The sequence below is a fragment of the Electrona antarctica genome (genome assembly GCF_951216825.1).
Source record: "Electrona antarctica genome assembly, chromosome: 5".
Classification (NCBI taxonomy): Eukaryota; Metazoa; Chordata; class Actinopteri; order Myctophiformes; family Myctophidae; genus Electrona; species Electrona antarctica.
In genome coordinates this window covers 36634536-36706624 of record NC_136810.1, presented here as the reverse complement: position 1 = coordinate 36706624, position 72089 = coordinate 36634536, and the positions used below count along the sequence as shown (strand labels likewise).

At 46.0% G+C, this 72089-nt stretch overlaps 2 protein-coding genes across 3 annotated transcripts in view; one reads left to right on the top strand and one right to left on the bottom strand.

The window, feature by feature from the left end:
* The window catches only part of cfap161 (cilia and flagella associated protein 161), a gene marked incomplete at its 5' end in the record, with an annotated part of 5485 nt that extends 1696 nt beyond the window's left edge, over positions 1-3789 (top strand). The window contains 5 exons of the mRNA XM_079502300.1: positions 2306-2387; positions 2664-2699; positions 2937-3059; positions 3400-3473; positions 3555-3789. Coding sequence (XP_079358426.1) covers positions 2306-2387; positions 2664-2699; positions 2937-3059; positions 3400-3473; positions 3555-3741 — 502 coding nt within the window. The 3' untranslated portion in view covers positions 3742-3789. The remainder of the gene's footprint in view (positions 1-2305; positions 2388-2663; positions 2700-2936; positions 3060-3399; positions 3474-3554) is intronic.
* Positions 3790-11570: 7781 nt separating this feature from the next.
* LOC306923559 (insulin-like growth factor 1 receptor) lies at positions 11571-54068 on the bottom strand. Of its 2 annotated transcripts, XR_013790083.1 has the most exons (20): positions 53835-54053; positions 46474-46610; positions 45008-45152; positions 38744-38952; positions 38026-38152; positions 37588-37835; positions 37128-37295; positions 35549-35756; positions 30402-30691; positions 29900-30042; positions 28948-29113; positions 27775-27877; positions 27089-27159; positions 26352-26581; positions 22372-22476; positions 21794-21953; positions 21407-21536; positions 19825-19959; positions 13280-14055; positions 11571-13130 (listed from the first exon to the last, which is right to left on the bottom strand). XR_013790083.1 is itself a non-coding variant. In XM_079501729.1 (19 exons), the coding sequence occupies exons 1-19, from the start codon at positions 54041-54043 to the stop codon at positions 13509-13511; spliced, it is 3531 nt and encodes a 1176-aa protein (XP_079357855.1). In that variant the 5' UTR covers positions 54044-54068; the 3' UTR covers positions 11571-13508. The 2 variants fall into 2 exon arrangements, 1 of the variants encoding a protein (XP_079357855.1); XM_079501729.1 differs by having other exon boundaries at positions 11571-14055; positions 53835-54068.
* Between the last annotated feature and the right edge of the window lie 18021 nt (positions 54069-72089).

Genomic DNA, 72089 nt, shown 5'->3' with positions numbered 1-72089 from the left:
GAGTGGTGTAAGGTATTATATAGCCTGATCAGCTCTAATCTGACGTAATGTCTGACGTAATGAAATCACACCCGGGTGAACTGGGTGACCGTAGCAACATTACATTACATTACATTACAGTCATTTAGCAGACGCTTTTATCCAAAGCGACTTACAATAAGTGTATTCAACATAGGTAGGGAACAAAAACTACTAATCACCAGAAGTCTTTAGTGCATTTTCTGCAAAAACAAGCAACCAAGAGTATACCTAGCGCTAAGGTAAAAGTGCAATATATCAGCTACCTATTTCCTTAAACAGATGAGGCAAAATAGCTAAATCAAATGAGCATGAGCTAAAACAATTAAGTGTATCGACTAAACAAGATCCAATAAACAATACAACAATAGAAAACAAGCGTTCGTACAACTAGTTAACAACAAGTAGGTCAGGCAGAGAGGAAGGGTAGTGTTTCCTGAAGAGGTGGGTTTTCAACCTGCGGCGAAATATGGGCAGTGACTCTGCTGTCCTAACATCAGTGGGGAGTTCATTCCACCACTGTGGGGCCAGAACAGAAAAGAGTCGTGACCGTGTGGATCGGCCAGAAGGACCCTTGAGTGACGAGGCAATCAGTCGCCCCGAGGTGGCAGACCGAAGTGGTCGGGCAGGGGTGTAGGCATCGACCATAGCCCGGAGGTAGGAAGGAGCTGTTCCTTTCACTGCCCTATAGGCTAACACCAGGGTTTTGAACTGGATGCGGGCCGCTACGGGGAGCCAGTGTAGAGAACGGAGAAGGATGGTTGTGTGGGAGAACTTGGGGCGGTTGAACACCAGCAACCATGCTCATTTTTTGCGCACAGACAGACAGACAGACAGACAGACTAACAAAGCCAGTTGTAGGAGTGGTTTACACCACTCAAAAACATGGACCGCTCACATATTAGAAGGACAATATCAGTCACCAGAAAAAAGGTTGGGTGTTTTCGATGAATCTATCATCCTACTATAAATGTGCCACGTCTCTGTGTGTCTGCATGCGTGCGTGCGTGTGTGTGTGTGTACGGTTGTAATGCACGTAACTCAAGAACCGTTTGCCCCACCGACTTCATATTCGACACCCCCGCAGTGCAGCCCGGTATCGAGTCGGTCGGACCCACAGTTGTCCAGAACCACCATAAAGGCTCTGGTCAGGCTCTGCCTGCAAATTGATTACTTAACCACTCCACTTTTCACAGTCAGTTTGCACTCTTTAGACACAGGCAGACAGACAGATACAGAGATCTCCATGACAGGCAGATACAGATATCTCCATGTGGGACACAGACAGATAGTTAAAACGGGTTTTTATGACAACAGGTATTGCATACTACAGATATCTCCAGGCACAAAAGGGACACAGACAGATAGTTAAAACGGGTGCTATGACAACAGGTATTGCATACTACAGATATCTCCAGGCACAAAAGGGACACAGACAGATAGTTAAAACAGGTGCTATGACAAGTTGACAACGGGTATTATTAGGTTCTCAAGTTGCATCGCTCTCAAGTAGGCCAGTGGCCGACGGGCACGTACAGCCAGGTCTAGTCCTACTAAAAATGCGCTGTGTGTCGTAACTCGAGAACAGTTTGCCCCACCGACACACGTGTTCCACACCCCCGCAGGGAGTGCAGTGCCCGGTATCGAGTCGGTCGGACCCACGGTTCTCCAGAACTGCCACAAAAGGCTCTGGTCAGGCTCTGCCAGTGGACCTAATGAGCCTAAATCCCCTCACCTGTGCAATTTCCAGCCTCTGCCTCAGCCAATTGATTGCCATGTCAACCTCACTACTTAACCAGTCCAGTTTTCTCAGTCAGTATGCACTCAGACACAGGCAGACAGACAGATACAGAGATCTCCATGTGGGACACAGACAGACAGTTAAAATGGGTGGTATGACAACATACTAGATCTCCATATACAGTATGGGCACAAAAGGGACAGACAGATAGTTAAAACGGGTGCTATGACAACGGGTATTATTAGGTTCCCAAGTTGCATCGTTCCCAAGTAGGCTGGTGGCCGACGGGCACGTACAGGTCTAGTGGTTAAAATGGAGTTTGAAGTTACAATGGGTTTGTATAGGAAGGGGGCGGGGCATCTAAAATTAATATCAAATATCGAAATACTGAATCATGCAATGTAAAAACTGTCTGGGGTGTTCACATAAGCCTGAGTAGATGATAAAAATTTTTTTTTTTCTTTTTTGTGAAGTGAAATATCCCTTTAACTTTGCATTCACAGCACACGTTAATATATATGTGTAACAGTGCTTCTCTGTGTTCAGTGTAGATGGCGGTCCGGAGGGATCAACTCTACATTTTGAGCAAAGCTTTGCTCTGAAAACAACCAGTGGCTTTGCTGGAGGGGTGAGTCACCTCAGTACATAGTAAACACACTCATCATGGACTTCTAAATATGAGGCACTGGAATTTGCACATCATTAACTAGGCTATAACAGAACAGTACCTAAATAGATCACATTCTCAGTCATCAGGGTTAGGGACATATATACTCCTGCCAGTGCTCTTGACCATCAGAGATGGAGCTGGTTCCTGATGATGGGTCAAGAAGAGACATTTATCCACAGGGATTCATAAATAAAACACTGTGTGGTGGTAAAATTGTTTCCCCTCGTTCTTCAGCTGTATCTGACCAGTGACCACCGGACCTTTCAGAAGGTGAATGAATACATTTAATAATACATTTTAATTATTTTCTTACGGATTTATTTTGTAATTATCATCACATGGACAACATATATGTTGGGTTTGTGGATAGCAATAGTTGACCACAAACCTCTTTAAATAATTACAATTCAATGTATTAATGCCAATGTATTTTACCTCCCTACTTATTTATCGCTTTAGGAGCATTTATGTAGCAGTCAAACCTAAATACTGTGATCTGATTCAAAGTGTGCTAAGGTGTCTCGTCTCCAGGAAGTGAGTTTGGATGAGGATAGTTCTTTCATTTCATGGTGGAAGATTGTGCACTTTGACCCCCAGGAGAGGCTTGAATATGAGGGTCTGCCCGTCCCTGTAAGTCCGATTCTCTCACTTGTCACATCTTTTCTCTACTCTCCAATCATTATGTCACAAAAAGTGTATGTACATAACATACGATACAGATATACGTCTAACCCTAACCCATTTAGGTCATAAATAAAATAATGTCATCATATTTTAATGTTTTATTATTCACAAAAGTAAACCTAGATAAGTGCTTTATAGTCTTGGAATGTTGTGTTTTGGAGGGGGTCAAGGACATATACCCATTACTATTTGCTATTATTCAGAGATAGCGTACAATGCATAGCAATTAAACACCAGTATATTATTTTAACACATATTTTGTAACTCCCTCTTTGTATCCCTACAGGCGAATGCCAAAGTACTGATCATGCATTGCAAGACAAACCAGGCTCTTGCTGTTCTCAATGACCAGAAGCTATGGTAATTTATCCTTTTTCGATTTAAAATAACCTAAAAAAAAAACCAGCAGAGTAGTGCTGCAGCTGACAGTTCTTTCTGCAGGACCACGTATGGCAACGAGTACGAGGTGACAGCCCACACTTTCCTGGACTCCCACAGAGCCGAACAGGACAACAACCACTGGATGGTATCAACATGTGACCCTGCAGGCGAGGGGCTTTTGCTTCTTGACCGTCCACAAACGTCAGACAAAGCTGAAGAGCTCCCACTCACAGAACCTAGCATGTAAGCCTGTGGGATCCATTCCACACTAATGCCTGTGCAAACATGGCAGAGTAATAGACCTATAGAACAAAACAAAAAATCTTTTTCTTTTTTTAATATACTGTAAATATGTCAATAAATGTGGGTTCTCTGAGAATGGGTTAATAATTTGTTCTTGGTGTGGTTCTTCTTAAAGGGGCATTCCACTCATTTTCAACATTTTACTATGTCATTAATATACCTTAGAGCTGTTGTGTGGAAATAATAAAAATGTCCCCCCATTCTGTGTTTCCTAGAACTGGAGATCTGAAAAAAATCATTAACATGGTGAAACACATCTTGATGATGTGATCAAGATGTGTTTCACCATGTTAATGTTTTTTTCATACTTACAGTTCTAGGAAACACAGAACGGGGGGATGTTTTTTATTATTTCCACACAACAGCTCTAAGGTATATTAATGACATGACGTAAAATGTTGAAAATGAGTGGCATTCATTTTCAAGGAGTTGAAATGTATTATTAATGTTGTAAAAACAATGGAATACTACAATTTAGCAAAGAAATTCCATGACCACAAAGTGACAACTTCTATGTTCAATTGCTTTCTCCTGGACAGCAGATCATGAAAGATACATGCTGCAGATGCACTGGGACGCATTCATTTTAGTTTAGTTTAGCTTATTTGATCATCTTTCGGTTTCAAATACAAATTTTACAACAATGAATGGAAGCTGTTACATGAAGGTGATCAAAGGGAATAGGCAGAAGCTGAAAGCTTATACATGCCTATCCTACTTACAACAGAACATAATTAAGTACGGCTGCAATTTGAAACTGCCCCCCCTAAAATCTGAATGGCCCATATACTGTAGAAGTGTCTATTTGTATGTCTCTAAATGTTTTGATGAATTGAACAAGGTGGACCCTCTTGTAAACAAGTGTAATGCTTTATTGGGTCGTCCACTCACAGTTAACAGTCTTTGTATTGAGTTGTGCTTGGAATGTACTGTAATTCTGCAAACTGTTAATAAATATTTCAATCAATCAATCAATCCTGTTCGATCAAAGTAATCCTGTTTTTTATTACATCTTGGATTGGATGTCCTGATCTGATCAGAAATCAGAGTGATCCCAATCCAGATTAAAAGTTTTGAACTCCTTTCATTTTGTGTTTCTGTAAGGTAGCGAATGGAGGTGAATGAGAGAAGTGTGGTGCACTGCTGATTGAGTGTGAAGTGGCTGATTGAACCCAGATGCTGATTGATACTGACTGATTCAGAACAGGTGGGTTGCGCACATCCAGTTCCTTGCTGGTGCTGGACACGAAAAGACTATGAAAGGATAAAAGTCAGCACACAGCTTTACTCCTCAGTGTTTCGTTTATTATTTTAAAAAAACACTACAGATTCACAAAGTTTCGGCCATTGTTGGCTTCATCAGGGTCACCTAGGGGTGGGCGATATGGTGATAAATAACGTATCGTGATAAAATAATACACCAAGACGCCTGAGGGCGAGGTCGTGTGCACGCATCCGCCTCGTTGATGGCAGACTGCTGGGCGAGCGCTGGCGCTTTGGCATGGGGGGTCAGATCTAGCCTGGGTAACCCCCCCCCCCCTCGCCAGATTTTCATTCTGGCAGAATTAAATGTTGTCCAACAGGGAAAGTGGTTAAACCAGGCTAGGTCAGATCAACATGGAATTAATTCTATACTGGCCATATAAGGAGCATGTCTTGAGTGTACAGGGTTTGATGAGGTCAGATCAACATATGGAATGTCAGAACAGGTCAGCTACATACAGTATATCTAAGGGTGGTAGCGGGGACATTCTCTTGAGTGTACAGGGTTTGATGAGGGCCCAGGTAGGGCCTGGCCTTAATTTACGGTCCTGTTGAGCAGTGGCGTATTCACAATAAGGCGAAGCCAGGCCGCTGTCTGTCCAAGTCTCGATCTAGCCTCTCCTTGAAAACCATTCCATTGGCCCCTCGCCCATTCACGGACGTGTCCATTCCGTGGCGCGACCCTCCCATAGATGTGCAAATGTACACGCCTTTGTGTTCAAGCCAAGGGGAGGAGGTGGGGGATTGTCCAGGGCACTAATTACCCTTCCAATAACCACATGTACTGAACTGCCTGTTTACTAGTGTACAAAGATTAAATGTGCACGCAGAAGTACAACGAAAACCTCTCGCCTAAATGGTCTGTGTCTCGTAGCGTTTGAGAGAGGTTTAACCGAAGGTCTGAACTACGATTCTGTTATAGAGATTTTCAGGCGAAAGTCCCCCCGCCGTCTCATGTTCTGAGACATCACTAAGCGTGAACACTATTTGATTTTGCTGTTAATGCTGTCAATGAATCACTCATTTGTGCTGGCGTCATGTTCGCCTTATCTGTAATGCTGCAACTGTCTGTGCAAAGACACCTTATTTATTTATATTGTCTTTATTAACATTTCGATGTGTTCTTGTTGCTTTCTGATAACTTTGGGGCAGGCCCGTCTAGAGTTTGAATGGACAGGTGGGCCTGTTGAAAACTGCCGGGCGCGGCTGCACTAATAACTTTGGGGCAGGCCCGTCTAGAGTTTGAAATTTGAATGGACATGTATAAGTCAAAAGGGAGACATCGAAGAGGAAGGATGGATGGGGAAGGATCAACATATGGAATGTCAGAACAGGTTCTGAAATATATCCAATCCATATATGGAGATCTAAGGGTTTGGGGTTTGAGGTCAGATGTAGAGTTACTGGCCAATAGTGATGACATCAGGGATCTCCATATATGGGCTTAACTGCGACAGCGGATCGCATTTACTATGACATCAGGGTCTCCACATCTCCATCCCTGATGATGTCACGAGACCTGGGCACCATATATGGTGCCCGACACTAACTGACAGGAAATGCTCGATTCCATAGTTAACTGTGACCTTCAATCACAACAATACAAAAATAAAGTTTACGTTTTAACTAGACTATGTGGGATATTGGATAGGGACCACTGGCCTAAAAAAGGTTGAGAAACACGGTTGACTCCATTTAAAGAATCAGTCACAAAAAAGGGATATTTCTCATCCATTTTTTTATTCAAAATTTCAGGAAAAAAAAGAAAATACAAGAATTTCTCAGATATACATTTGGAGATGGCATGTCAAAAATACACCATCTCAACTATAGATGTGAAAACACTTTGAGGCCTCAGATACAGAACTAGGAAGAAGATAAAGGCTAGCAGAGCTTTTTGATTCCCCCCCCCCCCCCCCCCCCCACAGACTGTCAAATGTTGTTAAAGTGAATAAAACAATAGCAGATCAAGGGCCCCTTCTGAAGTTGTAGGAATGCAAATCATAGAATTAGAAGCATGGTAGTGATAAACCTCAAACTAATTATTGCGTTTTTGCATCCTCCATTAAACCTGAGGTTTGCATTAAGAACATTCTGAAGAAGATAAACCAAATTTAGATAAAAAATTATTATTATTATTATTGACATGTATTCTTTTCAGTCAGCATACTTTGTATATTTATCCTTACAATCTGGCAATGCGAAAAGCAACTATCCTATTGTAAACATAGGCCTATGATCTGACTCTACTCATGTTGTGTACTCTTCATCATGGCTACCCGTAATCTACTAGACATCCGTGTCTGATTCACATCCACATATTTCCGTAAGTTGTTGTCATAACAGGTTTATGACTGGTAACTAAAGAGCTTTGACATAGATATTCACAAGACTAACTTTGTGTCTGTTGGCAAAACTGAAAGACCAGAAATAGGTCACAGATGTCCGTATATTTTGTCATCACATACACCCAAACTGAAATGCCATTAAAGAAATGTAATAAGTAGCAACATAAACACAGTTGGCGTTTGTGAGTGGTAATCTTTATGCCACACTCTATGATGCCCACTTACAATCCAACTGTGATCATTTCCCCCCAAGATCTCCACTCTTTTCGATTGCACAGTAATACAATGTTTAAGAGGAACCCAGTACAACTACATGCGCCCGAGATTTTACCTCAAACCTCACATCAGAAGTGTATACTAGTGACCTGGCTATCTACAGTATGACTCCGATTTTGTTTTCTTTTATTGCATTTGGGGTGTAATTTCAACACGTCATTTGTTTTGAAATCAAATGCCATTTTATGCATATTGCCCTGAGACAGTGCCCTCTGTATGCCCCCTGCAGTCTAGTGAAAAAGACCTCATGAGAAGCTTGGGGATCTAAAAGCTACTGTGCCGTCATTGCACTTGACACTGGAGAGGATTTGGATTCCGTCAGGTGATTCTTGGAACCAGCAGCATTATTGTAAGCAGCAGTAGAACAAGTGTATTACTTGTAATTCATCAAAAGGATGACCCAAAGTGAGTCCACACAAGTTCCAGAATGGTTACAAAATTGGTGTTTACAGAACACAGCCTGGCTATAGGGCTTGACATACTTTGTTGCATGTGTGATGTTGTCGTGTACCGAAAATAGATCTGCAAGCTCACACGCGATGCATTGAGCGCTTGTAGATTGGCTATTTCCAGTGTGCGCAACAACCGAGTATGAATCCGGCTTATGCTGGACATGAGTCTAGACCTCACTGAAGAATCGGCAGGCGTACAGGAGAAATGATGGTGCACATGTGACCACAGTGTTTTGGGGCAGAAGTAAAGAGAGTTGCATGTTCTTGGCGACATTCAAATCACACTGCCAACAAAAGCACAGTTTGTGCTGAGGCTTTGGTTCCAACATTGACCTAGAAACCACTTGAAACTCTCAGGGCGGATGTGCATTGTGGAGTTCCAAGTGTTCAACCACATTGGAGTTGGAGTCACTGCTATCTCGTATTGTAGAGGCAAAGAGAAATCCTTGCTAGACTTCACAGTACAGACGCATATACAGGATAGGATCATATAAAAGGTTGTTGTGTGAGAACATGGCAGAGACATTTCAAAGTGTGGAATAGTTTGTTGTAATGTGGATTTGAACTGACAAATGATATACTCCTCATATAAATGTACTGTGGAGGTAAAAAATATGTTTTCCCTTTCTTTTATAATAATAATAATCTCCATAACTGATGTGTTATTTATATTATGTGTTATGTAAGAGAAAATAATAACCTGTTTTGGTAGTCTGAGGATTCCAGGTTGTGAAATTGATTGTGTTGCAGAGTTGGTGCATGAGATGGAATGTCTGATGGTGTTGACGTTGTGTCCTGGCCTCTTTTTGATACTACATATTGCACAGTTCCAAAGCCTTAAGTTACAACACTGCAAACCATCCGGTCAAAAATAAACGCAACAATAAATGTTTGAATCTGTTCTCATGCAGACAATCTGCATTGTTTCCTCACAGACCAAGCCTCTGCATGGCACCGCACCACAGGCCTCTGTTGGCCTATCAGTACAGCCTCTGCATGGCACCGCACCACAGGCCTCTGTTGGCCTATCAGTACAGCCTCTGCATGGCACCGCACCACAGGCCTCTGTTGGCCTATCAGTACAGCCTCTGCATGGCACCGCACCACAGGCCTCTGTTGGCCTATCAGTACAGCCTCTGCATGGCACCGCACCACAGGCCTCTGTTGGCCTATCAGTACAGTACCCCTACTAGTATCACATACACTGTTCCCTTTTAACTCATACACCTATACTGTACACTTGCCTTCCTAAAGGACCATTAGACCAGAAGCTGAACAATCTTGGGCACAGGACAACAATTCAAACCACCACCAAGAGAGATTCCATCTCCTGTCCTATTCCAAGGTGTGAGGTTTTATCGAGATCCCTGCGGGGATGTATCCAGAACATGAGGGTTTAGAGACAAGGGTTTTCTATGAAAACTAAGAGAGAGGGTGAAATGTTTTCTTTTTTTCTTTTTCTTTTTTTTTTCTTTTTTTTTCTTTTTCATATGCATACATATATTCAAAAAGAGTGAGGTAGATACATACTTGAAGGAAAAATAAAATAAAGTAAAAGTCCCCCAGTCATGACACCAAAGAAAATACATACAAAAGAAAGTCCAACTTTATACTGAATCATGGGGCATTTTATACAGTGATTTAAACTGATATCACAAAAAAAGGAAAAATTAAAAAAATAAATAAATAACACTCCTACAGGAAAAGGAAAATAATTCAAAGAAGGAAGAAAATAAAATCACCAAGCAACATTTCAAAAGATGAGGAAGAATCCTTCAAAAACACTTTTTCTTTTTTGAAACCACTCAGCCTCCATGTAAGACCTATTCCATGAATGACATCGACATGTCATCCCGTCGCTGGACATTAACCCATCATTTTTGTTTGTGTTGTTTTTCTTTTGGTTCACAGATAGGATGATGATGACAAACAATAAGACCTGTTTTAACCGGAATTAGCAAGTCAACAGAATGCAGCAGAAGTGGCATAATATTGCGCTTGAGGAGATTTAACGCAGGAAACAAACAAGGAAAAAAAAAGTTAAAATGACTGAATGGTTGTTCCAAGTGGTTGGGATAATTAAGGCAAATGAGACAACCCAATTAGCCCTATTAACAGGAAATGGGATGGGTTAAAATACCAGACTCTGGCGTGGGGAAAACATCCTGCATGCTTGAACTTGTCCTGACTTCAAAAGGAGCCACCGGGGAGGGCCTACGTGTACAGTAAGACAGTGGTGCTCACTTTATTTAGGACCCATGAATTGACATGTATTTGGCCGTGGACCACCGTCACCGTAGATCAGCCATTTTCAAATAGCCGTAGTTTAACTTGATTTTGATGCTGCATTGACCCAATTCTGCTGGGGACCACCCTTTAAACCTTCTGACAACCACTGACGTTCTGTACACGTCATGGAGGGTGGGGGTGGTGCGTTCCGTGGATTTGTAATTGTCACTCCGTAGCTTTACTTTACTTTACTTTATTTGTCTATTTAGACGGGACAATGAACTTAATTCCATAAATGCAATGTAAATACACCGGATTTAGCAAAAATGCAAATGTTCATCCGCAGTCCCGACTCCCCACAGTAAAACATAAAACAAAACAAGCAAACAGTACCTTACATTAGGAAACAAAGCATTTAAAAACATACATACACAAGGAAAGTACAAAGGTAGCGGAGTGACAATTACAAATCCACTGAACGCAGCGAATCAGGCTGGAAACCAGACTAGCAGGTAGGAGGAGGCTAGGCGTAGGTATGTAGGTATGTGACATGTAGGTATGTGTACTGTACATGTCATGGAGGTTCAGAGAGGGGTGGGGAGGGAGGGTGGGGCACCCTTGGACTCCCATGAAGCACGAGGATTGTACTACTACAACAACAACAACAACAACAACAACAAAAAAGGTGAGAAAAGTAGAGGACAATCATGAGAATGTATGGAGAAAGCAAAGCCTTTACTTTGACCTGAGATTGAGACGCACCCAGAGGACAACACTAGGCGCAGTGCTAGACATCTAGAAACATAAAGAAGGAAGGGTGCAGGAAGTACACGCTCAGACATGGAGGGTGCAGGAAGTACACGCTCAGACATGGAGCTAAGGTGTCCATTCCTAATCATTATTATTATTATGATAATAATAATAAGTATAATAATAATATAAAGACATCTACAAAAAGAAGACAGAAGGAAACATTTCATAAAAAAATAAAAGGCAATGAAAACAATGTAGTGATAAAGAAGAACTTTTGGGGTAACTTGTTTTTTGTGTCGGACTTTGTAATTTTCGTATTTTCGAAATGGACTGTAGTGGAAACCATATAATATCAAACCTGAAGGATATAATATAAGTGTGTGTGTGTGTGTGTGTGTGTGTGTGTGTGTGTGTGTGTGTGTGTGTGTGTGTGTGTGTGTGTGTGTATAGACATAGACAAAAAGAGAAAAAGAATAAAATAGCAGCTTTGTTCTGTACAGACACAGAGGCGGACATCTGAACCGTAAAAAGGCTATAAAAGTGACAGACCAATGATGGGTATAAAAGTGATTCTGCATCTAACATACACTGTAAGACCTCTCTTTATGGTATATATATAATTATTATTAATATTTATTTATATACGTATATGTATGTAATTGTAGAGAGTCCTATGACTAGTCTAAAAGAGACCTGTTGTGGAAAACCTGACTAGGCTACAGAATAGAAGAATCTTCACAGATCCAATAATTTATCTAATCTCTACTACCAGATCGTTATCTGTTTAATGTTGTGTATTTGGTGCTATGTCTGTTTAAACAGTCTCATTGAGAGATGTTGATCTCTAGGATGAAACTTAAAGTTAAAAATGACACATTAATGCTCTGATTTGAAAGTTTGGAGAACTGGAGACAAAATAGGGGAAATCCTAAAAATCTGTGAAACTCACCGATTAGCATTGTGAGAATTTTTTCTTTCTTTCTTTCTTTCTTTCTTTCTTTCTTTCTTTCTTTCTTTCTTTCTTTCTTTCTTTTTTACAATGTCGAGCTATGGCTTTGATTCAGAGTTGGCTGACTTATAGATCACATGCATACAATTCCTTCAGATAATACAAAGAAATGTGTGGGGGAAAAAAGTAATTCATTAATTTCAGACCTGGGGTAATCCATCAGAAATATACTAAAACATGTCTACACAGTACTGTAGGGAAGAGCGTTATCAGTGGCCCTTTCTTGGGTTTAAATTGAGGAAATGACCGAGGCTTGAAACCTACTCAATATGATGGAGGCCAACAACTTTGTTTTGTCATCTCCATGTAGTTAGCTACCAGGTTTTCCAAATTAAAATTAGATTCACAGTAGAATGATGGTCTACCTTTATGTGTAGTTTTGTGTAAGTGATAATGTGTTGGTATTATATTATTGCCAGTAGCATAGACTCTTGTCTCAACTCTGAACCATAGCCGTATTGCAAGAAGGGAGACATATACAATGTTTTAAGAAAAACTTAATTTGGCAAATGTTTGGCAGATACACAATAGCCCCTTCTCTTCCATTTTCACCCACTCCTGAAAGGATCTAAAAAACATAGAAATATCAACAGGAAAATCGCACAATGATCGTAGTCCAAAAATTCATGGTTGAGGCGTCCTCACACGGCATGAGCTAGTCTCACGCTCATGGAAATAAAGTCATATCAATGGAAAGACATTTTGGAAATGGAGCTATATCATATTATAGAGAGAATCATGTGTTGGTATAAATACACACTCAGATATCCACAACATCCTCTCTAAAATCATCATCAAAAAAGTGCTCTTCTGTTGGATTTGCTGGCAGATATGCTAGGAAATTATTTTCTTCAGTTCATGTCTTACAAATAACTTGTACGTTAGGATAAATGCCTGTGTCAATGTCCTTCTTCGTGAAGGAATTTTGTAACAAACGTACAATACAGGCCACACAGGAAGGAGACTGCAGCGCTCCCCAGTGTTGAGCCTTAAAGCCACAATACTCCACACAGGAAGGAGACTGCAGCGCCCCCCAGTGTTGAGTCTTAAAGGCCACACAGGAAGGAGACTGCAGCGCCCCCCAGTGTTGAGTCTTAAAGGCCACACAGGAAGGAGACTGCAGCGCTCCCCAGTGTTGAGTCTTAAAGCCACAATACTCCGCTTTAGCAAGGTTTCTGTGCTGTATCAGTCTCCATAGAGTTAATCGTTGACCTTAGTACTGCAACCATAAAGAAGTGCAGAGATCAGCCTACTGCTTTACAGTAGCAGACATCTCTTACCTCATCCATCCCTCCATTAAGAGACTGGGGGGGGGGGGGGGGTGCTACCCTGTGTGAGAGGAGGAGGAGGGGGCTGGGCTGGCCCGCCGGGGGGGCTGATATCAGCAGGCCGAAGACTGGGGCAGTGGCAGAGCGCGTTCATTCTTCCTGCCGCCGTTCATATGTGCATAGGGCTGCATCTCGTCAAAGTTGGGCCGCAGCAGCACCATGGGCCCGTTGGCCGAGACCTGTCCTGAGTGCTTGTTGTCCAAGGCTTGGCCCCCCACCATGGCTGATGCAGCCGCCGGGGCCGTGGAAGGCGAGCCGGGTCCCAGTAAAGGAGCGACGGGGCCTTGCACGGGGGATAACTGCTGCTGCGTCAGCGCCTGGGGAGGCGGCGTGCCTCCGACGGCGCCGACACTCACCAGAGAGGGGGCGGGGACGGCAGAGGGCTGCCGGGTCATGGACGTGGGGTCCAGGGGAAAGTTCTCCATGTTCTCCACCTCCATGTCCAGCTCCTCGGTGTCCGGCGGCTTGTTCTCATCGCTGAAGAAGAAGCTCATCTCCCGGAAGGGAGGCTCCAGGTCCTCCTTGATGCTGTTGATGATCTCCAGGAAGGACGGACGCATCTTGGGATTGTACTGCCAGCACATCCGCATCAGCTCGAATCTGCACACAGCACACACACACACACACACACACACACACACACACACACACACACACACACACACACACACACACACACACACACACGTGTCATCTTCAGGGGTCACCAACATGTCCGTACACGGACAAAATGTGTCCGTGGCAAAGACTTGGTCTTGTCCGCGGCAAATTTTAGCTTTTCTGTTTTACACACCATTATAATGTTCTTATTTTGATCATAACACCCACTTATTGAATGTCAAGTCTCCAGGTTTTCTTCAGAATTTGTATGGCAATTATTTACTATGACACTATGGCACATTAGGACTAGTACTCCACTAGTACTTCTCAAATGTTTTATTTGAAAAGACCCCCTTAACTCTGAGAGTGTTCAAATGGAAACAAGGGTCCATTTGCTTTCATTTGAACACTCTCAGAGTTACAGATCTGTTATGTCATTCAGGGCTATATGTGTTTTTGGTAATATTATTGTCCACTCATTTTGTATGTCCATGGCAAAAATAGAATGTTGACTAAAACGTCCACCATAAGCCAACATGGTGTTGACCCCTGAGGAGATGAGATGAGATTCAATTTATTGTCAATGTACAGTACAAGTACATATTTGATCTTTTATTTTCAGTTTCTATTCCCTTACAATAGACTTGGAAAAAATGTAAGACCAAATCTTTCTGTTCAGTTTAAATCTGCTGTCTGTTTCACACCAGCAGGTGGCAGTGCACACCAGTTTGTCAGTATGTCATTGTCTAGGGCCAAAGCTCCAGAATGCTATATCTACAAACATATCACCCTGACATGCAGAAAGTGTACACAAATTAATATAGGAAACGCACTTGTAGCCTTGCACATACATTCCATTAAAAGGATAGTTCAGATTTTTGGACTTAAAGCTGTAGGAAATACTTGCCATTAATTTAGTGGTTGCAAAGATATTAATTGATTCCCTGAAACCCATGGTGGGAGTTCTGGTCTGGTGTTGGTGAATATTCAGTAGTTCCGGTCATTTTATGCGTGGGGACCACGCATAAAATAATAATAATGCATTTTATTTATAAAGCGCTTTACATTCTTACGAATCTTTTGGGGAAAAGCTTTCTTAAAAAGGTGGGTCTTAAGTCCATTCTTAAAAGAGTCAGTGGACTGTGGTGCTCTCAGGTGAATAGGGAGAGAGTTCCACAGACAAGGGGCTGTGTGGCAGAAGGCCCGGTCGCCCATGGTGTGGGGGACGGGGAGAAGATGGGTGTTGGAGGAGCGGAGGCTCCTAAAAAAATAATAAAAAATAAATGAATCCACAAAACTAGCGTCATTTGTATTGTTCACCTATTTTGACCCCTCTGTCACATGGAACTATGGTTTTGTGCTGCTGCTGCTGCTGGCGTATAGTGATACTGGACACAACACATAGTTGTCACAGAGGGTTCTAAGTTGAACGAAAGTTGTTTTATATGCTTGCTAGAAATAGGTCAACAATACAAAATGATGCTAGTTTTGTGGATTAATGTATTTTTAATACGTGGCCCCCAGACCCCCACCAAATGACCAGAACTACTTAATATTCACCAAAATCAGACAAGAACTCATGGAATCAATTAATATCTTTGCAACCACAATATTAATGGCAAGTATTTCCTGGCTACAACTTTAAGTCCAAAAATCTGAACTAACCCTTTAAAGCCAAGTCTTGTATGATCAAACTTTCTGTTAAAATAGTTTTATCACATTTGTGTTACAGTTTATGTATGTATAGATAGATAGATAGATAGATAGATAGATAGATAGATAGATAGATAGATAGATAGATAGATAGATAGATAGATAGATAGATAGTATTTTCACTAAACTGGTCACTTTGAGTTCAGTAATGGACTTTGTATACAGCGGCACAATAAATCATACATAAGCACATACCGTGCCAGGTCGGCAGCAGAACTCGGGGAACGTCAAAACAACATCATAAAAGAGAGAATTATTACAGTTTGGTGTGGTGCTACACCACACACCACAACTTCAATTATACACAAACAAGCTAAGAATACCCTTCAAGGACTACTAGTACTAACACCTCAGTCATCATCTCTCTCACTCCTTCTGTCTGAGCTTCCTCTTGCGCTCTCTCTCTCTCTCTCTCTCTCTCTCTCTCAGCTTTTGCCTGCCTCTGCAACAGCCTGTGTTCAGCTGCGTGCCAACTCTACTCCACAGCAAGGAATTGTGGGTAGTGCTTTCCTAAGCATGCGTCTCACTTAGAACTCTGAAGCATGTTGGCTTGTTTTTGCAGTGAGCTCCCTTTAGAGCTGACATTCACATGTCAAAAGCCCGGGCTATGAGACCTGCCATGAAAAGCAGTGTAATGTTTGGAGCCAGGCCCTGAATGCGGCTCAGAGTAACCTGTCTGCTTGGTGCTCTCACACACTGCCATCTGTCGCTGCGTAGAAGACCGGATGATGTGATGTTAGAGAGGAACGAAAAACAAAAACACTGCAATAAATCCTGCCTGCTTGTCAGCATCTTGCCCATCTCACAGAGACACATGCAATCACCTTTTAGGGCATGTCATGAATAACGCTCGAGACACATTCAGTGGGAATCCACACATCCACATCCAGCCCATGGCTCTTCTTCACAAAACTAGTAGGGTCAACGAGTTCAGTGTGTTCTCTGTGATTACACCTGATACTTGCATGCAATGTTTGCCTTTCGACCACGCCGGTAGTAATTCAATAATCTGTGTAGATGAAAACAAATCTGGATTTACCATCAGGCTTGGAGGTGGTCAGGCTTGCACTGTGATAGAAACTAAAGTATAGTGGACACTGCCCAACCAACCACAATGCCACACTGTCACTTATTGTGAGCAAAGTGAATATAAACAGAGAACTAGTAACGTGGACGCAGATTGAAACAAAGACGTTAGGATGCAGAACAATTTGGAGTCACGACTCACAACATTAATTATTTAGGACCGGGCATCAAAATTGTAACCCACATCCTATGATGGATAGATAAGTTGATCAGCAGGATGCACTAACATCTCATGGATTTGTTTTTACGTCCGGATAACCCGTCCAGGACAGGCTTCAGACGCGTCTCCTCAGGAGACTTGGCTCAGATCTGAACCCATTAACATCTCATGTCCAGTGAAAACCTCATGGTGATATTCCACATGTTACAAATGGTTTAATACAGTAAGTATTGTTTCTACTGTATAACGATCTCTACTTTGATACCAATAGCAGCTACCGCATCCAGATTTAAACAAAGTCATTGAAGTCATTATAAAAGGCATTATAATGTGTTATGATTGCGTTATAAGTGCTTTTAACTTTTAAGCCGATTACAATGCTTTTATAATTGACCTTGTTTATAAGTCATTATAAAAAGGCTTTATAATGTTTTATGTTATTTTTATGATTATTTCTGAATTCTTATAACTATACTACTGCATAGTACAGTATGTTACAAGGCAGTATGTTACAAGGCATTATAGACATTGAACAGGTGTTACCCAAGTGTACATATTATATAACATGTTAACATCATGAGTTAAATGTATGCTTTACAAAAAACTGAAAATCAGGCCAGTTTTTTTTGTCATGCTATTCACAAGCATACCAATGTTATGACTATGTATCAATGTAGACGCACGCATGCACGCACGCACGCACGCACGCACACACGCACGCACGCACGCACGCACGCACGCACGCACACACGCACGCACGCACGCACGCACGCATGCACGCACGCACGCACGCACACACACACACACACACACACACACACACACATTCAGAAGTTATGTACACTGTAGATTCCTCAGTCCATTTGTAACTCAGAGAATGTTCAAATGTCATCCAATCTCAAGAGTTAAATTTAGACGAGGAGCCCTCAGAACACATTCAGAACACATTCCACGGCATATAAGTCACATCTGCCAGGATTTTACTGTGTATGACATAATGTTTAATAACTGACCTACTTTGACCTTTAAATCTGAACTTTGAACATCAATTTCACCATGAATCGTGAATTGTCAGATGATATCCTACAGACAGACAGGCGGATGGACGGACGGACGGCGTTATTAAGTTATTACAATAGCTTCACAATCTCTTCACGGCTCAACTAAATGACTGCATAGCGTTGTCCACGATACCATTTTAGAGACGATATCTCATCATGTAATGTAATGGTATTATTCTGTCTTTCATTTCTGCCCTTCCCTGTGAAAGAGAGTGCTCTTTTGTCCACATGAAACACAAGACAGGACTCATGGGAAATCCAATCCGTGACCCAGAGCTGTACCTGACCATGGGAAAGACAGAAAACAAGGAGGGAAGACATTCAAAGCTTTCCAAATAATTATGACTCATCCCTTTCTTTCTCCAGAATCTTGCCCTTGTCCTTTTCCCGCCAGTCGTCGATTCTGTCCAGAACCTGTGAGTATAGCTAGCTAGGTCACGGCTCGCTTGGAAGTCTCTCCACTGAGTCACTCACTACAGGCCAGGCAAACAGTGGCGGGAGCCTCGTTTCCCTGTGTGTGCTGCTTGCAGACCAGGACACAGCCCCCCCCCCCCCCCCCCCCCCCATTCACCTCCCCCACCCACCTCCGTAACACAATCCACACACCCCTGCAATCAGGACAAAACACTCAGGCTGCCATGGCAACCGTAGGTTTGTGTCTGCATAACACACAGCCTTCACTTCTTTCTTTCTTTCTTTCTTTCTTTCTTTCTTTCTTTCTTTCTTTCTTTCTTTTTACATGCACTCTCTTCCTAAGGTGAGGTCAGCCATGAAGAGAGGAGGGGGATGGGGGGGGGGGGGGGGGGGGGGGGGGCAGAATGCCTTCTCATTGAGGTCAGAGGAGCAGAAGAGAAACGCATGTACTGTATAAGTCGCAGACCAGCCAGACAGGCAGGCTGTGGTGTTTTATCCCCTAAAACAGCCTGGTCAATTAATTAATGGCTGCCTCTCTAAGCCACCCCCGATCCCCCCCGACCCCCCATCTCTGTCCCTTGGCTGACGGGTGGACACCGTTGACCCTTCCCAAATGGCATCTTTCACACACGAGTCATGGCTACCCTTCTATGGGCCTATCGTCTGACTGCAGTGGACGAGGAGGAGGGTCCCCCAGTACAACCCGGCTGCCAGTTGGGCACTGGGGCCATGTGGTCAGTGGGCTGCATTTAACCTGTGACGTTAATGTCAGCAGCCATGCAGGCCTGCGGCTTGGCTCCAACACTGGCATACTGTATAAACATTATCACATGATGTCCTACGCACGTCGTCCAGACACCACAACTCAAAATAGAAGCTGGGGCATATTGACCGGCAAGGGGTTAATAATACGTTTATGGGACAGAGGGACCTATGAGACGGTAGCAGAGGACGAAACAATACATCCTTCAAGGGTATATTACAACACAGCGGGGCTGGAAGGCCCCGGAAAAGAGTGACATGATGATTTATTTATTTGCTTTAAGGAAGCAACGGTACTATGGTTCCCAAACTTTATAGCCCGTGACCCAAAAGAGAGATTAGATGTTCGCGCCGCGTTATGAGCTTGTAGATAGGCTATTTTTCACTACTTCTTATTATCATTTTCATTTATAGAATTTCTTAGATTTGTTTGTTTGGTTGTTTTAAAATTATAGCCTATATTCAACTGTCTGTAGGTAAAAGAAAATGGGATTTTTACTCCGTGACCCACACATATTTGGGAACCTGTGGGTTAGAGAGTGTGCTCACAGAACCAAACACAGAGGGACTTACAGCATGTCGGGGCAGTTGTCAGGTTTGTCTAGGAGGCCTCCCTCCATGACGAAGCGTAGCACTTGTTCGTTGGACATGCCCTGGTAGGGTTGTTCCGCTAAGGTGGCGATCTCCCACAGAACCACACCAAATGACCTGAAGCGGGAAACACACAGGATAATGGACTTAAAATAAATGCATGCGCGCGCGCACACACACACACACACACACACACACACACACACACACACACACACACACACACACACACACACACACACACACACACACACACACACTGTAGAAAGTCTTGTTTTTGTTTAGAGATACGAGACAATGGACTGAGGTCTACTCTGCTATACTGCTCATCAAGTTACATTATTAGCTCCATGAAACATATACCATGGTTTCAAATGATACAGCAGCATTAAGTATTGCTGTTGTGTGTGTAGCCAGTCAGGCAGATGGTATGTGAAGCCCAGGCGATGAATCACGGCTGAATCCATTGCTCCGAGACAAGCTGCGGTGTGGAGGACGTATGGGTAAATTTATATTATGGGTAACCTCACTTTAACCCTGCGCCGCACAGTCAGCGACGCAAACAAGTGTGCGTGCCACATTGCATGGAAACCTCTACGAAACTGAATGAATGGAGCAGGAAACTACTGTAAGGAACCTTGACATGCTAAAAACAAAGAACACAGTGTTGTCACTGTTTGTTAGCTCTCGGCAGTCACATTCTCACCGCTGGCGAGGCATCTGAGAGTGCACTCAGCGCTCTTTAAAAACAGACTATTACAACACCGACTTGTATCTAATTGGCTAAAAGGGTCCCGCGTTGAAAGACAAAGACGCATGGAGGCAGCTTTTCTTGATCAACGAAATAGAAAGGCATCCACTGGTAGATGCATTTTGTCTCGGAGGCCCAGAATGGACTCTCGCAATAGTGGACTTGGTCTATGTGACATCAAAGAGGAAGTTATAATGCGTGGAGGTGGGTTTGTGCTGGCACCGCAACCTCTCATTTGGGAACATCTGGATCAGTTTAGGTCCTCCTTGCGTAGGGACAGACCCGTGGGAGACTCTCAGTTAGGAAACAAACACTTGCTAGGGAGCTCGTAAACAGCTACATCTCTCTAAAACCTTATACTTTAGTTGATAGAATCTGGTGGTCGTCGAGCATTGAACTGAGGCCACGCCGAGAGCCGAGACACACAGGTGTCAACAGAGAACATAAATATCATCGATATCATAAAAAAACCCACTTACACGGATAGCATGAAACAGCGGTATAGTCCCACAGTACTGTTACACGTGCAAACACCAACACATTCACACATACACACACATTCACACATACACACACTCTGAGATACTATGCAAGCCCCCTCTGGAATGGCCTTGAATTTGTACAAAGTAGTTTGCATAATACATATACGTGCGTGTGTGTGTGTGTGTGTGTGTGTGTGTGTGTGTGTGTGTGTGTGTGTGTGTGTGTGTGTGTGTGTGTGTGTGTGTTTGTGTTTGTGTGTGTGTGTGTGTGTGTGTGTGTGTGTGTGTGTGTGTGTGTGTGTGTGTGTGTGTGTGTGCAATAATGTCATACCAGACATCAGACATGGTGGTGAAAACTCCGTCTTTCAGAGACTCCGGGGACATCCAGCGGACCGGGAGCAGGCCTTTCCCTCCTTTCCGATAATAATCTGTCTCATAAATGTCTCTGGTCATGCCAAAGTCTGAAGTGAGGCAGGGGAGAGGACAACATAACAGAGGTCAGTGAAGACGCAGTGAAGACACTAAATAGCATTAGTCTGACACCCTACTCAAAACCCAGACCCTAAACCTAACCTCACAGGAAGCCACGGGTTAGTTTTAACCTGCCACGGGTTAGTTGTCGAGAGCGACGGTGTTGTCGGACTAATGCCTGTCGGACTGTTAGTATGTCTAACCAACTTATGCACCCAGACGGCTCTGCGTGAGTCGGACATCTTACCTCCGATCTTGACTGTGTAGTCCTCCGCCACCATGCAGTTCCTGGCGGCCAGGTCGCGGTGGACAAACTTGTTGGCATTTAGATACGACATGCCGTCCGCAATCTCCCCCGCCATCTGGATCATCTTCTTCAGCGGGGGCAGAACCTGGGCGTTGGAGTTCTGTGGTAGAGGAGGGAGAGAAGCCGGGGTAGCACAACAAGCGCCATATTGAGCATCTCACTTGTCTTCTTCTGCTGCTGTCTCTCTGCAGAACTGGAACTTAACCAAAGCTCAGGCTGCGCACTATAAAGTGCGGGATGCGTGCGTGCGTGCGTGCGTGCGTGCGTGCGTGCGTGCGTGCGTGCGTGCGTGCGTGCGTGCGTGCGTGCGTGCGTGCGCGCGTGCGTGCGTGTGAGTGATGAAGTGAGAGGGAGTGTGAGTGAGCGGAAAGAAAGAAAGAGATGGAACGAGAATGTGTTTGTGTCTTTGATTCTGTCCTCCTGGTCAGAATCCAAACTCTGTGAGACTGATTCTGGCTGAACTGTTTTGCTCCTTAGGGCCCATGCAGGGCTGAACTGGAAGGAAAAAGCATGCTTACTTCTTTGCGCAAAGAGCGCAGGTGGCTCTTCAGGTCTCCACGGGTCATCAGCTCCATTATCACCAGGGTTGGCTGTCCCTGTGAGACCACACCCAGCAGCCGCACCTACAGACCAATCATCACATAGCATAGGTCAGCTAGGTGGGGACGCCACTCCTCTCCCATTGGCTAAACTCGACTTAATATTCCCACGAAAGTACTATGGGGACATGTGTTTTTATAGGCGTTCATATTTCACAAGGCCTGTAAGTGAGGTAATGAGGATTTACTGGGCTTTGGAAAATCTTTAAATGTGGAGCTTTGAAGCATGTAAAGAAATCCATTAAATTATTCAAATTGAAGTTAATAATTAAGTGCTTGGCTTTTAAGCAGCCAGACATTGTAAAATGTTGTAACGGTGGCTTTCCAAAGGGGAAACCTTTAACACTTCCGTTTAGCTTAACTAATGAGGGGCATGGCTGTGATGATGCTGAAGACAATCAGTGAGTAAGTTTAACCCAGCAGCAGCAGCAAGGTTTACGCTGTATAGCCAAGCAGGACAATCAGGCAATGATTACAACTGTAACATAGAAATGTACTGGGTGATTTCTCATTTGTGACCGTGCCAAGCAACACATCTACTCAACTTTCCCCTATTTACTTCACTGAGTGCAAACAACAAATGGAATAAACAGATGTAGCGTATGACATAGTTACATGAAATATACAGTGTTGTACCCGAACGCGTTCAAAGAACGATCGTTCACGAACTCGTTCATATTTCGGGTGAACGTGAACGGAACGTACTGCATTTCTACTTGATGAACGTCATTGTGAACGTGTTCTTTTCTGGCGTGTGTGAACATCACTTTCACACATTCAACTTCGTTCAAGAGTGAGTGTTACTGTTTCCATAGAGCCTTCCAGGCTAAATCCCCGGCGCTAAAACACACACCCTAAACATGCCTTAATATCTAGTGAAAAACCCACCAATAAGTCCTTATCCGACACAAATTAACTAATCTTTCTCAGCCGTCACTGGAGCGCGCATCTACTGCATGATGACCCATGCACTCATGCACGCAGCACGCAGACAGACGGGATACACTGTCTCAACTCCCAAAACAAACACACGCAGCACGCAGACAGACGGGATACACTGTCTCAACTCCCAAAACAAACACACGCAGCACGCAGACAGACGGGATACACTGTCTCAACTCCAAAAACAAACACTGAGGAAACTTGTTGTTGTTTGATTAAACATAATGTGCCAGGAAAAATAGTTTCCAATAGCTTAGTTGGTTATTATCGTGTCGAGGAGGTATGTGTCCATAATATCGGCACTAACGGCCAACAAAAGTGAAGTGAGTGAAGCGCAGTGATGCCTGATTTATTCTTCGTCGTACAATGTGTTCCGTGCTGAAAATAGCTGATATACAAGCTCACAACGCGTCGCGTCCGCGACGAGTTGTGAGCTTGTAGATCAGCTATTTTCATCATGCGGAGATGCAGGCTCTGAGAACATTCAGAGTCAATTAAGAATTCTGTGGCATTTCACATTGCAAAAGAGCATTTTTTGTAAAATGTAAAAAAATAAAAAAAATGATAAGGAATTAATTTGGATAATGGTAATGGAGGTATTGTAAAAGTTGTCACTTTATTAATCCCAAAGTTGTTTTTTAAGGTTTGGACTTCATTTGGAATAAAGTCTAAAGTTTGATATGGCTATGGGCTGTGGCAATAATACAAAATGTTTAGGAGTGATATAAACATGTTTGTTTGTTTTTTGCAACAATTTTCTTCATTGTGTTGAGGAAATGCAGAGTCAGGTCACTCATAGCATCTCTGAGGATAGAATTCTGGATGAGCAGGACATGTGCAGCATTGTGTACAAAACGGGCCACTCCTGAAGACTTTGGAAGGCAATCTTAGCCAATCAGTGTAGAATCTGAGAAATCAAACAGACTCGTCTTGATCACATGACTACAGAGATCATGTATACCGATTTGCATGAGATTTGGATGAAATCTGGGCGACCAATATAAACAATGTGTTTTGCAGAAATCGGCCTCATGGTGGCGCTATAACCGGCAGATGTGGAGGGATGCAGGGAAAATGTTTTTCCATGCCTCTAGGGAGTGCGCATACAAAGTTGTACACAGAACGATGCAGTTATAGGTAAAAACAGGAATTGCCCTGTTATAGCGCCACCATGAGGCTGGTTTGGAAAATAAATTGTGTCGTCCTCAGCCTAGTGGAAATGTGCGTGTATAATTTCACGGAAATTGCACACTGTGTTTGTGATTTGTGGCATTTTGTTCGAAACGGACCAATCATGTGAGCTTTGGAAGCGAATCTTAGCCAATCAGGAAGGAAGATGGGAAATGGTGCAAATCCGTGTTGATCACATGACTATGGAGATAGTGTATACCGAATTGTGTGATGTATGGATAAAATGTGTACGAGTAATCTACATAATGTGTTTTGCCTAAATCGGCCTCATGGTGGCGCTATAACAGGCCGTTGAGGAATATTTGGGGCAGAGGTTCGTCGTTGGCATCCAGGGAGTGTGTGTGCAAAGTTTGGCATGGATCAGGCCAACGGTGCCGGAGATTAGCTGGAAACAGACGGACGGAAGGAAGGAAGGAAGGACGGACGGACGGACGCACACACACACACGGACGGAGTGCAAAACATACTCTCTCCCCATGCCTAAGGCCTGGTGGAGACAATAAAAATAACTATAATACTATAATAGTTTTTGGAACGATGAACTTTAGTTCAAAATTTTGAATGATGAACTATGAACGGAACTAGTTCATTTAAAAAAAAATTAACTGTGAACTGAACTAGTTGATTTAAAAAAAAGAACTTTCCCAACACTGGAAATATACAGATTCAAATCCATTAACGTTAAGACACTGTGGTGACATAGAAATGTTTAAACATTGAGGCATAGTGTAGAAAAGGGAACGTGACCCGATATCAGAAATGTCCTTCTAATGTTGTGTCGTAATGTTTACAGAGTGTGTGTGAGTGTGAGTGTGAGTGTGAGTGTGTGTGTGTGTGTGTGTGTGTGTGTGTGTGTGTGTGTGTGTGTGTGTGTGTGTGTGTGTGTGTGTGTGTGTGTGTGTGTGTGTGTGTGGAACTGATTTTCCACTTCTAATGAATCACTCATGTCAAATATGTTCCTCACACAAGTGTCATAATAATTACACGCAGAACAATGGCTTTCAACTCCAGTCCAGGGCATGTAGACTCTAGAGTACCCCTGGCTTGCATTCGAAACGTCCAATCAGTTGAATGTAATTAACAGGACAGGAATGGCATGGTGGAAGTCAGCGTCTTGTTTAGATTTTTTGTTGTTATTGATGATTTGAATTTTGTTGTTATTCTTCATGTCATGTCTATTGAATTGATTGCATAGGGCCTAAATGGAAACAAGACCACATGGACTTTTTCTTGGTGCTATCCCTTTAGAACTGAGTGTTTGACTGTACTCTGTTGAACTGAGTGTTTGACTGTACTCTGTTGAACTGAGTGTTTGACTGTACTCTGTTGAACTGAGTGTTTGACTGTACTCTGTTGAACTGAGTGTTTGACTGTACTCTGTTGAACTGAGTGTTTGACTGTACTCTGTTGAACTGAGTGTTTGACTGTACTCTGTTGAACTGATTGTTTGACTGTACTCTGTTGAACTGAGTGTTTGACTGTACTCTGTTGAACTGAGTGTTTGACTGTACTCTGTTGAACTGAGTGTTTGACTGTACTCTGTTGAACTGAGTGTTTGACGGTACTCTGTTGAACTGAGTGTTTGACTGTACTCTGTTGAACTGATTGTTTGACTGTACTCTGTTGAACTGAGTGTTTGACTGTACTCTGTTGAACTGAGTGTTTGACGGTACTCTGTTGAACTGAGTGTTTGACTGTACTCTGTTGCTGTTTTTACATTCATGTTCAATAAACTATTCAATCAAAGTCTTCCCGTCGTTCCTTACCACGTGGTGACAGTTGAATTCCTTCATGACGGAGGCCTCGTTCAGGAACTCGATGCGCTCGCGCATGCTGGCCGACTCGTTGACCGTCTTGATGGCCACGCGCGTATCGGGCTCGTCCTTGACCACGCCCTTGGCCACGCCCTCGTACACCATGCCGAACGAGCCCTGGCCCAGCTCCCTGCTCATGGCGATCTTCTCCCGGGCCACCTCCCACTCGTCTGGGACGTACACTGGCGACACAAAAGACCACTGGTCAGCGCCACATGCACGCACGCACGCACGCACGCACGCACGCACGCACGCACGCACGCACGCACGCACGCACGCACGCACGCACGCACGCACGCACGCACGCACGCACGCACCCAAAAGTAGAAAGTACTCGCTAATGTCTACAAATCTTTTGAAAATAGCAGATCTACATGCAAGCTCACAATGCGTCGCATCGCCTCTGAAATGTAGAGTAGAAGTAAAAATATTGGAAATTGGAAACACTCAAGTAAACACTCAAGTACAAATAACTCAAAATTGTACTTAAGTACAGTACTTAAGTAAAAGTACTTAGTTAGTCCACCACTGCGCGCGCGCACGCACGCACGCACGCACGCACGCACGCACGCACGCACGCACACACACACACACACACACACACACACACACACACACACACACACACACAATACAAGTCCGCTGAAACAAAGGCAAGACATGCGTGACGTCCCAGAGGTGGTTCTTACTTTCGGCAGCACTGAAGTACTCTGGGTTGACGGACGCGTAGAGGACTCCATTCCCCAACCTGTCACTGTTCCTGTGGGAACAGATTGATCAGACCAATTGATCAGACGACCCGCGCATAGCACAGATCGTTGGCTATAAAGCCCACTGACCGTTCACAAGGGAGAGTTAAAGATGCCGTCACCGTGATTTTTGTACTTTTTCTGTTTTGAGTGTGTCTGTGGAGATTACTCTAATAGACCACAAGGTGTGGTTAGAATATTCAAATATGTCTTCCCTGTGTATTTTTGGTTTCTTCCTGAAAGCTGAAAGCCTTTGAGTCAAAAGCCCCAATCACAATTACAGCACGTTAGTGACATCATAACCCTAACCCCTCCCCTAACCCCTCCCCCATTATCATACAACAACAGCTGTGGGCGAGGCTTAAGTTCAGGTGGGTGGTGCTAAGGTGAAAACCAGGTATACTTAATGAACTGGTGAGTGTGGCCACATAAAAACATAATTTTAACACTTTCTGTACACTTTTTGAGAAACAAAAAAGCCTCCTAGTATAATCATAGTACCTGATGATCATGTTTAATTCAGATTATTAACGTTATAGTGGTCGTTATGTTTTATGGCTAACAATATAATAATATAATTGTCTGACGATGTGGAAATCTCCTTGGTGGGAAAAACATATACTTGCCTCTTTTTGTTGACAAAGAAAAGAGCAGTGATGAGGCTGGCGATGAGGAGGATAACTATGATGGGCACCACGATGATCACGTAGAACGTAACATCCAGTTCTCCTGTCAGACACAAAAGGGACAACACAACTGATGATGAGTATCTATACAGTTGGGTGCCACCGATATTGTCCCTTATCATTTGACCCATTTAGGCCTGACCTCAAAATTTTAAAAAATCCTTCTAAATCCTCCAGTTTTCTGAAATAAATATTTTCACGATTTTTCAAAAATAGCAGACCTACGAGCTTGTAGATCTGCTATTTTTCAATAGCTAAATTATAACATTTAAAACACCAAAAGGGGTTCCCGCCCAAAATGGGTTAACTGTCCTTTTGCGCAGATCACGCAAACCTCAGCAAAAAGAAAAGGACAATATCGATGGCCTCCAACTGTAGGTAGAGGTCATCAAATCACTTTTCTGAACTTTTCACCTTTCAAATCAGACCGGTCTGAAGTGTTGCTGTACTGTACAGTACAGTACAGTACAGTACAGTACAGTACAGTACAGTACAGTACAGTACAGTACAGTACAGTACAGTACAGTACAGTACAGTACAGTACAGTACAGCAACACTTCAGACCGGTCTGATTTGAAAGGTGAAAAGTTCAGAAAATTGATTTGATGACCTCTGCCTGTTACAGGCCAGGCACTCAATTGCTCTATGTTGGAAAAAAGGCAAAGCCCCGACGATTGGCTTTTGGTTGAGGACTTTAACGTCCAGTTTAGCACATGAGAAACCCTGCTGAATTCCATAAGATATGGGAGAGGTTCTTGGAGTTCATTAAACATGGTGACAGTGAAGAAGCTTTAGATGAATAATAGGTTGAATTGTCAGCTGTTGGGTTAGGGTAAGGAACTGTAATGTGGACATTGTTTATTTTTAATTTTTTTCTCATCTCCTTTTGTCTCTTTTTTTTTGTATTCATGGACATATCCAATATTGATAATTGTTATTTCTTTAAAGATTTTAATTCAATATTTGCACTGCCATTATATGTATGGGGGGAAAATATAGATTAATAATTGCTGTATAAATACTTTTGTCAAATAAGAAAATTATTAAACATTTATTTATTTATATAAATATTTGATACAGGGAGTGGAAGACATATCTTTTCTCCGTACGTACGTGGGGGTTGGGGCACGTAGAAGGATATGGTCTCGGTCCAGGAGCCATTCCCTGCCAGAGAGGTGGCGCGCACACGCGCAGAATAATTCCCAGAGCCTAAGTTGGTCAGTCGCGCTCCTCGGTGCTCGCGGTACTGCTGCCGCGACACACACTCATGTTTATCCGGCTGTGGGGGGAACAACAAACAAACAAACAAACAAACAAACAAACAAACAAACAAACAAACAAACAAACAAACAAACAAACGCACTCAGGTTAATGCTGCGCGGCCACCACAGAGGGTTCAAGGTCAAGTGTCAGGTGTCAGGTGTCGTCGGTCTGTTAAATATTCTGCAGGGCTTTTAGTTTGACCAGACAAAGGAGAAAAGAAACCACTCGCTTCTTTTTGATATATATATATATAGCTTCAAACAATATAGTGATCTCTGTGCGTGTGGGAGGGGCCATCTATGTCGAATCACATTGAATAAAGACACAATAAAACCTCATGACGGTATTATCATTCTGTATTATCATTATCATGACGGTATTATCATTCTGTGTTGCTGCTGCTGCTCCACATAACAGACAACCAGTTGAAGAAATCACAGATTTGAGGCTTTAGTTTAAACCTTTGCTTTTATCACATTTCTGAGACCACTCATGTCTATGGAAGATGCTTAATGTATTCTTTTGCTAGTTTGATCAGTTCAAATACTTTCAATAATCTTATATAACTTAAATAACTAAACCTAATCTTAAAATAACTAACAATTGAAAATAGTCCATCTATAAGCTCACTACACGTTGCAGTGCAACATGTTGTGAGCTTATAGATCTGTTTTCGGTGAATGCCGTGCTTCCATGGAAGACATGCGTGGCTTTCTATGGAATCCAAATGACTGAAATCAGTCTTGGCGACTGAGAACTTTAATCCATGGTCGAATCATCAACTAAAAAAACAGAAACATACCTCATTGGCCAGACGGAACTTGATCTCATACATTAGGATGAGGGCGTTGGGCTTGGCGGGCTCTGGCCAGTGCAGCACAACACAACCCTGCACCTTCTCATCCCTCTCATAGATCACCTTTCCAGGGATGTCATCTGCTTTGTCTGAGGGAGCATGTTTTGCAGAACACATTACAACTAGTTTCTTATCGTAAACAGAGCCAAACCAATACCACATTTGTGAGTCTGTAGAGTGAAGACTTTAGAAAAATGGCCCCTATTTAGCCCAGGTTAATCTGCTAAATAGAAGATACCAATGTCATCTAACCTCAAATAACCGCTATCTCAGTCTGGCTGGTATATATATATATATATTGGTCTGGCTCGAATAATAAAACAAACATTTAAAAATATTCTTCCTATCAAGAAGAATGCTCAAGCATTCTGTGCTCCTTTTCTCTCTGATGAACGACGTCAATGCACCATTTACCATCCAGCTTTGTTGTGTTTATTTTATTCCTCACCTGCAGGTTTGGTCCTGGAGAAGACGAAGGCTGCGGCGCTGCATCGGCGCACCTCCTGGTTGCAGGCGTGGATGTCGATGCGGTAGACCGTGAAGGGACGCAGGTGGTCGACCTCCATGTGTTCCGTCGTGCTCCGGTCCTCCGCGAAGGGGAAGTCGATGAGAGGAGGGACCCCGTCTGTGCTGTTCCCCTCGCCTCCACCGGGGGTGGAGGTGTTTCCCCGAGCCTCGCGCGACGACAGGGTACCGTTAGCCACGCCGAAAATGTCTCTGCGGCGGCGGTCCGGTGGTCTGGAAGAAGAAGTGGCGGCACGGAACAATCGTAAGAATAGTGACTTCATTGTGAAGGTAAAAGACAGCAAGGGGACAAGACTGTGTTCTTGTACAAACACTAGAAACTTGGGCGGGAGCATCACGTCTAACACCACGCGTCTGTATTGTTGTTGTTTCTCCGTGAATATCGTGTGTCCAAGTGAGACACTGACCGCGTATTTTCCGTGCTCACCGCAATCGCTCCATCGCATCACGGAAAGGGAAACGGCAAAATGTTTACCCCGCTGTGGGAAACTGCGAACAGCCACAAAGCTGTGTTAAACGCAGAGGTAAAGTCATCAAATACGTCACTGTCTATGACTTGGCCACCCGAACTGCGCACAAAGTTTTGCGCACACAATTGTAATAATAGATAACTATGCATATACAGTATATTTGTTAGGATTATTAGTTTATATTTGTTTTTACAGCCGGCAATCGCAACTTCTGCAAAGCTGAAGAGAACTCACTGGAACAGGTGGAGTTGGCAGGATTCAAGTATCAGTACAGTTAGGCCTACAGTATGCTGAATTCCTTAAGTGTGTGCGTAGGATTGTGTGTATGTGTATGTGTATGTGTATGTGTATGTGTATGTGTATGTGTATGTGTATGTGTATGTGTGCGTGTGCGTGTGTGCGTGCGCGTGTGTGTGTGTGCGAGTGTGCGTATGTGTGCGTGTGCGTACGTGTGTGCGCGCGTGTGCGTATGTGTGTGTGTGCGTGCGTGCGTGAGTGTGTGCGTCCGTGCGTGCGTGTGTGAGTGTGTTTCGTGTGTGCAGCTGCAGTGCGCGGCTCCCTATGGAGAGAAATTAGGTCAGAGAGATCCTAGTGAGATGGACCGAGAAAAATGGCGAGAGTGAGAGTAAGAGAGAGAGAGAGAGAGAGAGAGAGAGAGAGAGAGAGAGAGAGACTGAAATGTACCATCCATTGACCACTGCACAATAACAGGGTCTGCCCAGGGGAATAAAGCCATAGAAAGCCGGCGCATCCTGCAGGGCACCTGTATAAAAGTCACTAGCAGTGACACCACACAACTGGGATGACAGCAAACACATAAACCTGAGTCATGATGACCACGGCTGTTTTTCACAGCTTAATGGGAGAGGGTGAGGACAGTGAGGTCGACAGTAAGGTCGACGCCGGACAGATGATGGCAGAGATGTGGAGCTGGCTGTGGCTGGACGCTGGTAGGACAGGCGGGCGGCAGCAGCTCATAAAGACGCTACAAGGCCACAGATGCCCCTGCACGACCTCGCCAAGAAAGGCTGTTATGGGACGCTGCTGAAGGCACGCCTTTAGACTTACGTTTAGCAGACACAACGATTAACTCTGGCAGCGTAATAACGATTGGCTCACTGTGTGTGTCTTTGAAAGAAGTCAACAATCGAACCGACAGCTGGGGCGGTCGACTGAGGTGGAGGGGTGAGACAGAGAGAGAGCAAGAGAGGGAGAGAGGGGGGGGGGGGGTTGCGCTGGCTCCGACTGAGTGGGAAAATGAAAGGCCTTATTGATCCAAAGGAGTGGCAAGGAAACTGTAACAGCCTAAGAGGTGATACACACGTTTATGGAACACCACAATGATCCGTTCAGTAGATGTTTTGAACTGGCCGACAGATGAGAATGAGCTGAGGAATGCAGCAAAGGATTCAAACTACATGTTGATTTTGACAAAGTGCTCAAATTCTAACATTGCTGAGCAAGAGCCGATCTCGAGAGTCTCTTTCGACATCGACATCTTTCGAGCACGCAGACACCCGAGAGAGGATTGAATGCACTTCTGAAAAAGCGAGACGTGCACAAATCTGTGGGAAAGACCAGTAGCAATCGCACACCCCTGTCAACATTCCATTCCAGCAGTTTTGTCTGGCGCAGTAGAATCCGAGTCCAAAACTATCAGTTACTGTTAAACAATGCGCCAAACTGTTATGTTATGAAGGCTGGCTGTAATAATGACCCACATTGAGCACATGGAGGCAAGCATGAGTCCGCCTGGCACTGAAATGTAAATCCTGGGCAGGTCTATGGAAAAAAGTGGTGTTAAAGAGGACAAAGGGAGATGGCTAGACCCGGCTGAGCATACAGAAGGTGGGCCGAGCCAGACGGAACCGGCTGAGCATACAGAAGGTGGCCTGAGCCAGACGGAACATGGGGAAACTCTGGGGCTCTGATTTCTCTGCCTGCCATTCCATACACGCAGCATCCAGTGTCCACACAGCACAAGCCGGTGTTCACGCCCTATTAAAATATAGCCCATCTCTTCACCTTTGCACTGTGGAATCCAGAACAAAGGCCCATGATGCTCGACCACACTCACAAGACAAACAAAAAGTGGGTCCTAAGTGCGACATAAGAGCAAAATGACACTTGAGTGAATCTGGTCAATGTCTTTGGCCAGAACAGAACACCATTTTACTAAACCTCAAACTTGTACATACTGTACAGTACAGTATACTAATAGCATATGCTTACTGTAAGTCGCTCTGGGTGTCTGCTAAATGCCTAAATTGTCTATAGAAAAAACATCTGGAAGGGATTGGATCGCATGCACGGCATGGACGGTGAGCTAAAATGTGTCAAGCTTTTTGTGATTATTAATAAAACAATGTCCTAATTCAATCTATCGTTCCGTCCTGTGTCTGTATCATCGCACATTACAGCAGCAGGTAATAAGGGCTGTAATTGACCAGTCAGTCAGCTGTTGCAGACTGACTGAATATGCCAGAAGGTCCCCTAGGCATACGGATAACCTTCCTCACTGTGTGTGTGTGTGTGTGTGTGTGTGTGTGTGTGTGTGTGTGTGTGTGTGTGTGTGTGTGTGCGTGTGCGTGTGCGTGTGCGTGTGTGTGTGTGCGTGTGCGTGACTATTCTCTCCTCCAGTCAATCAGTCTGCCTTCCTTTCTTTCCACACGTCTGTCGGGGCTCCCTGGCCGCCTCGATGGGGATCTTCCCTTCTTCCCTCATTCATTTAAATTCCAGATGGCTTCGCTGTACATTTCCTGGCAGCTGGCGCACTCCAAAAAACCAAAGCCCGTAGACAAAGGGAGCGTGTGAGGAGAGGAGGAGAGCAGAGTGGAGGGGGTACAGAAATGGAAAACATTTCCTTTTCTTTTTCTGTTTCTGTTTTCTTCCCTCACCCCGGCTCTCTAAACCCTGAACTTTTGAAAAAACCCTCCCCGATTCCACAAAGGCCTTTCGGCGGAGCAGTGTGTGTAATAATGCCGGCTCTGTTACAGTGGAGAGCTTGCATACACACACAGCCTGAACCCCCGTGATGAAGACTGTGGCTCAGGAGGTAGAGCAGGTCGTCCAATGATCCATGGGCGGCGGTTCGAATCCGGGCTCCTCCGGTCCACATGTCGAAGTGTCCTTGGGCAAGACACTGAACCCCACCTTGCCTCCAGTGGTTGCCACCATTGGTGTGTGAATGTGGAAAGTGAGGACGCTGGCGTCGACTGTTCGCCGCTTCACCTCCCAATGTATGAATGAATGGAAAAGCGCTTTGAGTAAGCACGTAGTGCATAGAAAAGCGCTATAAAAATGCAATCCATTAGGGAGCTTCCACCCGCCTGTCTCCTGGACAGCTATACTAAAACACACTGCTTCCGGTCGCAGACATATTATTATGGAGTAAATATCCCCTTTTTTCGTTTCCTACATTTAATATAAATTCAATATATATATATATAATTTCAAATGTTGGAACAAAAGGTCTCAACTTGTGTTCATTAAAAAAGTATTTCATAAATGAAATCCAAACTTTTTCGCAACACAAGCTAATTTCTCTTTTGGGTCATGTGCTAAAACTTGGTTTGAGAACCACTGCTCTGCTATAACAAGCCAACACAGGCTGCCATAGGAGGATGGAATAGAATGTGTTTTTATTATTATTGTATTAATGTCTGTTCTTGTTGACCCAACTCAACAAGAACTTGAAGAAGGAAAGGAGAAGGACGCAATAGCCACACTTTTGCCCTACAAAAACACATTTCTATTTGTTTGGAACATATACTAAAGAATTGGCAGGTGTACACACATTTTTTAACATGATAAACTTGATTTTGCTGCACAGTACCAGCTGAATCCACTAGAGACACTGGTGTGGCGCATTAAGATATGGATTCATCAGGTACCTGCTGAGGCCTCACAGCTGAAACTAACAAGTACGTCAACACTCCAAATTGTCCTCAAATTAATGGTTTGGTGAGGCAGTGAGCGGCACAGCACCAATACACAAACACACTCTCAACCGCGCACACACACTTACATGCGTGTGTGTGTGTGTACGTGCGTGCGTGCGTGCGTGCGTGCGTGTAAGGGATTGTGTATATAAGAAAATAAGTGAGTGTGTGGGAGAAGAAAGAAATGGGGCCATGAGACTTTGAAACGGTAAAACATCCACAACCACACAAGAAAAGGTAAGACACAACACAGGGCCCTTTCAGACCCCTTAATCACATCTCTCTCTCTTGGGTTTGTTTGCGTCTAAATTGCTGCCTGCTCGCTCCAGGTCACGACATATCTCTGTGCCGACGTTGCCATGGCAATTGAGGTTGCGAGAACGCTGGGCAACCCCCGCTCAGCAGGTGTCCTCATCAGCATACCTGCCTGCCTTACTTCTACACTACAGTGGCAAATATTGTACATTTACTCCACTACACTTAACGTTTTCCACCAACCTCTGCTCCTAAGCTAAATAAATCACACCAAGGAGCTTAACCCCATTGATGATATCCTCCGCAGGCCGAGAGGAGGTTTAGGAAACGGGGAGCTGTTAAACGTTGGTGAAGGAGGTCGCTTGTGGGATCGTGGCAAAGCATTGGCAGCTCGCGGGCCGTACCTGGGCAGGAAGATGGCGTTGTGAAGGAAGTTCTCGAAGACTTTCAGGAAGACTCGTTCGTCCTTCTCCCGGTCCTTCTCCTCGGGGGTCTTGGGACAGACGCAGCACGGACCCTTCTCGCCCCCGGCCATGTCCGACTTGGTGGGCTTGGTGTTCTCCTCCATCTCTGAGAGGCCCGTGGCTGAGATACGGATAGGCATCTTCAGTTCTGTTTGTAAAAAAGAAAAGAACAGAACAGGGGAGTCAGCACGTCATACTCATTCAACAGGTGTGAATACCTGGTATTACACCCATCCTCATGTGTCCCTCAGGGCCGTGACTTCACATACATGACAGCCACGCCCCTCACAGGACGAAGGTAGAGGTCAATAGGTTACCGACCTAATGCCTTATGGAAGAGGTGGGACCAATATGGTCCCGTCCCTATCTAAGGAGCTGCATGGTGAGCCTAAGCCACCTTATGTGCTCAGAGGCCTAACTACTGGTGGTCCTGGCCGCCTCATGAGTTCTCGCCTAAGTCCTACCCTAGTTACTAACATACGCACATACCGGTGCTCAAGTCGGTTCCTGGGGAACCGGAGCACTGCAGCTTTATTATTCTAGCTGAGTAAACTACTCGACTCGTTTAGATCTGGCTGGGACACCAGGCGAATGCAATTAAATGGATTTAATACTACGCAGTTTCAGTGTTAAAAAAGTCATTACTATATCTGCTAATTTTCATCACTGTCTTAGTTATATTCGTGTTCAATGTGTCCCTTCCCTACCTGCATATGTACAGTACATGTGTGTAGTTAGTTTGGGAATGAGTGGATCCCCTCAGTCAGTATATAAGGGCATCCACTCAGTCAGTATATAAGGGGATCCACTCAGTCAGTATATAAGGGGATCCACTCAGTCAGTATATAAGGGGATCCACTCAGTCAGTATAAGATCTACTGTATGACGCAAAGGCTTTCCACCTCCTGCAGTTCCGAGCAAAGGAAGGAAAACTCGCTATGCAAGTAAATCTTGGTAGTTTATAATGGCATTTGGTTATAATATATCTTTCCCAAGACATAGCACATAGTATAATATAATTACATTGGCTGGAAAAAGCTCAAACAAGCCTTAATTGTATTCAGCTGGAGTTGAGATTCACCATTGGTTGTCTATGCCGGGGCCGCCTAGAGGGCGTGCCGGAGAGTAACAGTACATCGTCCAAACATCTCTTGACCACATGACCCCCAAAAGATGGATGGTCCTGTTCTGAACAACAGTTGGAAATGAGTGGAAATCCCCTTCAACTACCTGTCAGAAATTCAGAATAGAGAGATCTGACAACACGCTCTCACAACTAAGATGAGAAGCTCCACTGTAAATGAGGAGCTTCCTGTAAATGTTATCATTAAGCCAATGTGTGTGTGTGTGTGTGTGTGTGTGTGTGTGTGTGTGTGTGTGTGTGTGTGTGTGTGTGTGTGTGTGTGTGTGTGTGTGTGTGTGTGTGTGTGTGTGTGTGTGTGTGTGAGAGAGAGAGAGAGAGAGAGAGAGTTTGTGAAACAAAGACATTATGGAGAAGAGGTTATGATTCAACGGAGACCTTTGGAACAGTAGTTGTGTAGGTAGAGCTCCCGGTCCTCCGGCTGCTGCTGCCAGCGGACCAGGTAGAAGGTCAGGTTGCCATTGGGAGAGAGCGGAGGCGCCCATTTCACCACCAGCTTGGTGGAGGAGTTGGCGTACACGCGGGTGTCCTTTGGCATCGATGGCTCTGCAGGAAAGGCACATGTTAGGGTAACGTTAGCGATTCGTTAGTCATTCTTGTTTTACTCTTTGTTTGCTCTTTCTTGCAGCACACTTTATTTTATACCTTTGTTTGCTGTGCTTACTGTGTTTGAATATTGAATATTATGTTATCTATGCTGCTGCATTGTCTGAAGGAAGCCAAACTAAAATACATTGTACTCTTATGTACACTGTACACACGATGTAACAATAAAGTACAACCTTGAACCTTGAGTGGCACTATATTGCACGCGGTCAGGTCAGTCAATCAGTCTTACGTGACGGACTGGTCCGGATGTAGACCACGTCGCTCTTGGCGCCGACGGTGTGCTTGTCCTCCACGCGCAGCGTGATGGCCCTGACGAACACGGCGTACTGCGTCCAGGGCTTCAGGTGCTTGAGGAGCACGCGGGGGTCCGTGCTCTTGTCCGTGGTCTTGTCCGGGGGAAGGTCTACGTCCACCATATTCCAGCTGTTGGAGCCGCAGCCATCCTGGCCGTCGAACTCTGTGATGTTCTGGAAGGGGCTGCGGTGGTATGGACAAGATGGGAGTCAAATCATTGTGCCACGATTATCATAACCTAACGCCACAAAGTCAGTTATTGTGATCACAGAAGCACACAGATCTCCTTAGAAATATATATCGTCGCTGTTGGGTAAAATAGTGATCATAGATGCGAGGCGCTGTGAGCTTAACAACAATGCACTGTACTCACGACTCCTTGTAGTAAACCACGAAGCTGATCAGATCCCTGTAGTCCGGCGGTCGGTAGCGCTCCCAGGTCAGCTTGATCAGGTTGCTCGTGGTGCTGTTGGACTTGAACTTGAGTATGTGGCTTTCACCTGCCGTGAACAGAGCGAGAACACTGCTAAGATAAACATGTACACGGCTGTTTTTATTATTATTATTATTATTTCAAAGCATTAAAAAAAAAACATTCGCAAAAAAAGCTAAACTATTCATGAATTAATAATAAAAAATCCAAAGATTTTTTTTTCAGTAATGTCATGAAGAAATTAAAGACAAATCTACAAAATGTTATAAATTAGAACAAATATTTGTTTTTCATTTGTCTTGAAGGGGCATGTTTTGCACAATAACATTCTTTTCATTATGTCTGCCCACGATCTCTGTGATTCATACAATAGGCTACGTTTGTTTACCTCAGTCACTGATACTAAAATCTGATATTTTATTTTTATTTTTTCTATGAACCTGTGACTTGACACCCATACTGTGTATATGGAAAATAAAAAGATTTTGAAAAGAAGAAGTGGTGAAAATAGCTCACAACGTGTCGCTTCGCGCCATGTTGTGAGCTTGTAGATCATCTATTTTCACTAGTTCGGGTCCCCGGGGCGAATATCTAATTTCAGTTTTGGGTCACGGGGCTGAAACGTTTTGGGAACCACTATAGATAGAGCTGTACTCACAGCTCGCTCTGTCGCCATTGTTGCGGAAATCGCCCTCCTGCGGCTTCTCGGCGATGCCTGTCTTCTCCCACATCTTGTGGATCTCCGACATGCACAGCTTGGGGTTCTGGCGGAAGAAGAGCCGCCCGGCCCTGATGGTCAGGTTGTGCTGGTTCCAGTCCCACAGGAGCAGCAGGTGCTGGTTGTCAATAGCCGAGAACGCATACATCCTGATGAGGGGGAGAGATCAAATCTTCACCAGCCATATCTTTGAATCTACCCAGTCTCACCCAAACACGGTGAAATACAGTAGCACGGAATTGCAATTCCGTACATACACGTCTAGAAAACCTGTTGTGTCGAACGTTGCGGAGTTCGGTAGAGCCGACTCAGCCCTGTCCGAGTTGTAACCTGATATGGACAGAATAATAAATAATGTCAAACCCAAAGTCACCCAGCCCGACCCAAGTGAATAGCACTTTCATACAATGGAAGCCACGTCTCCGTCACGGTCAAAACAGTAGCTGTGTAATATGTACGGATCTTTGGGTTTTCTAGGTTTCTAGGTGTTCTCTGTGAGATGGGGTTGCTTTGAATATATAAATAAACGTTTTTAACTCAAATCTTTGCTTCCGGGGGTTCTTGCCTGGAACAAAATATTTTGAGATGGTGGTCGGCGGCAAACACATATCAGGTCATTTACACGACTAAGCGCAAAAAAACAAACATGCAACATATCAACAGATCGGGTCATCTTTTATAGAGAACACAATATGGTCATTTTACTTTGGCAAACATGTAGTAAGACGCCTTGAGGGCGAGAAGCGAAGCCGTGGGGAAACAACAGACTTTAAAAAAATCTGGCAATGTACACACACACACACACACACACACACACACACACACACACACACACACACACACACACACAAAGACTAGGGCTGTCTTTGACTCAGGATGTAGCAAGTGGAAGTGGGGTGGGGGGTTTTCAACATAAATACAGACAGCCGTGCATATGAGACATGGTGGGGGTGGACATTAAATGACAAGAAAGTTTGTGTGCAGTTGAGTCAATCATGGAGAAGAGTAGAAAGAACAGAGATGAGAAATATGTATGTCTTTGACAACACAAATGCATGTTGTTTATTATTTCTGCAGGTTGTATATTGTCAGTTCGTCTATTTCTATATTTCTTTGAATGAGACCATTACCACCACACAGCGTAAAAGTGAAAGCGGATGGCGCTGGCTACTTTGAAAGTTGTAGTATTTCCTCTCAAAATGGTAAACTTCAAAAGAAGACCTTCCTGTAGTATATGATCAAGTGAACTTTCAAGTCACGTAGACAGGTTTCATTTTAAAGGCAACTTATAATTAGTAGGATGTAAGATGGACTATTAGAAGTACATGACATCCTACTCCAGTGGTGTTTACCGCAGCGCAGCAGTAACTGGAGCTATAAAATATAAAGACCACCGACGGCAGCAGTACAACAATTGGCGTCGACTGCAGGGGACTGAGTTGTTGATGCGTGGATTTTTAGCGATACAGTCGTAACACACAGAGACACATGGGTTGCAGTAGTGGATGCTTGTGTCACATACACAATCTGGAACACACACAGACAGAGAGAGAGAGACACACATGGGAGTCAGACGTAGTTTGGTTGTTTCACTGTCAGAAATCGAGTGTGGGACTGCACCGAGTCAGTCCCACAGAAACGCATAAACAAACATTGCATTTACCATGAGGCTAGCTGGTTATTTTGCTCCAGGGTGTCATGCATCCGCTGCAAGGCCTTGTCCATGGCCCTGCGGTCCTGGTGGCCCTTGGCGTTGTTTATCTTCAGGTTGCAGACACAAGCCTTGCGGCGATGTGGCCCTGGAACATCCAATGTAAGCCATCCCCAGACTGTGCTACGAAGGTCCTGTGTCGAGGCGCATCTTTTGCCGAGTCCAGCCCTGACTCTTGTGTATTGTGATGGCGAAGGATAGAGACAGGGGAATCTGAGTGCGTGAGCACACCTTGTTAACTTGTCCCGATGGGCACGGTGCGTGCGTAATGGTGGAGAAAGGTTGGCCCTTTGTAGAGGTCAAATTGCACAAAGACCGCCACAGGTAGGGCAGGTGGCTGCGCACCGTTGGGATCGTAAAGGACCCCGTGTACTGTTTCCAAGGCTCCGTTGGTCAAGCCTGCATCCACCCAAAGATTTTGGTGGAGCATGACACGTGCACCCTTTGCCACATGTAAGAAGTTGGCTAGGCATCATCTGCCTTGACAGACTGTGCCCCAGGACCTGCGTTGACAGCCTGTAGCCTGGCTTTTGGTGTGTCCAATCTGTGAAGTTCTGCACGGTTGTGGTTTTCCTCAGCCTGGTGTGTGCTGACGAGCACCTGGGCATCTTTGAAGCTGGTCTGTTCCTCTGCGTTGAGCATGTGGTATGATCATTGCATGAGGTACTGCCAATCTGCATGTGTGACCTCACCATTTCTAATCCGTGCAAGAAGGGCTGTGAAGTCTTTGGATAGTGGTGTGTCGCCCGCGATGCGTTCCACAGTGTGAAGAACGACACCCTGCTTAAACGCTGCGAAAGCTCTCCTCCCTGCATCGCTCAATCCCTGCTTTGGCACCTTTGAATACATGGGTAGATCGAGGACAGGCGGTAACTGGCCAAAGTCCCCCATAAGCACAACGGAAACGCTGCCAAACCATTCCCGACAGTGCTCATTTCATCCACCACCAGGACCTTGAGGCCCTGGATCCGTGCCTGGAGGTTCCTGAGGGCCTCGGGTTGCATGTATGGCAGAGTGCTGGGCAGGGGCACCGGCAGGGACAATAGTGAGTGGTTCCAGTGATGTTGAAAGCAGCTGTGCCAGTGGGAGATGCGAGTCTGATAGCTGTCGTGGCATGTTCGTCACCATAGACAGAGCGACAATGCTGCACCAAGCATTTTATGATGTAGCTCTTCCCTGTGCCTGCGGGGCCCGAGATGATGATGCGTGTAGTGCACCGCAGTGGTCCATCAAGCATGGCAGCCTGGGTGGCTTTGCATAGGGTGTGAAAAGCCAATCGCTGTGTTGCGTTCAGGCGGGCTTGGTGTGTGTCATCGTAATTGACAGGGGACAGGCGGAACTGCACCCTGTCAGCTGTTGCTTCACAAATTCCCCGGCTTCCTTCAGCATCCTTCAGGTTGGATGATCCTTGGGCACGCAGCTCCTCCCAGAACTCTGAGGGATCAAAGTGTAGGCCGCTGTCCTCTTTCTCTGCGTCAGCGAATTGGGCGTGAACAGTGCGGGCGTGCATCCAATCATCCTGCAGGTCTTGTGTGAAGTCCGCCTCGTCGTTGGAGCTGTCGGACTCCTCAGGGGTATCCACACGTTAAAACTGCTTGCGGCAGGGGTGTTCCAGATTGGGTGGCAACGGCGGGTGGGGGTTGGCAAGCTGTGGGTGTTTGCCTTATTCCAGCAGCATGGCCCGGAGCTGCTCGTGCGTCCAAGAGATGGGGTTCCAGGCACTGCAAAACTGGTCATAGAACTGTAGGAGCACCTGCTGGTCAGTCTGGCGGGCAGGGTCGTTGATCACGGCCTGGACGTCCTCAAACGGCCATACGCCAGGCTTTAGCCAGATCACGCCATGAGAGTGAATGGAGCCTTGCCACTCAAAGATGAGCCAATGTTCCTCGACGTGCATGCCTTCCGCACCGATGGTGTCCATGAAACTCTGCAAGCGCAAAACGAACCATTCGCCTACCAAGGCAGGGTTTTCGTTGACACGGCGATTTCGGCCGCTGTTGTCAATGTCGTGCTGGGGCGCCATCCCCTCAGACTGCTGTAGTACCAGCTGGAGCAGGTTCCACTGCATGTCAGCTGAACTCCAAGTGATGAAGAAAAGGCAGGAGCCCCTTGGCGTCCATCATGTCCAGCAGCTCTGCACGCCGTGCTCATTTCCACGTGGCTGTGCCGTGCAGTTGTGATCCGAAGTGGAATAAGCGCTTGCAGGTGGCTGTGTCACGGAGCTGACACAGCCACCTGCAAGCGCTTATTCCACTTCGGATCACAATGTCATGTTGGCCCTGCCGGTCATAGTTCACAAAGACCCTGCCGGTCATAGTTCAAAAAGACCCTGCCGGTCATAGTTCACAAAGACCCTGCCGGTCATGGTTCACAAAGACCCTGCCGGTCATGGTTCACAAAGACCCTGCCGTTCATGGTTCACAAAGAACCTGCCGGTCATGGTTCACAAAGACCCTGCCAGTCATGGTTCACAAAGACCCTGCCGGTCATGGTTCACAAAGACCCTGCCGGTCATGTGCGTGCGACACCTCTGCAGCATGTTAAAGATGTGATAGCGCCATCGTGGATGCTTTGCGAATCAAGGGTCCTTCCACCGCATGAGGAACTGTGCCCAATCAGCCAATGAGACGTCACGGATCACGCCATTGGCACCCACGTTGCTTATGTCAGCTGCGCCAGCAGGGAATAACGTTGGATATGACATGGTCCAGAGGCCAGTGGTGTTGTACTCGGATGCGGGCTGCTGTTCCTGTGCCGGCCAGTGAATGGCCATTTGGACCTTCTGCGCTTCCTGCTGCGGATCAACCTCGTCAGCCAAACGACACTGACGACAGTGTCTCCCTGTTCCACCTGGCGTGCCTCGTCAACCTGCGGCTAGGCATCCAGATCCTGATCCTTGTCCGCAATCTCCTCCAAGCCGATGGGTACCCCATCTTCGGGTAGCTGCTGGACAATGTCCCATCAGATCTGAATGGGCGTGTGTGTGTGTGTGTGTGTGTGTGTGTGTGTGTGTGTGTGTGTGTGTGTTGTGTGTGTGTGTGTGTGTGTGTGTGTGTGTGTGTGTGTGTGTGTGTGTGTGTGTGTGTGTGTGTGTGTGTGTGTGTGTGTGTGGGGAAAGCAGCATGACATGAAGAGCGTGACAAAGCCTTACATGGAGAGCGTGTGACGGAAGCATTATGTAACTAAGATATTCGACGAGTTAGCTATATTTTATATACACAGATTAAGAAGGAATAAGCAAAAGTCCTGATGCGACATTTCCTGGTTTAATGCGGGCGGTCGCTTAGCGCTCTGCTGTTACTCCGGAGCTGAAACTTAAGCATTACATGAAGAGCGTGTGACGGAAGCATTACATGAAGCGTGACAGGCTTGAGCTTAGTGAGCGTAGCGTAACGGAAGTGCATTACAGGCAAGCACTCTCTATGGTTGGCCCATAGAAAGCTATGCAAGGACTACAGGCAAAGCAAGTACAGGAAGTGTGACAGGCTAGTGTGACAGGCTTGAGCGTGACAGGCTTCCTGCACGTTTTTATAGTAACTGCGACCTGCGGTCGCAATCACAGGAGATTAAGAAGAGTGAACGTTGTCGAGAAGAGCGAGCACTTTTTGTGAGTGCTAACAGGGCCAGACGTCAAGGGGAGCTCGGATTTCTGCGAGTGTGCGGGTGTGTCGAGTGCGGCGCTGAGACGGACATTAAACAGGGCACTGCCCCTGTCATCCCTATATCCCCGGCAGAACACCTCAACAACGAGGGGAATGCCTGCCCTCAGCCACAGCATTCCAGCAGCTGAAACCCTACTCTGGGAGAGTGACAACAAGAGGGCCTACAGGCTTTCCCACGCCCCCCCAGGCCATCACCAGAGACCTTTTCTCTCTAAAGAGGGGCTTGAGTGGTGGCAATGTCATGCGATAGGCTAACCTGAGTACACTCATCCACCGTGCCACATTTGTTAGTTAACCTACTGGGAAACAGATACAGAGTCAACTTTGTTTGCAGGCAACACTTTTTTTTAAAAGGTAAATGGACTGCATTATATCATGGTAAATGGACTGCATTTATATAGTGATCTTCTCCAAAGCGTTTTACATTGTATTTCACATTCACACACCCATGGCGGAGGAACCCAACCTGCTCATCGGGAGCATTTAGGGGTTCAGTGTCTTGCTCAAGGACACTTTGACATGTAGCCAGGAGGAGCCAAACCTGGGACCTTTGGATTCCAAGGCTCTACCTCCTGAGCCACTGCCATAAATATTAATGGTACCACAATCTCTCCAGACAGCCCAACCTAGAAAACCTTTGTTTGGTCCATTGAAAATAATCCCATGAACATGGATCGTTTGATTCCAATTATATTAGTTTACAATTCAATTGAATGCAGATGTGATGATTACAAAGTAATTCTGACCATCCTGGTGTGTTGCACGCACGCACACACGCATGCAAGCACACGCACACTCACACACTTGCAGGCGAAGCGAGACAATCCCTACCCCTCCAACAGCTCCTCTCCGTTGATGTTACGCAGGCTCTTGAGGAAGGAGAGCGAGCCAAGCGTGTGGGAGTGGCGGATCCTCACATAGCCCGTCACTGTCTGGATCAACCCCATGAAGCTCTCCAGCTCATACGCTATGTTATCTGGGGAGAGAAGATAAACACACACACACACACACACACACACACACACACACACACACACACACACACACACACACACACACACACACACACACACACACACACACACACACACACACACACACACACACACACACACACACACACACACACACACACACACACACACACACACACACACACACAACGTGTGAGAACCAGGGCTTTGAGGAACACATTCAAAATCCACAGAGACCTCTACTCGGCTGCCATCAGCCCCCAAACATAGCGCCCTGCACAAGAAATACCCCAGTGAATAGTTTGTGTATAAGCTTTATCATATCGGAAGATAAGCTCGTAGGCCACCCCCGTCGACTGTGTAAATAAATTGCATTATAGCATAATGTGATACTGATAATTGAGCTGGAGTGCAGGCTGCTGATGTCATTTCGAATCCCCCCGGGGGTCCCTATTTTCTCAGTCTCAAGAGATAATCGTCATACTATGGGATTAGTACCAACTAAGGTATACGTAGCAGTTTCAGCCAGCTAACATGGGCTGAGGATTTGTATAGTGTGGTTTAGTGTAGTGCGTAGTAATGGTGTAAATGTCAAGGCTGCAGCATACTATAGCATAGTGTCTGCATGCATGCATGGTGTATTGTAGTGGCGTTGTGGTTTACACACACAGGTCTATTGGAGCTGGCTGATGTTGTATTCCAGAACTCACCACTCCTGTGTGGTGCGTGGAACATAAAGTGATCATTTAGCATACATACAGCCTGATTTAGATTTAGTCATGTGACAGTGTCGTGCACCACAAATCAGTGTCATTTTACATTTTTGCGTTGGCTTTTCATAAAATAGCAGACCTACAAGCTCACAGCGAGTCACTTAGTGCTGCGCTGCGAGCTTGTACATCTGCTATTTTTGAACATGGGTGACTTGCTATTTTTATGTGAGCTTGTAGATCGGATATTTTCATTACTTCTTAAATATTTGTTCTAATTTATGGAATGTCTTAGATTTTTCTTTTATTTCTTCAGGAAATTAATGCAAAAATATCATCAAATTTGTGTTTTCATTTCATTCATGACATTTTTGCTTTTCTGGGAATGTTTTTTCAAAATGTTTTCAAATAATAATAATTAACAACCAAATGTAGGAAACAAAAACTAAGGGGACCCATAACAATGTGTCCACGACCCACAAATGGGTCCCGAACCCAGTGTTTGGGAAAAAGTGGGCTACGCCACGCAGCAACGTCGCCATGTTGTTGTCATGCCGTACAAAACGGGAGGAGAGCGTGGAGGCTGTTTGTCTGTCGCACTAGTTGTACTCACTCCCACGGCGGATGTTGATGTTAAGATTGCCCTTGATGATGGTGCATCCCATTAAAGACTGAGCGGCATCCACCGAGTCGATGACGGAGGTCGGGCAGATTTTATCACACAGGCCGTCGCATGCACTGCAGAACATACTGAAAAGAGAAAGAGAGAGAGAGAGAGAGAGAGAGAGGAGGGGCATGTGATTGTGTAAAAGGTGGACGGGGGCGGGGGGGGGGGGGGGGGTGCATGGGAAAGAAAGGAGGAACTGTCAGAGAATCTAACAATCTAATCTAAACTTCACCGACTAACATACGTCACCCCTGAGTGCCTTGTCCACACCCCCTTCCTCTGACTCCCTAGCATTCCAACAACACATTCAGGCATAAATTCTCACCGTGTGATGCGAGGTCGGCTACTCACACGGAGGCCTGAATCTTTTATGGGGCCTCGGCTGAACCCTGCTCCGTGAGAGAGTGACTCATTGCGCTGACCCCCCCCCAAGACAACAAAACATGAGCAGCAACGGCGTGGCCAAAAGTGATATGGGAGAGAGAAGACATGGGAAATTTCGGCGAAATGACCAACTAAATACAGGGAGTGTACTGCACGTTGCTGTGAGTAACAAACAAAGACGCTCTCTTATCATGTTGTGGTGGGTGTGTGTTTGTGTTAAGACTGAGTTGTGTTCTGAACTCAAATGCAACCACTCAAGAGACAGGAAGACTATTAAGCAGTTTAATGTCCAAATAAAGCAGGATAATGACAATGTATAGATATATATATAAATCCATATAAATACATAAATACTCTATAGTATAACTAGGTAGATATGTATCTATGAGGATATATATAATATAAACTATACTTAGGGGAAATCCAAGAGAGTAGTCGAAGACGAGCTTGTAGATCGGCAGCCAAACAGACAGTCCAGAACAAAGGGGTGACGAGATCCAGGAGTGGCACGGCAGATTGCCAGGTCTGGAGGATGAGAGAAACAAATTAGCTAAACAGCTAATACTGCAGCTAAAACACAAGAACAGCTCTACAGAGTACGAACAGCAACTGAGTAGAGAGCAACTATACTTGCCAGGCGTTTCTATGGGAAGATCTGGCGAGGAGTGGGGGGAAGGCAGGGTTTTTGAAGACTCTGGTGATCATTGTAGAATGGAAACAGGTGTGCAGTGCCACACCCAGGCAGCTCGTCAGAGGGGAAGGGGAACACAGAGGTGGACCTGACTAGGTGGAAGAGGGATGACGGCGCAGTGGGTTGTGCCCAGGAACACCAGAAGTGGAAGGTGGAGGTGGAGGGTTCGAACCTGGGTTCGAAACCGTAACAGGACCCCCCCCTCTACGGGAGCCCCCTGGCGACCTGCCAGGCGCATCCGGATTGTCTCGGTAGAACTGCCGCAGAAGCTCGGGGTCCATGATGAGTTTCCGGGGAACCCAACTGCGCTCCTCCAGCCCATACCCCTCCCAGTCGACGAGGTATTGGAATCCACGACCCCGGCGGCGCACCTTGAGGAGCCGCCGCACCGTCCATTGAGGATGCCCATCGACCATCTGTGGGGGTGGGGGGGTAGGGGGTGGAGGTGTCAAGGGGCATGAGGAGACGGGCTTTATCTTGGAGACGTGGAAAACTGGATGGACCCGCTGCATGGAGGAGGGGAGTCGGAGGCGCACTGCAACCGGATTGACAATGTGCTCAATAGGGAATGGTCCTAGAAACCGGGGCGCCAGCTTCCGGGACTCCACCTGCAGCGGAAGGTCAGAGGATGAGAGATACACCTGCTGACCCACTCTGTACTGCGGGGCCTTGGTGCGCCGACGGTTGGCTCCCCGGCAAGCACGGGTGTTGGACCTCAGTAGAGCTGCATGGACAGTCTTCCACACCTTGCGACTACGTCGAAGATGGGCTTGAACCGAAGGGACTGCAACCTCAGTCTCCTGGGCCGGAAACAGGGGAGGCTGGTACCCCAGGTAGCACTCAAAGGGTGACATACCGGTGGCAGCACTGACGTGGGTGTTCAATGAGTATTCAACCCAGGGCAGATCCTTACTCCAGGAGGATGGATGGAGAGCAGAGGCGCAACGGAGGGCCCCCTCCAGACTCTGATTGGCCCGCTCTGCTTGTCCGTTTGACTGGGGGTGATATCCAGAGGAGAGGCTGATGGTGGCACCGATGCCCTTACAGAAAGCCCTCCAGGCCTGGGAGGTGAACTGGGGACCACGGTCACTGACGATGTCCGCTGGGAGTCCATGAAGGCGGTAAACGTGTTCCATCAGTAACTCCGCCGTCTCCTTGGAAGAAGGGAGCTTAGGGAGGGCTACAAGGTGCACAGCCTTGGAGAAACGGTCTACCACCGTGAGGATAACGGTGTTGCCCATGGAGGGGGGAAGACCGGTGACGAAATCCAAAGCGATATGCGACCAAGGTCGACCAGGGACAGGAAGGGGATGCAAGAGACCAGCAGGGGACTGATGGGATGACTTGCCTCGGGCGCACACCGTGCAGGCGGTGACAAAACTACGGACATCAGCCGCCAAAGTAGGCCACCAGAACCGCCGGCGTACGAAGGAGAGGGTGCGGTTGACTCCTGGATGACAAGCCACCCGGCTGGCATGGCACCACTGGAGGACCTGGGATCGGGCAGCATCAGGAACGTACAGTCGGTTTGGGGGTCCAGTTCCTGGGTCGGGTTGCGTGCGCTGAGCTCTCCTGACCGCTGCCTCCAGACTAGTGGTGATCACTCCAATCACTTGGGAAGCGGGGAGAATGGTGTCCGGGGTAATGGGGACTCTCTCCACTGAGTGAATCCGAGACAGTGCGTCAGCCTTAGCGTTCTTGGAACCTGGCCGGTACGTCAGAGTGAAGTTGAACCGGCCGAGGAATAGGGCCCAGCGTGCCTGCCGAGAGTTCAGCCGCCTGGCCGACCGGATGTAAGTGAGATTCTTGTGGTCGGACCAGACAGTGCTGGGATGCTCTGCACCCTCCAACCAGTGGCGCCACTCCTCGAAGGCCTCCACAACAGCCAGGAGCTCCCTGTTGCCGATGTCGTAATTCTCCTCAGCCGGGGTGAACCGGCGAGACAAGAAAGCACAGGGATGCAGTTTCTCATCTGAGTCAGACTGTTGTGAGAGAACTGCCCCCATGCCAGTGTCAGAGGCATCCACCTCCACTACGAAGGGCTTAGAGGGATCAGGGTGGAGCAGGATGGGTGCAGATATGAATCGCCTCTTAAGGGCGTCGAAGGCGGCGCTGGCTGCAGGTGTCCAGGCAAAAGGACGCAGAGGCGACGTAAGAGCAGTGAGGGGGGCTGCCACCTTGCTGTAGCCTCGAATGAAGCAACGATAAAAGTTTGAAAAGCCCAAAAAACTCTGTAGCTGCTTCCTGTTGGCCGGTTGAGGCCACTCAACAACAGTCTGGACCTTTCGTGGGTCCGGCCGAGTCTGTCCACCCTCTATGATGAATCCCAGAAACTCCACTGAGGGAGCATGGAAGGTGCACTTCTCGGCCTTGATGAAGAGGCGGTTCTCCAGGAGGCGCTGGATGACTTGACGGACGTGTTGGACGTGTTCCTCAGCACTCCTGGAGAAAATCAGGATGTCGTCGAGGTAGAGAACTACAAAGATATCCAGCATGTCCCTCAGTACATCGTTCATCAATGCTTGAAAAACTCCGGGGGCGTTGGTAAGGCCGAAAGGCATGACGAGATATTCATAATGCCCCCGCGGAGTCTTGAACGCAGTCTTGAACTCATCCCCCTCACGTATCCGAACGAGATGGTAGGCATTCCGGAGGTCCAACTTCGTGAAGACGGTAGCCCCCTGCAGGGGTTCGAAGTTGGAACTGATGAGGGGGAGAGGGTACTTGTTCTTGACCGTGATCCTGTTAAGTTCTCTGTAGTCGATACACGGCCTGAGGTCTCCGCCCTTCTTCTTGACAAAGAAGAAGCCAGCTGCCATCGGGGACCGAGAAGGACGGATGAGACCCTCAGCCAAACATTCCGAGATGTATTTGTCCATGGCTCCCTTCTCAGGGAGTGACAAATTGTACAGCCGACTGGCGGGATAGGCTGCGTCCGGAAGGAGATCAATGCCGCAATCGTAAGGACGATGGGGAGGGAGGGAACGGGCTCTGTCTTTACTGAACGCCTCACCAAGGTCATGGTAAGCGGATGGAACAGTAGACAAGTCAGGAGGAGAGGGAGTTTCAGAAGGAGGCCCTGGGGTGGAGGAAGTTGCAGCACGGAGACACCGGGCATAGCAGGTGGTGCTCCAACTGAGGATGCGGCCTCTACCGTAGTCCACATGGGGGACATGCAACTCCAACCAGGGTCGGCCTAGGATGAGAGGAGTGCCAGGGGACGGTAACACATGGAAACGGATCTCCTCGACATGGTTGCCGGACAAGGTCATTTTGAGGAGTTGAGTCTGGTGTGTAATAAGGCCAATCCTGTGTCCATCCAGAGCAAAAGCAGGGATGGGTTCAATCAAGGCGATGAGGGGAATGTTAGCCTCACAGGCCAATTGGTGGTCAATGAAACTCTCATCGGCGCCAGAGTCAATGAGGGTGCTGACTGAGAGTGTCCCTCCATGCCAGGAGAGATTGGCCTCAAACTTGGCAGGGCTAACGGATGAGGGGGAACGAGAGACTCGGCTCACCTGGAGTCCCCTGGTCTCCGATGAGCCTAATCTTTTGGCAGCCTAGGACAGCTGTCCCTTGAGTGGCCCCTCTGCCCACAATACATGCAGAGGCCGCGGGTCCTGCGGTGTTCCTTCTCCGCAGCAGACAGACGCATTCTGCCCACCTCCATTGGCTCTGCACCTGGGACAGAGTCTGAAACGAATGTCTCATAGGAACAAGAGGTACTGCTGTTCTGAATGGGGGTCAAGCGGGAGGAGCCTTGATGTGCCTTGGTCTTCTTGCGCTCACGGAGACGTTCGTCGACATCAATGGCAAGACTGATGAGCTTATTGAGGTCGGTGGGCTTGTCTCTAACCAGCTCGTCTTTCAGTGCCTCCGTGAGACCCTCTCTAAAGATGCAGCGCAGCGTAGAATCGGCCCACCTTGTGCTGGCCGCAAGCGTGCGGAACTCGATTGCATAAGCGGCAACAGTGCGGGAGCCCTGCTTGATATGTAGCAGCTGGGATCCTACATCTTGACCAGCGACGGGGTGGTCAAACACTCTCTCGAACTCCTCCTCGAAGTTGGCATAGTTGTGCCTTGCCCCCAGGTTGGAGCTCAAGAAAGACTGGACCCAACGAAGTGCCTCACCGGTGGTGTGGGTGGCAATGTAGGCTACCTTGGCTGCGTCAGTAGAAAACATGCTGGGCTGCAGGTCAAAGACAAAGTTGCACTGCAACATGAATCCCCGGTAGCCTGTGAATGACCCATCGAAAGGCTGGGGGCTAGCCAGGTTAGGCTCCCGGCCAGGCTGGGCAACAGGCCCAAGAGTGGGGGGTGAGATAGCAGCGGAAGTTACTTGAACTGAATGGGATGGTGGGGCTGCGGCACACAGAGCAGCTAACTGGTCACACATGTTCTTCATCTGGGTTAGTAGTGACTGCTGTTCGCTGGCTACTTGTTGCAGCTGTTGTGACTGGGTCTGTTGCTCACTAGCCATGCCCTGCATCATAGTGGAGGCCTGACGAAGCAACCGGGCGTGGTCAGCAAGCACAAAGTCTTGGCGCTGGATAGCAGCCATAGTGTTAAGAGAAGGCTCAGTAGAAGAGGCCTGCTCTGGAGCCTGACCTCCTGAGGGTGCTGAGTTCATGTTGGCCAGATCTTCTGTTAAGACTGAGTTGTGTTCTGAACTCAAATGCAACCACTCAAGAGACAGGAAGACTATTAAGCAGTTTAATGTCCAAATAAAGCAGGATAATGACAATGTATAGATATATATATAAATCCATATAAATACATAAATACTCTATAGTATAACTAGGTAGATATGTATCTATGAGGATATATATAATATAAACTATACTTAGGGGAAATCCAAGAGAGTAGTCGAAGACGAGCTTGTAGATCGGCAGCCAAACAGACAGTCCAGAACAAAGGGGTGACGAGATCCAGGAGTGGCACGGCAGATTGCCAGGTCTGGAGGATGAGAGAAACAAATTAGCTAAACAGCTAATACTGCAGCTAAAACACAAGAACAGCTCTACAGAGTACGAACAGCAACTGAGTAGAGAGCAACTATACTTGCCAGGCGTTTCTATGGGAAGATCTGGCGAGGAGTGGGGGGAAGGCAGGGTTTTTGAAGACTCTGGTGATCATTGTAGAATGGAAACAGGTGTGCAGTGCCACACCCAGGCAGCTCGTCAGAGGGGAAGGGGAACACAGAGGTGGACCTGACTAGGTGGAAGAGGGATGACGGCGCAGTGGGTTGTGCCCAGGAACACCAGAAGTGGAAGGTGGAGGTGGAGGGTTCGAACCTGGGTTCGAAACCGTAACAGTTTGGGTGGGATAAGTCAAAAGCACAGCACCGATGATGAATCCCTCCTGAAATTCTCAGAGCGATGCTAATCCACGGAAATAGTGCAGGGCATTAAGTTCAGCATCTTCCACTATTTCTAAAAAAGCCTGGAAAGTCTGGCCTTCAATCATTAATAGCCTCGCATGCCTTCTAGCCTGCTGGCACTTCGGGCTCTGAGTGCTCTCTTGTAGAATGGAATGGTTTACGGGCCAGGTGAGGTAAAGTTCAGCTCCAGGTACAGGAATTCTTTATGCAAATTAATTCGGGAAAGCAAAAAGTACGCACTGAACCAAAACAAAGTCTGTAACACCAACTCTTTCTATGAATATTTAAGAGAAGCTATAGACTCTACTCAGTGTTTTTTTGGGGTTTTTTATAACTCTAGGACCATCTGCTACTTCAGTGAAATAGAGTTCTGGGGTGAAACCATGGGTGAAAGCAATTGGTCCCTTACTGATTTCATCCCTTATCCCCTGCAGGCAGCAATAGGCTCTGTGCATAATAAGTGTATTCCCCGCCAGTCTCCCGAAGGTAGCACCTTGTTTCTGTTTCTACTTCCACTCCATCTTCCCATGTAGCTATATTGGTGTGGCAGCTGATTTAAACGGAAACGGTCATCTGCTGCCACACCATCAACGCTGGGGGGGGGGGGGGGGGCGGGGGGGCACCAGGGGGTCCCCAGCAAAATGTATAACTTTAACTGCATTTAGAGCTTGTAGATCTTGTAGATCTGCTTTGTTTTTGTTTATATTATTTTTGAAAAATAGAGCAAATGTTTGAATAATGTTGATAATCTCTTCCGGTTGGTCCCTAGCTGGCCAAACCTTTTCAGATGGGGGTCTGTGGCCAAATGCATGAAACCGTTTGAGAACCACTGGTGTATATGGTATTATTTACCTGTTGGTCTCGTTGCGTGTGAAGCCAGAGGGGCACTCAGGCATACACTCTCCTCTGTGGATGACAAAGTCGATGTCGCTGGGCAGGTGCACGCGGGCGCAGAGGTCCATGGTGATGCAGCGCCAGCCCTCGAACTTGTACGTGTCCGCGGGACAGTCGGACACGCAGCGGCCCTCGTGGTAGTAGTGGAGGCAGCCGGAGCAGGCCATGTCGTTGCCGGGCTCCGTGCAGCTTCCCAGGCACTGGCTGTGGCAGCACTCCCCCTCGTCTGTGCACGCATGCTTGCAGTTGTCTGGGCAAACTGGAGGAGACAAGAGATAAACACAGACAGGGGCAGAGGTCAGTTCGGGGTGAGCGCAATAATCTGCACTGCTGGCCAACACAGCAAATCTGGATCACAACAAGGTCATACTGACGCCACCACGGTTGGCAAAGATTAAACCCTGTTTTTGTTCGAACGTGGCATTGTTTCAAAAAAATGTAGCGAGGCACGCTGAGCAATAGCAATAGATTATGTGAGTGCGATACTAGCCTGACAACAGACCGGAGAGGATAAGCAGGGTGTATTAAGAGGTGCATGTGTGTGTGTGTGTGTGTGTGTGTGTGTGTGTGTGTGTGCGTGCGTGCGTGCGTGCGTGCGTGCGTGCGTGCGTGCGTGCGTGCGTGCGTGTGCACGCGCGTGTGTCACGATCCGTTCTGTGTTGTTCATGTGTTCCTTGTTTTCTTGTCAAAGTTAGTAGTTTACTTTTCAGTTGTGTTCTTTTGATTATGTGGTATTGTTACCTTCCTTATTTCTTAGTTTGCACTTTGCAGTGAGTTTTGCAGTGACTCCCATTGAAAATGAATTGCGAGCCATGCGACACACAGAGGACACAGGAGACACCGAGAAGACACGCTGTCTTTCATGTGTGACTGAGGCCTAGCGAGCTGTAAAAGCATGAAGCCAGGAAGGGGCTGAGGAGCCAGCAAGAGTTGGATAACTCCCTCACAGACCCAGTTGGTGTGCCGGGCCGGCAGGACGCAGAATGTTTGCGCAAGGGCCCCTCTCTCCGCTCTATGCCAGCTTTGTTAGTAAACGGCAACGCTGGCCTCACTACAAATAAATATTATACTTGGTTGTGTGCTGGTGTCGCACACCAACAACAGCAGATCTTCAAGCTCACAGCACACCGTACAGTGTGACGTGTTGTGAACTTGTCGATCTGCTATTTCCCATGCGCGGCAAGGATGAAGCCGGGCTTTATTGCCGCTTGTAGCTGTTGAGGGAATTCATTTTGGAGACTCCGAGAGAGGGATGACAAACGAGCAGTGATGGATTGCCGTTGACTCCACTGGGAAGGGAGAGAAGGAGTGACACTGTGACAGGACAGAAATGGGTACTAATGTCTAATGTCTAAAAGTGTAACTATACCTCATAACCACTGCTGGGGAACACAACGGTCCTCACCTCTGTAATCTATAAAGCGGGGCGTCGCACGGGGGGGCTTTGTCCCATAATCAAAGATCTTAGCAACTCACCCTGAGATATTTATCACTTTTGGAACCAACACTATAGGCCTAATTCATCATTAAAAACATATGAACATGAGGGGGGGAGGGGGGCATTAATGTCTTCCATTGGTTTACCAACATTCTGTTTTAACGGTGGGGGAAGGAGAGAGGGGGGGGGGGGGGGGAACAAAACTGACTCGAAGAACTACAGCTTCCAAGAGAGAGAGAGATCAATGCTTGCAAAGGGGGGGGCTGTGAGAGAATCGACAGCGAAACGATTGTGTGGAGAAACGGATGGGGTGTTTCAAATTAACTTTTAGCGAACATGAATAACAGAATGCTCTCTGTGTTTACTGAGCCTCACTTAAGGGCCCCCGACCACATGGCAATGTGTTATCAATAACAACGCATTCCGGCCGCTTGGGACATATGTACACTTTTGCTTACAATACAGGGGGAGGGGGGGGGGCTAGGAACGTGCTGTTCTCTGCTTAGAGGAGAAATACTGAACTTTTCACCCTGAAAGCCTCTGCGTCCATATTTTATCGCCTTATGAAATGGAAAAATGACCATTTTGTCCAAGTATCAACAACTCTGACGAAATCAGGCACCGTGCCGTATCACGGGAGGCCTTAACAGCAACACATGATAGGTTGTTGGGCTGGTCGTGATCACCAATGATCTTAACAACAACACATGATAGGTTGTTGGGCTGGCCGTGATCACCAATGATCCCTAATCCAGGTATTAAGACATACGTTAAGTTGTATTATCTCACAGTTGTAATAACCGCTTGCATCGGACTTGCAGAGAGATAAGAAGATTTTCCAGTGAACACTAAGGTGACTGTTTTGTTGTGCATGCCATGGTCTCTTGTCGGATGGAAACCTCACGTGTCCAAGATTGTTACTTTTCAGGATTCAAATGCAAAAATAGCAAAAGTAGCAGATCTACAAGTTCAAAACGAGGTTGTGGATCTGCTACTTTTGATGCAACGCTGTAGTATGATGCCCGGGGCCATTTGGAACCCCCGCAAGGACACTTTGAGGTGTAGCAGATCACTGGTGTAGCAGAGTGTTTCCAGTGAGCCAACATGCACGATAGCAGCACCCTGACTCTGTTTGACCAGAATGGAACAGAGCCTTCATTAGTATCATCGGTAACACCTTCTTCTGTCCCTCAAATGAACAGTTTGGATCTGGTTAACCCTAAAGTAGAGAGAGTGTGCATATACCCAAGGAAGAACGGTGATGAAGGAGTGTCCCTCTGCCAGCTACTCTTGAGTCCACGCCAGTGAAAAGCACCTGGAGCAGGACGTCTTTTAACTGTAATGAGCTCTTCTTGCAGCTCTTTTTCCACTACAAGAGCTAGGATGTGAACAAACAGTGCTGCACCGCCTAACGTATTCATTTCACAGGTTCTGAATTGGTTTCCATGCGTTAGGGCTTTAATTGGTTTAAATTAGTCTCTCTGGAGACAGACTGTGAAATGAGCGCGCTGTTTTTCCATTGTTTTACTAATGGGTACCCAGATTGGGTTTCAATTAACCAACCGACCTAGATGTACGGCAATGGCACTGAAAGAATTAATATTCTTCATTGGTCAATATAAAACACATGTATATTTGTAAATGAGTAACATTTGAGAGCTGTACTTCCATAATTAGTTGTATGGCCCTTTCCTGGGCTATGTATATACACTGGACCCTCGCTCCAATTCCTATACCTCACAGAGAGCTGATTGGCTCTATGCTCCACACATTGGGCCCTATTATGCGTGTCTTAAGTACCAGGTCTTATGACTTAACTTAAGACCTGGAGGCGTGGTCAATGCTGTTTGGCCACTCAGAATAGCCAAATGGCATTGATCACGCCTCCAGGTCTTAAGTTAAGTAATAAGACCTGGTACTTAAGACATGCATAATAGGGCCCAATGTATTCTGGAGCCCCAAAACTCAGCGGTTATGTCAAGTACATTGTTCATATGATAATAAAAAATAACAGGGGGTGAGTAAATTATGTATAGATATGTATGTATGTATGTGTGTGTGTGTGTGTGTGTGTGTGTGTGTGTGTGTGTGTGTGTGTGTGTGTGTGTGTGTGTGTGTGTGTGTGTGTGTGTGTGTGTGTGTGTGCGCGCGCGCGCGCGCGCGCGCGCGCGCGCGTGTGTGTGTGTGTGTGAAATCAGCAAAGCATCAATTGCCTGGATGTCCACCAAAAGGGGGCAGCCAAAGCAAACTCTAACGAGCCATGTTGGAAGGAGGCGGCCGTCTCGCTACGCATCATTTTAACAGATTCCTCAATGAAGAGAAATTCCAAACATGCATACCTTCCGCCGCGAGGAAGGAAGAGAAAAGAGGAGGTTCGCGAGGCCTGCTGCCTCGCAATCCATATAAGTCGACCCGGTTTTCCCTGTGTGACCAAACCAACCCGTGGTATCAAGGATACAGTCCTCTATTTATAGATGCTCCTAATGTGAGGCCCTATTTCCACGCCGCTGCTCTCCATGGCATCGTGAGGTTTCTACTACATCAATGGCGAGGGACTACCTCCTGTAACAAGGGGCTCCTCCATGGCGAGGGACTACCTCCTGTAACAAGGGGCTCCTCCATCGAGGGACTACCTCCTGTAACAAGGGGCTCCTCCATCGAGGGACTACCTCCTGTAACAAGGGGCTCCTCCGTCGAGGGACTACCTCCTGTAACAAGGGGCTCCTCCGTCGAGGGACTACCTCCTGTAACAAGGGGCTCCTCCGTCGAGGGACTACCTCCTGTAACAAGGGGCTCCTCCGTCGAGGGACTACCTCCTGTAACAAGGGGCTCCTCCGTCGAGGGACTACCTCCTGTAACAAGGGGCTCCTCCATGGCGAGGGACTACCTCCTGTAACAAGGGGCTCCTCCGTCGAGGGACTACCTCCTGTAACAAGGGGCTCCTCCGTCGAGGGACTACCTCCTGTAACAAGGGGCTCCTCCGTCGAGGGACTACCTCCTGTAACAAGGGGCTCCTCCGTCGAGGGACTACCTCCTGTAACAAGGGGCTCCTCCGTCGAGGGACTACCTCCTGTAACAAGGGGCTCCTCCGTCGAGGGACTACCTCCTGTAACAAGGGGCTCCTCCGTCGGAGAATGTAGTGTCCTCATTCTACTCACTGTCCGAGAGCACTCTCTCTGTGGGCTGTGGCTATAGCTGCTCTAACACGCAGAAAAGGGAGGACGCCTCCCCTGTACAGTACGAAGAGCGTGAATGAAACCTAATGACACTCAAGATATTTATGGTGAGAGAAAAAAAGAAGGGGGAAAAAGGAAAAGTACAATAAATGAAGGAACTAAATCTCTGTGGGGCTTAAAGTGCTATTCCTCTCACACTGTTGTTACACAACCGGCCACCCCCCACCTAACCCACCCCCTCTTTTCCCTCAACAAATGGTCGGCCCAGATGCCACGGACACTGCGGCCGTCGTCCACCCATGGCTGTTCACAGAATCACTGCAACGTGCAGGGTGGCGTGGTCCCCCCCCCCTTCCCCAAACACCAGGTGCATTCCTGCAATCTCCGTTCGATAAACAGAAAGTGCCGGTAAACAGGCAGGCTGAGGGGAAAGCACTGCTGCCTGCAGTGCACGAGGCTGCTTCGGTTTTCTGTCAAAAAGGTAATACCCATGGTCTCTGGACTATGTGAAGAATTTCTAGAATGTTCTAGGCAGCGGAGGGAATCGCAGAGGAGAATGTTAATCCCTTATTCCCCTGCGCCCAACAGAATAACAACTTTAGGAGCTTTTGCTGCAGAAAAAAAGAAGAAAAAAAAGAAGACGAAAAAGAAAGCATGGGTTTCTACCCATGCTTTCTTGTGCGGTTCATTTCCCAGTCTAAACCATGCTTGTGGTTGGAATAAAGGCATAAGCATGAGGCAACAAAACAACAACAACAGCAGCAGAACAAGGAATGCCAATAGCTCTCTGGGAGAGACAGTATAGTATTTGGTGATCACATAAAACAAGAAAAGAGAGAAGAAACCGATATGAAGAAAGCAGTGTTGGAAAGTAACTAAGTACATTTATTTAAGTACTGTACTTAAGTAGGCCTATACAAATTTGAGGTATTTGTATACTTTACTTGAGTATTTCCTATTTCCAATACTTTTACTTCTACTCCACTACATCTCGGATCCAAATATTGTACTTTTACTCCAGTACATTTATTTGAACACTTTAGTTAGTAGTTACTTTGTAGATTTAGATTATTATTACAAGACATACCACAACCACTTCAGCTCTATATACATTTCGGCCATTTGAAAATAGCCGCTCTACATAATCTGCTATTTCCAAATGATTTTTTTATACATTTGAAAACTTGAAATGGGCCATTCTGCACAATGAGTACTTTTACTTTAGGTACTTTAAGTACATTCTTTTTTGTCAAATTGTCACAGTGTTTATTGAGAACAGATTATAAATTGTTGTAGATTAAACATTGTGATATGAATTACATTTTTCTTTTATAGAAAACAAAAAATGAAAGAAAAAAAAGAGAAAGAAAACCCTGAACCCTCCCACCCATACTGCTCACTGTAGAATAAAATAGTAATTTGAAAAATGGAAAACATCTGAAAGAAAATGTCGTACAGTCAACCACATCAGTGGTATCCTGTCTATGAATTGTTTCTACTCAAGTAATGGACAAGGGGCAGCCAAACCTTATCAAATTGTTTCTCCCTGTTTCTCAAGAAATACCTTATTCTCTCAAGATGAAGCGTACTAGTCATTTCATTTAGCCAATGCTTAAATGCAGGAGCCTCCTCCTTTTTACTTTTGTACTTTTACCCATTTACTTGTAATGGAGTATAGGAGTTATACATGGCAGTATTGATACTTCTACTTAAGTCAAACAATAGAGTATATACTTTTTCTACCACTGGAAGAAGCGAACCTATGGCTCAGTCGCCGACTCTCTGCCTTTACAAGGAGGCGTGTGTGTGAGGGAGGGGGGTCAGGGTCATGTGACCGGTAGCCAGTCAGCCATGCCCTCCCCCCCTCGCCTCTCCCTTCTGTCTTATGTGTATGGGGAAATTTAGAAAAGCTGTACACACACACACACACACACACACACACACACACACACACACACACACACACACACACACCACACACACACACACACACACACACACACACACACACACACACACACATACACACCACACACACACACACACACACACACACACACACACACACACACACACACACACACACACACACACACACACAGCTCCAACCCGATAAGGCAATGGCCAGATTTCAACACCGTCTGCATGCGGACGTGTGAGAATGTGGGGTTATATATTCAAGTGCTAGAACAAAAGTATTTTATTGTATTATTGAGCAAAGAAAACAGACAGCCACACACACACGACGCACACACACTGTGCTTTGGAAAAGGAGGATTGCAATGCAGCAAATGCTGCCTCATCTGAATGCACGTGCTGTCCCTCCAGCTAGGGAGTGCATGCATGCTGCGTATATATTGAGACTACTACTACTCTGTTTACATCATGGAGACATGGTGACAGACACGTTTACACTGCCTCTCACTCGCTGGGAAATATAAATAAATCATACAATATACAACAAATACACGTTTCTGTAAACAAAGATGACAAAGACATTGGCACACAGTAAATCGTGGCTGGTCGCGGGCAGCAAGCCTCTTTTCTCCATATTTTATCTCTTTATGGTTTGTTTTGTAAATTAATGGCCTACTTTGCCAGGCTACACTACAGTGTCACACGAAACTAACAAAAATAGACCCATCTACAAGCTACAAACATAAGGCGTTTTCAGCTCGTAGATATGCTATTCTTGCTGTTCTTGAATTTGAATTCTGAAAAGTAACAGTATTTGGACATACTGTATGAGGTTCCCGCTTTATGGGTCCATTTGGTCATGTTATCCACACTCTCAGTGGTTAAATGAACACTCAGGGTTTTACCCCGTAACAATATCTATACGGGAAAAAAGACGAATGAAAGGGGAGAAAAACTGAATCCCATTAATGTCAGCTGTGTATCATAACACGGCATGTTTTTCCCCCTGTGTCATTCAGGATGAATAGGAAGCGTGACAGACAGTAGGGATATCATTCATTATACACAGTGGTGGTGGGGGAGGGGAGGGGGGTGTGTGTGAGGGGGAGGAGTGTGAGAGGGAGGGAAAGGAGGGGGAGGGGGTAAACTGGGACATTTGCAGCGGACCAGTGGCAGGCGAGCAGGGGAGGTTCTAATCCTGATGATTGACATGTTATTGAGTCTGGAGCAGAGACGGTAAACAAGTCCTCTGTGGAGGGAGAGAGCAGGGCGTCGGGAGGGGAGGGGAGAGAGAGAGGGAGAGAGACGGAGAGAATGAGAGGAAGAGAGAGAGAGAGAGCAGGGCGTCGGGAGGGGAGGGGAGAGAGAGAGACGGAGAGAGAGACGGAGAGAATGAGAGGGAGAGAGAGAGAGAGAGCAGGGCGTCGGGAGGGGAGGGGAGAGAGAGACGGAGAGAGAGACGGAGAGAATGAGAGGGAGAGAGAGAGAGAGCAGGGCGTCGGGAGGGGAGGGGAGAGAGAGACGGAGAGAGAGACGGAGAGAATGAGAGGGAGAGAGAGAGAGAGAGAGAGACGGAGAGAGAGACGGAGAGAGAGAGGAGAGAGAGAGAGAGAGAGAGAGAGAGAGAGAGAGAGAGAGAGAGAGAGAGAGAGAGAGAGCAGGGCGTCAGGAGGGGAGGGGAGAGAGAGAGGGAGAGAGACGGAGAGAATGAGAGGGAGAGAGAGAGGGAGAGAGAGAGAGAGAGAGAGAGAGAGACGGAGAAGGAGAGAGAGAGACAGACGAGAGAAAGAGAAACGGAGAGAGAGAGAGAGAGAGAGAGAGACAGGCGGAGAGAGAGAGGAAGAGAGACATGGAGGAGAGGGGGAGTTGTAACCATAGCAATTAAGCATGGCTTTTTCCCGGATTCAGAAAAAAAAAGAAAAACATAGTAACTCTAAAAGGGAAAAAAGCTGAACGGATGTGAAGAGTAACCAACCAAAAAATACTGCTGCTAATAACAAGGCTGACCTTTTACGTTTGAATGGAAAATGTCGGGTTCTTATTTGAAACACCAAAACCTATACGAATTAACTATGAACAATGAATAAACTATACCACGACCTGTAGGCTACACCATCTAAGTGCGTGTGCGTGTGTGTGTGTGTGTGTGTGTGTGTGTGTGTGTGTGTGTGTGTGTGTGTGTGTGTGTGTGTGTGTGTGTGTGTGTGTGTGTGTGTGTGCGTGCGTGTGTTATATCAAGTGCACTAAGTTATACAGGCACTACAGAGTACAGACCCACATTCATATATTCTTATGTCTCTTTACAACCTACAGTACAGTAGCTGTGGAACGGACAGCCAGTCATACTGTTCGCTCTCTAAACGCAGCCGTTAGACCAAATGATTCCATTAATCCCAGCATCAGATCCAGTTCAGTTTCAGTTACTGAATCATTCACTCCATCCATATACTGTACCTAAATCAGTGGTCCGGGGAGTGTTGGTAACCAAATGGACAGTTACGGGTCCATAAAGAATATTCTTTAATTTTGGATCTGAGAGGCTAAATGTCATCAAATGGTGGCCTGTGGCTCAAATGCTGGATAAACAATGGGCCTTGGTATGAAAAAGGTTGAAAACCACTGACCTAAATAAATCTACTCAACTGTAGTGTAGGGATATGGATACCTCCCCGTAATACACTGTACTCTATATCGTTGCTGTCGGGCAGACACCTTGTATCTCCAGATGTCACCTTTTTATGGTTTTGTTTATTAGTAATGGCCTACTTTGTCATATTACAGTGTCGCACAAAAATAGCAAGAAATTGGCTATTTTAGCATTTTCTTTTTGAAGTGAAAGTGGTTAAGTGTGTCTCGTTAATATTAAATATTAAACCAAAGTATTAACAAGAGCTTGTTGTGACTAGATCATAACTGAATTGGATCCACATTGAAACAATTGCTTTTCCATTCCCTGAAAAGTAACAGTTTTAATTTGGACATTCAAATAGCGGTGATGTACTGTATGCAGAGAGAGGACAGGGGAGCTACTATGGCTGTCAAGCTCAGGTAGCAAAGCAGGAGTACGGTAGCAGGCAGGGGGTGGGGGGGATCCTGGCTAGGGAACAACCGCAGCCCCACAATGGCGGGGGCCGAACCCCCCCCCCCCCCCCCCCCCCAGGGTTCTATCAGGCCACATCCTCTTCCGGCAACCCGATCGTCCCCGGGAGCCGCCAGCTGATCACTCCAGACACTTGTTTAAACCACATCTAGCCCCAGACGGCCAAGAGAAGAGGATGCTTCCTCCGCTCACGGCCAAAGGCAAACCGCACCGCAGAAAGAATCCAATACGGTCGTCCTATAAGTGCTGCGGCAGTCTGAGTCTCCTGCTCTGCTGGAACCCAGCTCTGCTGATCTCATCTGCTGCTTTTCACCTTTTCAGACAAAGCGGGTCTGGGTCTGTGCAGAGCGTAATGTGTGTGTGCGTGTGTATGTGTGTGTGTGTGTGTGTGTGTGTGTGTGTGTGTGTGTGTGTGTGTGTGTGTGTGTGTGTGTGTGCGTGTGCGTGTGTGTGTGTGTGCGTGCCTGTGTAGGGTGCTGTTTTGCTGAGTGTTTTGGAAAGGAGAAACATTGCATGGCGTCTCGCGCGGGGTGATTTTTCTCGCGCAGACAGCTGGCTCAGGAGAGCTTCATGGCTTAAAACTCGCCAACACAAAGGTGTGTGTGCGTGTGGATGAACCCGTTGCTCCCAAACGCCAGTGTTTCTGGGTATCTTCCACTCCCGTGCCCACTAAAGACCAGCGCTGTGTTTTTCACACAACTATGTGCTGGTCTGTGTGTTCAGGCATGCGTGGCATTTCCCCTCACTCGCGTTCAGTCACAACAACATACACACCCACACACATGCGCGCACACGCACACACACACACACACACACACAGACACACACACACACACACACGCACACATACAGACACGCACACCCCTTCCTTCTCCCCTCAGGCCTCAGCCCACTATGCTGCAGCTGCTGCTGCCGCTGCTGTTGTTGTTTTTGGTGGTGTTGTTATTTGTATATCTGCTAAGTCTAACTGTACACACAGGTATGCAGCACCCGCCTAACAACAAACGATATGGCGGAAACACCGTATTACTTTCCCTTTTAAGACGTACACCATTTAAGCCTGAGTTATACTTGGTTGGACATTGTGTCTCGCATAGAGACAAATGGCAGATCTCCAAGCATGAAGTTATACTTGGTTGGACATTGTGTCTCGCATAGAGACAAATGGCAGATCTCCAAGCATGAAGTTATACTTGGTTGGACATTGTGTCTCGCATAGAGACAAATGGCAGATCTCCAAGCATGAAGTTATACTTGGTTGGACATTGTGTCTCGCATAGAGACAAATGGCAGATCTCCAAGCATGAAGTTATACTTGGTTGGACATTGTGTCTCGCATAGAGACAAATGGCAGATCTCCAAGCATGAAAGTGAGTAAATAGCCAGGACACACTGAATGTCCTTTTCACATGGTTTATTAAAGGTGATATAGACAAGTTTTCAGTGTTTGTACACAGAATTCAAATAGCTTCACCCCTCCTCCCCCTGTCATTCTATTGGCCGAGCCAGGTCACTTCAGGCTATGGAATTGCTGTTGCTGCTGGGAGGGACGCTATGGATATTGCGCTCGTATGGCTAAATATGACATTAGAAAATTATGAATTTATATCGATATCTTAGTTACAACAATGACATTGAGTTGACATGTTGTTTTAAGGGTAACTGTAGCATAATCGCAATATCACACGACTGACACGACGAGTCCCGCAAATGAGGAAGTAGGGGAGGAGGAGACTCACTGGTTCTCAATTCAATTCTCTTTTATTTGTAATCGTGCATATAAAACATATAGGGCTCCATTTTCGTCAGCGCTAAACCCATTATCCCTAAACTTCCGTTGGCAAGCACGGGTTGAATGCATGCTTCAAGCCGGCCGGGGCAGGCAGTCGCCGCGGTGGTGACAAACCGCGACATGATACTAATACTCACTTCCACCATTTCAACAAATAAGCACATAGCCTACAACCCACTCCACATGAACGATCATATTGATGTAACCAGGAGATTTTATGGGGGGGTCGGGGTCCGACGTTCTGTGACTTCTAGGATCCTCCGAGTTCTTAGGGGTGTTGGCTGCTGGTGTTTTCACACCACCCAACCATGCCTATACATAGCGATTATCATACGGTAATTTCAATAGGCTTACATATTAAATCATAAACATACTATTTCACATGAACAATGTTGATGAAAGAACACCTCAGCATCACAATATAGGGAAAGATAGAGGGGGAAAAGGCCCAAAAAATACATTTATATATATTTAAAATTTTGGCTGAAAACTTGTCTATATCACCTTTAACCTCTCGTGGACAGAAGCAACGGACGCGCTTTCACCTGATAGGTCTTCCTCAGCGTTGAGAACAACATGTCCTCACTTTCATTATAGACAAATTCAGAAACGGGTCTCATATGGTCGCAGCTTACGTATTTCCTGTAGGCGGAGTCGACATAGCTGCGGTTTAAACCTGCACCTCTTCTACTACATTGAATGGTAGAGTGACTGATGTTAGTCTGCTCAAACGTTACTCCTTTACTTGCTTTTTATTAACACTAACTTTACAAAGATGCCCAGAACATCAGAATGAACCTGTGTAGTTTATGGCTGCTCCAACAGTAGTGGCAACATTCAACTTTGGAGAAAAACGGAATGTCAAAAAATACACTGCGGTGGCTGAGACCAGAGCCATAGAGTAATGGTTGAGACGAAGCAGTGAAAGGTCCTGAAAGATACATAACGTCAGTCTTACCCAATACCCAATCTTCTGTTGTATGAACACAAGGCTGCTGTACTTTATACCTCATACTAAGCATTTAAAGTATGAGGTATAAAGTACAGCAGCTTTGTGTCCTAGCTATAAGTGCTATAAGCTATAAGTGTCCTAGCACCTTGCACAATGCCCTTACACAACGGCTGCTATATGCTCACGCACCTTACCGGTATAATCTTATCTCAGGTATATATGTTTTTGTTTTTTTGTGGGAAAAAAACCGCAGTATGATAGCGTAGATATTATATCGATATTAGCCATGATACTGTCTGCAGCATGCACTGTACATAAACATCTTCTCGCATTTAGTGTTGATCTGAGCCGATCTGTTTCCAGCTCTGTTTCCATGGTAACATTCAGATTTCCTGCTAATTCATGTATAAAGGGACATTTGTATTTTCTATGCATATGAAATGCATAGAAAAAGTGAATCTGGAATAACGTCTTGGTCAAGATATTATTGCCGTCGAGCAGAAATCTAGTATCTCCCTATTTCAACATTCTATGGTGTTTTCCCCCCCATAAATTAACGCCCTACTTCATATTTTTTTAAATAATACGTTTTGGACATACAGGGTTTCCACCCGACAGCAACGGTATGAGACGGTTGTGGTTGTTTCAGAGAGACATGTGAGCAATGCGTCCGGCTCATAGCACGGCCAGAAATGAGCCCAGTGACCATGGCTTCTAATGGCAGCTCCTCTGGAGCGCCTGTAGTCCTATTTTTAAGAGAGTAGCGGTAATAGGTTTCCTCAACAATCTCCCTTATTAAATCAGAAAACTCAACAGAGGGATTCGCTCATTGCACCCTGTGTGTGTGTGTGTGTGGCTGTCACGTTTTGGCGTGTTTATGAAAAACAGGTGATGTTCACGGGCGAGGACTGCAGCTAGGCATCTTCCTCGCTTCTCCCTATCTCACACACTCTCTCTCTGTTTTTCTCCTTCCCACACCTCATGTTTGCAGTCACAGTCACCTGTCCACCAACCAACCCATCGCTTATCTATTTTCCACCTCTTCCGAGGAGCATTGTGTAAATAATATAATAAGCAAGCGAAATGCAGCGTATTATTATTACAGATGCCTTTCCTGTGACTTCCTATCCAATGAGTATAGCGTATGTGCAGGGTGCATGCATCACACACCCTTGCATTTATAAGGCTAATCTGCCCGTTGAACAAATGGAATGTGATGTGCTAACACTGATAGCGGTGACAAATCGAATTACTGGCAGATTTGTTCCGGTTATGCTTGATAATGACATTCACGGAGACCGTCAACAATTAGTGTCGGTTACCTGAGTTACAGCTTGGAGTCACCGGCTGAGTATATAGGCATGAAGAACGAGAGAGGCAAGCTCAGGGACAACTCAGGTTTTCATGTTTTCATTATTTATAATTTTTTTGTATTTTTTTTGCACCCTTCTGAGGTGTTTCCTCTCACTATAAGTGGCTTCTAAAAATACCTGAGTTCCCAGATTTGCTTCATTAACTACAGTGTGTTTCCTGGCAGCACGGTGCTGGCTGGCTGGATGGCTGTTTGGCTATAGCTCACCAGCTGGCTGGCTGGCTGGTTGACTGACTTACTGTACTAACAGCACGGGGTTAGAGCCAGCATTGTGTGTCCAGCCCTCAGTTGGTCGTCTCCCTCCTACACATGACATTCTGGTACCTATACTTCATAATGTACTATCACTAAATGCAGTATATTAATAACAATGCTGACACAGTACACAGACAGGGAATCAACCAATCATCATGGCCACTAAAGTCAGACATACAGTGCGTGCGTGCGTGCGTGCGTGCGTGCGTGCGTGCGTGCGTGCGTGCGTGCGTGCGTGCGTGCGTATAAAATGTGTGTGTAAAATAAATAGCTCAGCAAATCGGCCAGCTTGTGTAATATTTTGAGTGACGTGCAGTCTAACATGTAGCTGTGTACCTCCTGCTCTTCTCCGTGTCCCTAGATTGGCTGCTAACCAGAGAAGCGCTGCCGCCACATGGTCCAACATTACATCACAATGCTGTCTCATGCCAGAGAGAAAATAAATCAGCTTCTTACCAAATCATTACTCTACCTGTGAGAATGCTGTTTGCATGCAGTGGCGACTTTTACTTTGCGCCCAAGCTTTATTTATTTTGTATATTTTTCTATTATTCTTATCCCACGATTTTGCAACCAATTTTTCCACCCAGTGTCACTAATGTAATCCTGGGCGCTACACTCCCTCTGCCAACCTGGGGAGAGCAATGGACTGACCTCATACTTCCTTCTATGCATTCCCCGCGTGGAAGGAACACGTTATTCCAACCAGTTTCTTTCCCTCTCCATCAGGCGCCCTGGCTGGCCAGGGGGAGGCAGTATAGAGACAAAAGGATTGTGAGGATTGTTTTCCCCTGGGGCATGTTTTACCCTAGGGGAAAACATGCAAACTCCACACCAAGCTTTAGTTTTTGAGCCTATCTTGAGCCTGATGTATGGAGACTGCGCTCCTATTTCTGTAGACAGCCATCTGCAGCCTTGTGGCACGCTGGCTTCTGTGGCGTTGGCACAACACAGTGGCTGCCTTTCATCCTGGCACACGTTCTCTCTCTGTGCTGGCAAGCCTGGCATGGCATGACATCTGGATCCAAAAAGACGCATCTCACATTGACTTCAAGGATGCCTTAGCTCTGATTGAGCAGAGCAACATTATTTTTTTTACAGTTGAGTTAGAAAGCAGATGAAAATGAGAAAAGAAATGCCTCACAGGAACTGATAGGTCATTAGTCAATTGCTGTACTAACAGCTGGCTGGCTACAAGTGCTAAAATTATACCATGTGTGGTTATGTGTGCAAATGTGCAAGAAATGAGCAAACAAAATTGCTATAAAACTGCAGCTCAGAATGGATGTTTTCTCCTGATTGGATGAAATTGTAAGCCTACCTGAAAACCTATTTTCTGTTTATTAAAGGCATTGTGACATTAAAAAAATGTAAATGTAATTTTCACTTTTTTATTTTTTATTTGTTGGGGGGGTTTTCTGAGCTCAATTGCACCCAATAAACCTAAACTTTTAACATTCAGTAGATTTTCTGTGGTCGGCGGTGTTCTGCCTCAAACAAGTGCCAGCAAATCCCATATATGTCAATGGGATTTGCCAGCTGTTTTCACTGTTTTGCCTGTTTTCATTGCAGCTCAGAAGGCTTCCAAACCCCAGAGAAAACTCCAGCCAACAGAAAATCCACTGAACGTTCAAAGTTCAGGTTCTTTGGGTGTAATTGAGGTCATAAAACCTAAAAGAAAAACAGAAAATAAAAATAAATGAAAATGAATGTCATGAAACCTTTAAAGAGCTGGAGAGACTCTATATGTTACTGTACACGCTCTCTATAGTAATGATATGTTACTGTACACGCTCTCTATAGTAATGATAACTATGTTACTGTACACGCTCTCTATAGTAATGATAACTATGTTACTGTACACGCTCTCTATAGTAATGATAACTATGTTACTGTACACACTCTCTATAGTAATGATAACTATGTTACTGTACACGCTCTCTATAGTAATGATAACTATGTTACTGTACACGCTCTCTATAGTAATGATAACTATGTTACTGTACACGCTCTCTATAGTAATGATAACTATGAGAACATAGAGCTTTAACCATTTGACAAATGTTTCCATCCAAACTATTAACCATCCATCCAAACTATTAGGTCCAGTGGGAACTATTAACCACTGACCGAGGTTAGGTTTGTACAAGGTCCACTCTTTTTGTGCATGCCCTACACCAAATCTGTTGCCTTGAGATCTTGTAGATCTGCCATTTTTGGCAAATATCCCCCCAGAATAGGGATGCTTGCTGCTAGGGTTCAAGTGGTTAACATGGCGCCCAGGGAATGGTTGGGGATCAATGTCTTTCTCAAGGACACTTTGACAATAAGCCTGAAGGGAGATCAAACTGTGGGAACGTCTGATTTCCAGATGGCTGTCCTACCTCCTGAGCCACATACCTCTATATTTAGGAGTACCGCTAGTAGACATCAGCTCCTCACCCTAAATGTACCAGTTAATTTTATTGGCCCCCACCCCTCCACCCCCTTTATGATATCAAATAAATAATGAAGAATTCCAGTTAATCCCGTTTACCAGAAAATAACTTTACAACGTGATAATAGCTTTCCTCCACAACATTTAGGCATGATTATCTCCTTTAATTACTCCCAGAGTGCTTGAGATTTATGTATTTAAGGCATGGAATTCTGAAAGTTTTCTTCCACTATAGGGGATAAGCTTAGCATTAAACAATGCCAGAAACCTCCTGATTAGCACTCAGCTATGCATGTCTGCACAGTCTCTTAAGTTATGTGACTGCAGTTTCTCTCTCACACACACACAAACACAGACGACAGTGGCCGGGATGCTGGCGCATGCCCAGACAGCCTGCGGTGGGTGAGAGACATTTTGTTGCTCTGCCCATTTTCTCCGGCGCATCTCTGCTCTCCTCTTTGGGACGCGAGCCCGGGTGTCTGCCACCTCATCGCTCTGGCTGGCGCAGCCCCGCTAGCCACTTCAAATATGACATCTGGCACCAGGGTTTCCTTTTCCTCCTCTTAATTTCATTTTCTCAGTGTGTTTTCTTGACGGCACGCACGCGCGCACACAGCATCCGTTTTTGTGTGGCTTTCGGGTTCATCGGGGGCAGTTGTGTTAACATCTGTTCAGACAGACAGGACACTGGGACCATTCTCCCCTTGAAGCGCACAGGCTGCGCCGAAGCTCACGCTTTGGCCTTTCAAGTCTAATGGCGTGATAAGACTCTGCTATCTCAGATGGTTGATCCGCTATCTGCCGCCTGGAAAGCTTCACTTAGCATGAAAGAGGCCTGAGAAAAGTGTATTTCTCCCTCATAAACACACAACACACTTCCCACTATATCTGCTAATCTTGTGTAAAGCTTCCGGCTCACAGGTAGTGTATGGACAGCTGAGCAGCAAAATAGACTAGAGGAGAACACTTACTTTTGACTTCTTTGTGTCTGGGCTTTGATAAGACCAGTGATGGGAACTCACTCGCCTGTACAGTTCATACTGTACCTGGAGGTGTTTGGCAGTGCTCGACAGCCCCCTGCCCGCCACAGGACTTTCATTTGATCCCCTTGCATCAAAGGGCGTGCCTGCAAACCCGTATTCAAAGTATAGGCGATATCACCTCAAGCCTTGCTTTTTTATTTCCCATTGTGGACGAGGACAATCAAACAGCCGGTGTGGGTTACCGTGTGGATTTAAGGGCTTTGATTACAATAAGGAGCCATTGTGCTGCGGTAAACAATGAACTCATAATGGCTTGTCCTCATTAGCAATTGGGCAACAACAACACCAAATAAGGCTCTGCCGTTTTAACGCAGCCCACACGCTGCGGGTGTAAAACACGTCACTGTTTACAAGTCTCTCAACAGATTCGGTGTTACGTCGCCTTAAGTTTCACTCTTGGGCTCATCGGCACATGCAGGCACATGCATGCGTGGGCGCGTGGGTACGCACAGTATACTCACTATTCATACTATTGCTGTTTCAGTGCGCGTCAATCTTGGCTTACAATGAAGCCTGTATCTCGTTCACTCCTGGTCTCAGGAAACAACTTCTCATGAGTCGTGACAGACTCTGAGAGAGGGAGAGATTCTGGCAGTCCTCGATTCCCTAGACTAATCTCCTCCATACTTTAATTTATGGACATGGCAAATGAGATTATTATGTCAGAGATAAATCAAACACAGCGATTAATTGCAGTCTTTGAGAGCATATAGTGTTAGTAGTCTGCAGTG

Coding starts and splice junctions, on each gene's coding strand:
- LOC306923559 (XM_079501729.1), bottom strand. CDS start 54,043: ATGGCCTGCTCCGGCTGCCTCCACTACTACCACGAGGGCCGCTGCGTG. Junction 37,296..37,587: donor CATCCGGACCAGTCCGTCAC/GTAAGACTGATT, acceptor CCTTTCCTGCAG/AGCCATCGATGCCAAAGGAC. Junction 30,692..35,548: donor AACGCCATCTTCCTGCCCAG/GTACGGCCCGCG, acceptor TTCTTCTTCCAG/ACCACCGGACCGCCGCCGCA.